The sequence below is a fragment of the Lolium perenne genome, chromosome 2, assembly GCF_019359855.2.
Source record: "Lolium perenne isolate Kyuss_39 chromosome 2, Kyuss_2.0, whole genome shotgun sequence".
Taxonomy (NCBI): Eukaryota; Viridiplantae; Streptophyta; class Magnoliopsida; order Poales; family Poaceae; genus Lolium; species Lolium perenne.
In genome coordinates, this window is record NC_067245.2 from 3024917 (window position 1) to 3096118 (window position 71202).

Here is a 71202-nt window from a genome sequence, read left to right on the forward strand (position 1 = left end):
TGCCGGAGTGGCAGAAATCTGAGGACGCGAACCGGATAGTTGCATGTATGGGAGTAAGAAGACCATTTACTTAAGGCTATGGTTGGGGAAACCTTAATGCTTTCTAGTATTTACGGATGTTTGCTAGCAAACCAATCATATAGTACTTGTAATCCCGGAGGGAGAGCATGTATATTTAGCCTCTCCTACATAGAAAGCTGCATCGAAGATATTGAACCCAAGATCCTCACTAATTGATCTTAGACAAAGCCACCACTATTACCACCGCCTTTCCACACTCATGGTACTGTTAGTTTAGTTTGTTTTATTGCTGCAGCATTAACATTTATTTCGTGTATTTTATTGTTCTGCAAAGTCACCTCTCATACCCGTTATCGCTCTAGTTTTATTTTCTAGATATTGCAAACGCTTAGTGTGCGTAGAGTTGTATGAGTGGTTGATAGAACTTGAGAGAATGTTTATCCTACCTTTAGCTCCTCGTTGGGTTCGACACTCTTACTTATCGAAAAGGCTACAAACGATTCCCTATACTTGTGGGATATCAGCCACCACACGGACCTCACACATCGCCGGCCACCCGTCGCGATGCCGTACGAGTCCAGCCTCAGGAAAGCACGCTGGGGAACAAAGTCTTCAAGACGACGATGCCAAGAGGGAAGCGACGTGGATCGACGCCGTCGTCCGGCCCTGCACAACACGGCCTAGGCTTTCGCCCAAAAACTATGCTCCGCGAGCGGAGGAGGTCGAAGGCTCCATGAAGGCCCCCAAGAGGATAGCGACATCCGCAGCTGCCGCGCCATCAGCTTTCGCTCGGAGCAGCCGAACCTCCGCACTCCCACGTTGCCGAACGGAGACGAGGGAGACCCACAACGCCGCCGGCCTGCGAACCACTGGCACAAGCACCTCCCACGCGGCGATGACGCCACACCACGTAGGACCACCAACCTCACCGCCGGCAGGAACCGACGGGCCAGATCGAACCGAGCCCTCCACGGTCAGATCTGGCACCTCGGGAAGCCGCCGCGACGAGCAACCAGCAGCAACCCGCCGACCACCACCCGCAGAGGAAGAAGCAGGGGAGAGGGGCCGCCACCCCGCCCACCCTCGCCGGATTGCAGCAGGGAGCCACCGCCAGAAATTCTATATCTTGCTTAAAATTCTATATCTTGCTATCAATCGATTGCTTGAAGGTCCACCGTATCTCTCTTCTTGGCGTTGAATCATGTAGCTTGTTATCATTCCCTCCTTCTTGACAAGTTCGTCGGTACTTCCACGTGTACATCTTCAACTGTATGCATGTCAGACATAAAGGAGGCACACTTTTTCCTTTTTTGCATTAAAAAATATCAAATATCAGAAGGTAAAATGTATCCCAATTTGGAAAAAATCCGACGATTTGCGAGATTCGTTGATCTTCCAAAAGAAAGTTGAGTTTTCAAATTCATTCGAATTTTCCGAGCTGTGGAAGGATGACATGTGGGGCAGGGTGGCGCAGGTTGGTGCATCAGCTCGAACCGCCGAGTCCACCACCCCACGGTTTGATCTCATCCTCTCTCTCTCTCTTCCCCACCGCCGCACGCCACCCCTCTCCTCCCGCCGGACTCGCCTCGCCTCCGCTCCGCCGGAGATCTCGTCGCCCCTTCTCCGTGGTAAGCCCCCGCCTCGCTCGCTCGCCCGCCCGCTCGGATCGATCGATCGATCGATTACCCCGCTCGGATCAACCTGCCCCCTCACCCCGAGCAGGGAGCCCGATTCCAAATCCGATCCAGGTCGGAGGGTCTCCGCTCCTGTCCCGCCCTGATCCCGAGGGTTGCGAGATCCACGCCCCTCCTGCACGGCTATCTTCGTTGGTCGGGCTGCTTAGATTTGGATGACTGCGACGAGACTTGCCCCATCCTCTATAGGCTTGCGCTGAGGTCGTTGCTGCCTGGCCGTTGTCTTCACCTTGCGCTCATTAATTCAGTAGAGCACTTAACTCACTCTAGTTTGTGTGTGTGTAATTCTGCCGTTTCTTCTTCTTCCTCCCGTCCTGTGTACTGCCCTACTACTTTGTTTCGTCCTGTACGAGGAGTAGATTCTTGCCCCCTTTGCTTCGCTGTACAATGGCAGTACGACTTATGCTCTATAATGTAAGCAAATTATATACTTGTGTTTATACCATGGCCGCAAGTCCAGAATCGCTCTTCGTGGATGCTACAATTACACCAGGGCTTGGAACCTCTTTACATTTGGATGGATAAGATTTTACCCCGTGATGATATACTGCTTGCGCGTCATCTTGTTTGCTGAGCGCCTGGCCGTGTTCCTCATGCTTGTGTGTGTGTGTCTTCACCTGCTATGAATTAGAAATGACTTAGATAGCTCTAGTTGGTCCATGCTTGTGTGTTCTATTCTTCGTAGAGGGATGAGTGAATTCTATCTCATCATTTGCTTCACCGGACATGGCCTAATAATCCCTAGTCTAATAGTACTTTCTGCGTGATGTAACCGGTTAATTACCTGACGTTTACACAATGGCACCACCACCGCTTCCCCGCAAGTCTGATACGCTTTGGTCCCTCTTATTTGCAGTGACCAGGTTTTGTGGGCATGTCTGACAACGAGAAGGATGCGGCGGAGGGGGGCAGCGCCGCCCGGGGCGCAGACTGGGAGGTGGTGACGCTCACGGCGTCGGCATACGCGGCGGCGCCAGGGCCTGGTGGGGGTCCTGTGGCAGAGGCGGAAGGCAAGGGCCACGGCGCAGGGTCTTCATCGGATGCACTGCTCATGTCTGACCACTTCGTGTTCCCTCCCAGCGAGCACGAGAACCTGCCCATTGAGACCGCCCTCGAGGAGGCCCCTGCTGGAGAGGACGTCCTGCAGGAAGAGAGTACCAGCGTGGAGGACACTGGTTTCAGGACTGTTGTGGGTGGCGCTGGGTCTGAGAGAGTCCTGTACTACGATGAGGGGAGGAACCTGTCGGCTGATGAGGCGGAGATGCTGGGCGAGCATGGTTCGTTCCGCGCCGAAGACGGCGGGCATGGCTCTGCTGTTCATGATGATGATGATGATTCCCAGGACAGGGCTAAGGTGACTCCAGACAGCAAGGGCCGATGCTCTGGTGGTGCCTCTGGCAAGTACTGGCTGAAGAAGCACATGGCGTGCCTTTATGACCAGGCCAAGGAGACCAACGCTCTCTGGTCTGTGGTGGTCGCGGCTGCCTTCGTCGGCCTTGTTATCTTGTGGCGCAAAGACAAGCTGCACATTGGCTGCCTTAAATGGCGCTCTAGCTCGGCAGTGAGGTATGCTGATTGTTGAGACATTGTTTACTTTGAAATATAATGCATGTTAAAACATAGGCATGAGTCAATATCCTATTGCATGTTTTCTAAAAGAATGTGTAGGGTCTACCTTTTCCCCTATTTTGTAGTGTATAGCTGTTACTGATTTGCATGACAGTGGCTTAGTTGGTGTGCACCGGCACCTGCACTCTCTCCCATCATGTTCTTCACGCGTAGTGTACTGTTGCTTCGAGCAGTAGATCCATTTTGTGCAGTAGCGTGTAGGCCACTCCTTATGTTATTCGCTACTTGATTTTGTCCCTGAAGACAGACTGAACTGGTTAAGTATATGCATCAATATCTTTTCTTTTTTAAGAAGCTAGTGGGGCGTAATATTTATTGAAGGTTTTTAGGAGATATACTGGGACATGGTTAGATTAGCATGTGGAAGAACTGTTGGGATAGTTCATTGCTCACGAAATTTTGGGCTATCACTTTTTGGTTTCAAACTAATTTTGATGTAGTAATAACTGGGGATCATGAAATAGTTAAATCCAACGGTACACAGTTTACATGTTATAAAAGAAAGTGGGCATGCTGTCTCAGAGAAGTGGGCATGTTCACCCATATTTATCATGTGTTAGTCTGCCTAAGTAGTGGATGCTATTTAAACGTGTTTGCAGAACTTATATGCAGTCACTAGATTGGTCATCCTAGTGGCAACCATCCTTCTAGTCTCAGCATTTTTACATCTCATCACTTCATTTTCTTTCAATTCGTCTACCTTTGAAAAATACATTTCACCTGCCTCAAAGTGCATCGATATCTTTTCCTTGTTAAGAAGTTAGTGTGACGGAGCTTTTATTGAAGTTTTTTTTTTACTGATAGTGGGGCATGGTTAAGATTGTGAAATTTCACTTTTGTATCATTTTGAACTTTGCAAATAGTGATAATTATGTATAATGAAAGGAGTTATTATCCAATATTAGTACAATTTAGTTACATAAATGTGGCTTCCTATCCTTTTTTAAAAGGACATGCCCTGATAGTGGCGGATGCTATTTCAGCCCTTTAAATATTAAGTTAGTTTACCACGGCAACATGCCTAATTTCGTTCTCCTGCAGTATTATTATACCCATGTGTTATCTTTATGTCATTCAACATGTTTGCTGTTGCATTTATGTTCTCAGTGTAATACTTTGTAGTATCATTCACTAAGCTTATGTGCAGTCACACAATTGGTCTTCCTAATATCCTATGAGGACCTTCTTGCCTTTATCTTTTTTACATCTCAAACCTTCTTTATCTATCAATGCATCGAAATGCAAGGCTTTTGCGTTTTCGCGAAAAAATCTTTTTACAACTCATCATTTAATTTTCTAAGTCCTCTACCCTGTAAAGATACATTTCATCCCGTAACAGTGATTGTTAGACTGTTTGCTTTGATGCAATGTTGCTTCAAAAGCAACATGATAGGGGTATATTACCTTGTTTCTTATATTCTAATTATGGTGGTTCACACTGATATTGAGAATACTCCCTCCGATCCATAATAAGTGGAGATTTTGTACTAATCTATTACAAAGTTTGTACTAAGTCACCGACACTTATTTTTAGATCGAAGGGAGTAATAGTTTGCAATATCCATTTGCAGTTTTGCACGTGTGTATCCAGGAATGATGAGTGTATTCTTATGTTCTGTTGCTAATTAGATATTTGTTCTGGCAGATGATGCTCCCCTGGGCTGCTTGGTCTGTTCGCCAAGGTCATCTTTATCAATTCACCCTCTGATGAGTTTCGCGGATCACCCTGGAGTTATAACAAAGAAGATGGCCATGGGCCATGCCAATATGATTGTGACAATGACGAAATGGATATATATCTAGTGTAATAATATGAAGTTTGACAGGGATTTGCTTGGGATGCCAAAAGTTTCTTGCTCTATTGTGCCATAGTACGGTTGCACTTTTCGATGTGGCACACTTTTTGATTTTGACAAATGGCTGTTGGAATGTGCAACTTCAAGCTGTGAAATCCATGAGAACCTTCATGTTCTTGTGCTCGAGAAATGAAACCTGGGAGTCTTGGTTTTATGATCCTTCCAAACACTGTCTTATGTGTGTTATTGTTTAGAGCGAGAATTGATACATAACCAGATATTATTTTTGCCCAGTGATAGCTGTCGGGTGACCGATTTGGGGGAGAATCCTGTCGCCTGCTGGATCGTTCGATTGGCCCATTGGATGGTATAGATATTCGAGATTTTTCTTTCTCTTTCGCATGTGGTGGACCCCAGTTAGACCCTCCTATGTGGTAGACCCGTCAACAAGAGTTGATAAAAATAATAATATATGTAGCAGCATTGCAACAGGAAGTTACAACAATAGACTAATCTATAAATTATGTGCTTCTACAGACACTCAAATATACTGCTTTATTGAGCACAGATTCCATATAACATTGCTTTCAAATTAAGATCCATATGACATTCCAAACAATAATCAATTGATATAAACTTAATCACTGTAAAATCAACATTTGTATTTACATTGGGAAGGCAGAATTTTTTATATATACTCCAGGCTATTCCAACAAACATACTTACTACAAGATTGACTACCTCCAAAATTCAGAACTTACATCTCAAAAAAAAAAAAACAGAACTTTACATAACCAGTCTCAAGCCTGTCAATAAACATATGTGATGCTATTGAATGCACCTAAAAGTAACTATCCTACGCGCCTATGTTGCCGAGCCAGAAGAATAAGGGGAACTGCACGATCGCCATGAATAGCAGGAAGTAGTGCTGCCGCGTCGAGTGCCTCTCACTGCCCCTTGTCTCCGCAAAGAGCACCCGCTTCATCGTCCTCACCAGGAATACCCCCATGCACAGGCTCATCCACGGTACCATCACGTAGTAGGAGTACGCCCACAGGAGCCTCGCGGCGATGGCGAGGGAGAGCCCCGCGAACAGGTACCCGCTGTAGGCCACCAGGTCAAGCAGTGGTACCTCGCCTCCGCCCATCGAGTAGAGCAGCCCTTTCAGGAACACGATCTGTAGGCCCCACCCGATCAGCCCCCTCGTGAACTGAAGGTTTATTGCTTCTGGAGTGAATCTGCATGGATGAATATCAATCAAAGTGCTTTAGGAACACCTGGTTTGAAGTGCTGCCTAAGAAAGTAGGAGAAAGAAAACTCACTTTCCCATGAAGCCTAATGTGAAGCCCGCGAGGACGATGAAGGTACCAAATGCCATGAAAGGGATGTACAGGTCTGGCGCATTTATGTCGTACATTGGAGGCTTGTAGGACAGCCGGCCACCCACAGGCTCACTTATCCTAGTCCAGTGCCCCTGAAATGGCATTGCAAATACTTCTATTTCAATATACTACAACAGATAGAAGAACAAGATAGATACTCAGTAAAGCTAGGAAGAAAATGTACCCTGTGAAGGAACGGAAACAATATGACTTTCAACTTGTTCCTGACATACTGATCATTGACATGGAAGTAATACTGTGGGTTGGAGAAGTATCTACTGATCTGCAAGAGCACAATCTACAGTTTAGAGATGGTACACGAGCGATTCGAACACACAGGATACAAGGTTCTTAGGAGGCTCCTTACATTGCTTTGCATGAATTCTGAGCTGGAGCCGAGGAACTTCTCCCCGTATAGTCCTAACCCAGTTTTAATTAGACCCGAGCCCGGGCCATAAAGTGTATTGTCGAACTGGCCAGGCTGAGGATTTGGCGGGGGCATCTGCATCCCAGGAGGATGGGGGTTCCTGTAGTTATCATACATGACTGCAAAGAAGAAGCAGAGTTAAAATAGAAGCCATGCCAAGTGGATAAGTAGACATATAGATATTAGCATGCAGTGAGGTCACAACAGACTGTGTGAGCATAACATAGGTTTTCTGGTACACTACTAGCGTGGTAAATTTCATTTGCTTAATCACTAGGCAGCTGATTCCTGGAGACTATTTAGAACCGCAAAGATCCCATTCCACAGTGCAATGTAAACAAGACAAATTACAAGGAAAACAGAGAAAATTTCAGACCATCCGGTATGTTTGCCGTACTTCTACATTACAGCTCGAAATCCAGCATCAGAAACGGCAAAATCTGGTACGACACCCTCGGTTTGTTTGCTCAACGATGGTATGAACAATAAGCAGACCCAGAACTGCTCAGCTCGGATGCCGATTAGAGCATCAACGGTCCGGTCGCTACCATGTCGTTGTTTTCCCTGTCTAACCCGCCTTGCATTCCATTTCCACCTAGGTGCTTCGCGTCTCGTCTGACCAATCAACCGAGTGTCCGGTATCTAATCACGCGGACAGCATCAGCTATCGACCGTCTGTAGAATTACAGAAACCTTGGTTGTCTCTCCACAATCTCTCTCTTCAACCTCACAAAAAATCAACACCGTTGTACATGCCCTAAGGAAAACGAGGTTCCCAGGTTTTATTGAGTACACGTAGTGAGCCCAACTTATTTGACGAGAATAATAAGCAGCAATTTCCCTAATATTATGCGTGTCCATGGGCAGGGAGATCCTTTGCCTCTCCGTTAGGAGGGAGGTTTGTCGTTCAGGTGTGGATTTGCCCACAGAAATTGGGCACAGCACTTGGGTGGTTCCCGCAACAAAACCGTCGGTGGAATTCGATGGGACCTACGAATCCTTGACGAGCTAGCGGCGGGACGCGGCGGGCGGGAGACGGGAATCGACAAACCTCCGATTGGCCGCTCGTGCCGCAGCAACGGACCTAGCCGATCGATGAGTGAGAGGTATCCGGTAGGCAGGGGCCGCCGAGCGGATGGCGGAACGGGGTCGGGATCTGGTAATAGTAATCCGGCCCGTTCACCGCACGCGATCGAGAAAAGGAGGAGGAGGAGGTCGGAGAAGGCTCACCGGTGGTTCAGGAGGGCGGCGCGAGCGGGCGGGCGGCGGACGGGGGCGGCCGGGAGCGGAGAGTTCCGTGGGCGGGCGGGCGGGCGGTGAGGAGTGCCGGCGAGGCGAGGATGGCACGCTTTGTGGACGGAAGTCGGGGTGGGAAAAAAGGGACAAAGGGAGGGAGGGTACACGCGGTTTGGTTTGGTTTGCCACGCGCTCCGCCCAATAGCAACGGCGCCGGGATACTTCTGCCGAGATGTTTGATTCGAACACAAGTTTTTTTTTTTCTTTTTTTGCGAAACGCAGTTCAGATGATCACATATACGCACCATACACTCACCCTTATGAACCACCTCTGAGAGACTGCGTCAAGAAAAACTTCATCCAACAGGCCCTTGCAGTCGACGGGAACGTGGCTTCCAACCGAAGAATGTTCCGGCTTAACAAGACAAAACCGAGGTTTAAACTCTGGGTGCCACTGCCACCGTCCTCTTAACCATCCAACTACAAATTGGTTCTCGCTCGAACCGAAATCAAACTGTGCATAGTGTCTCTTTTTCTTCTTCTTCCGAACAGGACTGGCATTGAAGAAGAAAAAGCAGCAAACAAACAGTACAATAAAGCAATGTAAGAAGAAATAATTTCTTTCTCTGGGCGGGCGGAGGCAATCTAAGGGCATGAGCAATGGAGGCAGCTGTCCAACTAGGCTTGGATAAAACTTTTGACATATGCATGCCATGTTATGGTCCCATTAATATGTCTTTCTCTTAAAAGCTGATTTGGTTTTTCTCTTTCTCTCTCACATTTTCCACTTTATGGCTGAAGAGGTTACCTCCTGATGAAGAGGCTGCCTCCTCATCCGAACCTAATTTGGACCACCCGAACCAAGATAAAGCTGCGACGCAACACCCCTAGGGCTATGCATTGGGCATGCCCTAAGGTATCTCCGTTGGAGCCTTTCTCTCTGACACACGTCTCTCTGAAATTTTCTACTGCATCTACCTTGATCTCCAGAGGCAATGGCAGAAACGAGGGATGCAGATTCAAACTTCCTTTTTCTTGCACACAAGGAGGGGCTTACACTTTGCAGAAATCACCTTGCAATAAACTAGAACAGAGCAATCCGGTACATGGGTGTCTCGTCGCCGGCGTCGCCGCCGAGGAACGAGGGCCAACTGCCCGGGAGCCCTCTTCCGACGAGAACCCGCGGCCGCGGTCCAAATTAGTAGTTTCCGATATATGGCACACAAACTATACCATCGGATTCATCTTTAAAAGAAGTATCCGATACTATGATTATTTTTTGATATATAGTATATCTTATGTTTTGTTGATCAAATTGGCAGTTAAATTTTTATCTGGAAATTCGTAATAGCCTTATAAACCAGTATGGAGGGGGAGGAGGTCGGCGAGGCTCACCGGTGGTTCGGGAGAACAACGCGCGTGGCGGGCGGGGGCAAGTTCGACCTAGGTTGGGTCGGGCCGGGCTGCCCATGCCACCGACTGATGGCCAAAAGAAAGCAGTCTACTACTAAAGGTTATTAGTAAAAGGGTAAATCGAAATAGCATAATTCCAAACAAACATCACTTGTATTCTAATTTAGATCCACTCGAAGGGATCAACCCTAATCCCGATACACGACGGGTGGCCGGAAGCACACCATTTGCACCAAGTCCCGACCGCGGCGGTGCCAACGCACACCGCGACGACGGCGGCCGCTCCGCCATCTAGAAAAGGCCATTTGCGTCCGGTCGGACCAAAAAATGCATCTGGTAACGTTGAGCGACCGTTTGCGTCCGGCTGGACCTAAAATGCGTCTGGTACACCCTCCAATTTGGCGACGCAAAGTGACCGGACCATCTGTGGCGACGCAAATCTGGTCCAAATATGCGCCTTGGATGCGTTTCCGCGAACTCTGCGCGGACACGCAAAGTGTCCGCTCACGTCTGGCGGACGTTTCGTCGGGCCCGTCTGGCAGTGACCCAGGTTCGATGCGTCTTCTCAGCGGCGCTGAGGCGTCGTTTCGGCAGTCTGTGGCCGCGTAAATGGCGATGCCTCGCAGGACACGCACCCGTCGCCTACCTCTGCGCACGAAGTAATGGTGATGTCACGCGTGCACCGGTTGTCGCCTGCATCCGGCCTATATAAACACGGGCACACGCATCTCATCTCCCACACTAAACCATAGACACCGCACAACCTCCACCGTAGCGCCGCTGCCGCTCAACCTCCACCTTTGCCACCATGAGCAGCGCCGCCGCGGCCAGGCTGTCGCGCCTCCACCTCCACCTCTGACTCCACCTCCGCCGGCCTCGAGCTCCGACGAGGAGTTCGACGACGACGACAACACCGACGACCCCCTCGACCCGGTCAGGGACGCCAATTTCCTGGCTGACGCGGAGAAGGAAGCAGAGGAGGAGCGGGCGGCCAACGCGGTGTTGGACGCCGAGATGGAACGCCACAGGCTGGAGGCCACCGCAGCCGCAGAGGACGACGACTCCGACATCTCATGGTCCTCCGATGACCCTGATGCGCCTACCTCGGAGGAGAAGGTGGCGGAGCAGAGGGCTCTTGTCGACTCCTTCGAGACGCTCAAGAAGGCCGATAACGCCGTGAACGAGACGCTGCGCCTGCGGCTGCTAGAGGACGCGGCGACGCATCGAGCTCTAGCGGCCGCACGGCAGGCGGCGGAGAAGCAGACGAGAGAGAGACGCGACGTACGGGGCCAGGCCGTCGGGCATCAAGTAGTCTAGGTTTCTTAAATATGTTGCAAATCAAAAAATGGACGCATGAAGCACATCTAGACGCAAACGGACACACGGCGAAAATATGTCCGCGGGGCGACTGAAACGGGCACTCGCGACCACTTTTAGACGTCCGCGCGAGTGTCCGTTTGCGTGGGCCCGTTGAAGATGCCCTAACACTGACGGCCTGCTGCACGAGGGTTGGGTGCGTATGAATCAACGAAGCAGCCAATGAGAGACCAACGGATAGACTAGTACTGTAAAATGTAGAAAAAAGGATTAACTAAAAATTAAGGTGCGCAATTTCGTCGTTCACGAAGAAGCGCTATAGCCCATACACGATACACGTGCTTAGAGATGACGGAGAAAACCAGCGGCGCTATGTTTCGTGGCGACGGAAAACCATCTGCTCTGGCCTCTGGGGTGGCGACTGATTTAGGCGTTTGCTTGATTAAAAATGAAAAGGCCGGGTTTGTGTCTACGTCTGCATTTTATTGGAACGTACGTAACGTAAAATAATAGTAATGTATAACATGGGTTGTTCAGCTAGTCACTCGGCTCCAACCTTGCTCCCACTTCATTTTCAGAAGCAGAAGCAACAAAAACGAACGAACGAACGAACACGGCCACTCATCCAAAGCCAGTGCGATTTGTGTCAACAACCTCCTCTCCTGCACCGCGAGTAACCGATTCTTCGTCTTGTTAATCTAGCTGGTTACTAAATCAGCTGACCCTTGACAGTAATGGAAGTCTCGTCGATCGGTGAGCGCTGAGCGGCTAGTGTCAGTCCGCCGCATGACATGCAGCAACATGGAACCGATGCTCGGCATGTGATCGTGCGCGCGAGAGCTAACGGGCGAAGATGCAGGTTCGACGAGATGGACAACTTTTTAAAGAGAAGGCCTAAGCCCAGCTTTATAGATAAAGCCAACACGGCAACCACCGATACAAGTCATACAATAACCAGTTCCATACAAGATAAGTCTTAAGAAACATGAAGATAGCCAACCCCCCTGGGTCCTAAGAAGAGGCAAATAGCTACGGAACAAAGAAGCGCTGCAACGGATACGATCCTCATCATGGAGTCCTGTCGCCTCTAGTCCGCGAGTATAGCCTCCGGACGTCGCCCACCGCCGTGTCCACCAGTGCCAGGTCCGTCGGTCTGACCAGAGCCCTCCAGTGCTGCATGTGAAGAAGCATATGATAGAAAGCATCAGCTGGGCAGCCAATCAATTTTCCCTCGATAGTTAGTTTGTTTCTAATGTTCCAAAGGGACCAGCATTGGGCCGCAAAAGTGAACCAAACTAGCCTACGCAAGGGGCCCGAAAGACCATTGGCCAACGCGATGAAATCCCCTGCCCCTGCAGGGTTCCAGTCGCACCGGAGAAGCTCCCTGACTCCGGCCCACATGAATCTAGCCATAGGACATAGGAAGAAGATGTGGTTGCAGTCCTCAGGTTCGTGGCAAAGCGAGCATAGACCATCCGAAGGTCCGCGCCTTTTGGCCACCTGAGCCGAGGAAGGAAGTCTGTTACGGATCAGTTGCCAGAGGAAGACTTTGATCTGGGTGGAACACGAGTGCGCCAAACTTCCTTGAAGCGGTAGTAGTCGCCCCCCGCGACAGGTGGAGGTAGGTCGAGTTGGTCGTGAAGCGACCAGAGGGCTCCAGGGACCAGGTGACAATATCCTCCTGGGTGGAGGGAAAAAGGGCGTGAACCTCCCTGCAAAGGTTGTCCCATTCCACCCGCTCAGCCATCCCAAGCTGGCGGCGGAACCCTATCCGCCACTCCCCATGCGCACCATCAATGACACGCGCGTCTTTGACGGTGGCGAAGGGGGACAAACAACAGCTGAACAGGCGTGGGAAGCGGGAGTGAAGAGGGCCCGCACCCATCCACCAGTCCAGCCAGAAGTAGGTGCGCTCACCATTGCGCACCTCATGCTTTGCCCCGATTTTGAAATACCATTTGATCTTCGAATGGAATTCCAAACCGGGAGCCATTGGTAGGGACTTCCCTCGAGAACAGGTCTCGCCCTCCCAAGTATTTGGCCCGGATAAGGTCCGCCCATAGACCCTCCTCATCTTGGTAGAGCTTCCAAATCCATTTGAGCATCAAGGAGATGTTCATGAGTTTGGTGTTCAGGATCCCCAGACCACCGAACGCTTTGGGCTTACAAACTGTAGCCCAGTCTACCATATGGTACTTCCGACGGTTACCGACTCCTTCCCAGAAGAATCGGGCGCGGTGTTTGTCCATCGCCTTGTGGGTGCCTTCGTGCAGTAAATACATGCTCATGGCAAACAAGGGAAGGCTGGTCAGACATGAGTTCGTCAGCTCTAGTTCGCCCGGCCGAGGCAAGGTAGAGGCCTTGCCAAGGGTCCACCCTATGACCAACTTTATCCGGGAGGAAGCCCCAATCCGCTACCCTAAGCGGACGATCGCTAATCGGCAAACCCAAGTAGCGGATAGGGAAGCTACCTAGTTTGCAGTTGAGGAGTTGGGCAATCCCAATCCGTGCCCCTTCTGTGACCCCTGTCAGCAGAACCTCGCTCTTGTCAAAATTGATCTTAAGGCCCGACATATTCTCAAAGCAAAGAAGAAGGGTCTTGAGATTAGCAATACCCAGCGGAGAGGGCTCAATGAGCACCAAGGTGTCGTCCGCGTATTGCAGGTGAGTCACTCCCCCTGGAATGAGGTGGTCAACCACTCCTCGAATGTGGCCTGCTGCAGATGCCCTGGAAAGCATCGCCGCAAAGCTGTCTACGAGGAAGTCGAAGAGGATGGGTGAGAGGGGGTCTCCCTGGCGCACACCCCTGGCGTTTCGGAAGAATGGTCCAATCTCTCCATTGACGTTAATCGCAGTTTGGCCACCCTTGACCAGTTGCATGAGTCGGTGAACCATCATGCCCGAGAAACCCTTACGGAGCAGAACTTCTTGGAGGAAGTCCCAGTTAACCCGATCAAAGGCTTTCTCGAAGTCAAGCTTAAGAAGCAAGCCCTCTTGCTTCTTAGAGTGGAGCTCATGGATAATCTCATGGAGGGCCAGAGCTCCCTCATGTAGGCATCGCCCCTGGATAAAAGCCGACTGTCCGCGGTCAATGGTCCTATGGGCAAGGGGAGCAAGTCTAATCGCGTAGGCCTTAGAAACAAATTTAAAGATAACGTTGATAAGGGCGATAGGTCTAAACTGTTTGATTTGGTCCGCACCCTTAACTTTCGGGATCAGGGAGATGATCCCAAAATTGAGGCGTGCGATGTCAACCCTCCCTAGGGCAAAGTCGTTCAGGATCTTCAGAATGGGCGCGCGGAGAGTCTCCCAGAATCTCTTGAAGAAGAGGACAGAAGGCCGTCCGGGCCGGGGGCCGAGTCGGGCTTCATGCCGTGAAGGACCTCGTCAAGCTCCTCGGCGGTAAAGGTGAGCTCCAGATCCCGGTTATCAATTTCCGAGATCCTGCCTTCGTCCTCCCGCAGGTTGTCGCCCGTGGCAAACCTCCTAGGTTCGCCCACCGAACCCATCAGGCCCTGGTAGAACTGGTAAATGTGTTCCATTAGGGCCTGTTGGTCATCGATCTCTCCCAGATCGGTCACAAGCCGGGGGATGGAGCACTTCCTCCTACGCCCATTCGCAATCGCGTGGAAGTAGGCCGTGCAAGAGTCCCCCTGCAGAGTCCAACGGAGGCGACTGCGTTGTCTCCAGTATTCCTCGTCGATCCTGTCCATGGAGATCAGCTGATCTTCGAGGTGATACCTGAGGGCCCAACCCTCTTCGTCAAGGCCTGGCCCATCAGCTTGACGATCCAGGTCTCCCACCTGCGCCAGAAGTGTGGCTCTGCGATCTCGCCGCGCCTTACCCAGGTTAGCTCCCCATCCTTTCAGGAATTGGCGGGAGTGGCGTGATGTGCATTGCCAAAGGTCAATGCAGCATCTGTGCGGACCCAGATCGAGGAGGAAGTGGGTGAGCTTGTCCCTCATCAGCTCAAGAAATCCCGGAACCTCAAACCACCAAGATTGGAAGAAGAACCGGGAGGTCCTCTGTGGTGCGTTCATGCCGTCGCATAGGAGGAGAGGAGTGTGATCTGAACCGATCCTAGTCAGGGCAGTGAGGGAACACAGAGGGAAGGCAGCCTCCCAAGCTGGGGATACCAAGACTCGGTCCAGAACGCAGCGGACAGGGTCTAGGCGCTTGTTGGTCCATGTGAACCGAGCCCCTGCTCGTTCAAGCTCTCTGAGCGCCATAGAAGCAATGGCCTCATTAAACTGAAGCATCCTTGCCCTATGGATGTTCCCGTTGTTTTTGTCCGCGCCACACCGGATTAGGTTGAAGTCGCCCCCTACCACCACCGGGTAAGGCGAGGCGTTGACGGCTTGGATGAGCTCCCCCAGGAACTCGTCCGTGCGGCGATGGTCGGCCGGCCCATAGACAAGGAAGAAAGTCCACCGTAGCCGGTTGTTACGCTGGAACACCGGAGCGGACAAGAAAAAGGAGCCGCTCTTCCAGGCCCCAACCTCGAAGGTATCATCATTGAAGCCAAGGAGCATTCCTCCCGAATGTCCGTCAGCCGGAACCCAATTCCAGACATATTGGCTACCAAACTCCAGGCTACGGAGCTCGGCGGTTGAGAAGTCCGCCTTGATAGTCTCCTGGAGACCGATGATGTCGCAGCGGTTGTGACGCAGGTAGTTTTTGAGCTGCGTGCGGCGACCCTGTTCGCCGAAGCCCCTAATGTTGTAGATTAGGGCTCTCATGGCTTGCCCTTTAGCTTCATCCCGCGCCCCTTGCGGGCCGTCAGCAGAGGTCGCGTGGAGCGCTTGCTCCGCGACATGCTACGAGTGATCCTGGCCGAGGAAGAACTGGCTTTCTCACAGTCCGCTTCCGCCGGGAGATCAAGCGCATTGGGAAGATCCGTACCCACGAGATGGACAACTGAAATGACGGCTGATCTGTGCGCCGAGCCTGAAACGTGTCGCACGGTGGCCATGCATGTTCGGAGAAGGAGATCGATGCTTGATTCGTTGTCAGGAGTTTGATGTCCCCAAGTCATGTCCACCGATGCACACCTTGCTTTTTTAGCCAACAAAATGTGGCGCTATTGATTATTAGGTAAGACAGAACAAAATGTGACACTGGTTCTTAACAACAAGAACCTGCTTCCATCCGAAAATCACACCGACGCTCTTGGAAGTCGGAAATTGTCATTTTTTTATATAATTGAATTTGCTTTAATATTCGTGCTGGCATATGAGTTGCACATGAGGTAAAACTTGTTTGTAACTGAAACTTAATAACGTTACATTGACTCTGAGATTTAGTTAAGTCTAAGTTGATTGAGATCTACATGTGCCTTTTTTTAATTCCAAAATCTAAAAAGGCAAAAGCTGAATAATACCTTGCTTTTTTTTTCGAAGGCCAATACAACGCGGCATTATACTTGCATACCAGACCACCTCGAAGTTGCGATGTGGCAACTTTACATCTAGCAGTTTCCAACCGCCGCCGCCGTTGCTTGGAAGATCAGCAGTTTGCCAATTCGTCCGCTCCATGCCTCCATGGGACTGGGCTCACATTCGCTCAGTATATTTTTCCTATGGAGTATTTTTTTCTGTTGGTAGGGTTGCCTCTCATGCTAAGGATGTGATTCACAACATTAATGACGGAAGTTTGTGTCATTATACTTCTATCCTTAGAGAAATAGATAGTAGAAAGAGAGTTTTTCTTTTCCTTTAGTTACTTTTGTTTTTGAAGGTAGAGAGAACAACCAAGACGCTCATAACCTGGTTCGTAATGTTCTGTATTTCTCGCATGACCGGATTAAGAGAGATAAGTTGCGTCGGTTGCCAACATGTTTGACTCGTTGAGCCATGGATCGACTCCAATGTACATGTGATGATTATTGAATAAAGGCCGTGTTTACTCCTAAAATAAGCATCTCTAACAAAGGATTGAACTTCTATGTTTTTTCTGGATAAATGAAATGTTTTAAATAAAGTTGATATGAAGATAACCTGGCATCTGCAATGGCGCAATGTTAAGAGTAGTTATGACATTAATATGTACCTGACCAATTTATTTAAAAAATAAGAAGAAGGGAAAAGAGTACGAATATTGTGTTCAAGAAGGAAACAACATCAACAACTACCCTAAGAACACACAAATTGTGACAAAGGTTTCCAAAAGCAGCGCCTCCATGAAAGGGAATGGCGCTCAAGCACTGCAATCACCAGTTCTAACCACTAAAGCTCAGATCAAGAGTTTTCACCCTTGAGAAGTAAGCTTGAGAAATCTCCTAGAAATTTATTTTAGAAGGGAATGACATAGGAGTTTTCACAAAATCATGACAAGACATATAGTTTTTTCACCCTGAAGCTTGAGGCCCGTTATTCAAAGAGCATTATCATACTGAAAGACACCCATGTTGACTACTGAAATGCGTAGCGGCACCTAGGCGCTAGTGATCCCTAATCACTGTAGCATTATGTATTTCGTACTGCCGTACCTCCAAAAATTCCAAATAACTTTTTTACATGTAGAGGATGCACGTATGTATGTGCGTGCCAAATTTCGTACGCAAATTCAAAATTATGTACCTTAGCGAAAAATTGACAAGTTTCAGATAAATAGTATGAAGGAATTTGACCCCTCCCAAAATTTCTATAACTTAAGGGTTGGACATCATGTAACTTAATGAAATTTCTAAGTATAGTCGAATTCGGGATTGTTCTAATCAGGTTCAACAGGACCAAGGTTTTGAAAAATCGATTAATATTGACTAGTGTAAGAACAAGCCAAGCTAACTAGTCTCTCTCGGATGGAAATCGTGTTGAAATCAAGTAAACTAAAATTTTCTTGTTTATTTGTGTGTGAGACTTCTTTTTTCAAAATTTGTTGGGAGCACTTGCATACACCACTTGATACCAAGCATATTGCATGCAAAGATAACAATTAATCAAATTTTGTATATTGATGTAATTATACTCCCTCTGTTCCATTCTATAGTGCCTATTGTTTTTTGGCACGGAAATTAGCGCAAGAGTATTTTGTACACAAGATCCCTAGCTGAACGATTTGAGATCAACGTAAAATTTGGGAAATCCATATCTTTCTAATTTACCATAACACTTTTGGGAGCTGAACGATTTGGGAGCTGAACGGGGAGGGGGTAATTGAAAAAAATCTAAGCTAAAACCTTATATTCTGAAACAAATGCCAAAAATCTATAGGCACTATAGAAAGGAATGGAGGGAGTATTTAGGTATTTTTTCATCAATGGGTATTTTGCGCTATAATTGAATCCAATGTAAGAAGACATATTTGACCACAATTTTTTTATATATAATCATTATAAAGTTATATAAATATGTTTACCTAATAATACACAATACACGAGAAAATGTTACTCCCTCCATTCCAAATTACTTTACTTAGATGCATCTAGACTCGGATGTATCTACACACTAAAATGCGTGTAGATAAATCTGAATCGATTAGTTTGGGACGGAGGAAGTATTAAGGTATTTATTAAATAGTATGCCTTAGAGATATTTTCATAAATACATATACACTATAGAGAATGTGCAATTGGCAAAAAATGATTGAAGAAGGAAACTTTTGTTTAAATTTAGCACAAGGCAAGAGTATTTTAAAATGCTTCATTGCAAATTGTACACAAAGTAACACTATAGCTAATATTTAGTAACATTTCAAGTTCTTTCGTTAAGTATCCCAAATAGGTAACATAGAATATACTCGTTAAGAATGTACAATAATAACTCTAAGTATGTAAAAGTACAAAAGTCTAGTATAAAGTCTGGTCCCTCTTAAATCCACTCAAAGCCTCCAGGATCGGCCCATTCGGTAGGACGTTTTGGACGGGATCAATCCCGATACATTGCAAATAATGTATATGTGTTTTTAAAATGGTACAAGCAACAGGGAGACATCTCTAAATCAGAATGAGATAGATATACTCTGCAAGTCATTTCCAGATGACACCGTCGCGTCCACACATTGGGAGCCTGGTTCAATAGTAATATACGATGCATGGTGGATTCACATTGCCGCTCCATCCTTTCGTTTCAAAACTTTTAAATGAGTTCAGAATCTCACCGGCGCAACTTATGAAGCACGGATGGCTAGCGATCCAAACTTTTCTCACTCAATGTGACGAAAAGCAACTAAAACCATCAATAGATAGTTTTTGTACTTTTTCAGGATTTTTAATGCACCTCCTAAGGACCCCGATAGAGATCACTATTCTTTCAGAGCCTTGATATTATGAAAGTCCCTAAAGCTAAAGAAATACGTGATGCACTAGTAGAAAAAGTGCACCAATACCGGTTCCAGAGGGCCTTTTGTATCGGTTGTCTAAGCCCCCCTCCCTTTGGTACCGGTTCCTGACGAACCGGTATTAAAGGGGCCTCCACGTGGGCACCCAGGAGAGCGCAGGGCTAGGGAGCTTTGGTACTGGTTTGTAATACGAACCGGTACCAAAGGTTGGCTGCCGCGGCAGAGAAAATGCATAAATCTCTGCCTCGGCAGATAATTCAGGATTTAGGGTTTTAGGAGGGGTTTAGGGGTATCAGATCGTTTCATATCGCGTCGATGCTCCATAAAAGCGTTTAGGTTTATGTAGTACATGAAGATCAAGGTGATACATATCAACTTGGTGCATATAATATAACACATGTAACTGCATAAGATCGACATTAAGTAGTACATGCAAGAAGAATGATCTTCATGCATATATAGTGGTACTCTCCGAGGCATACTCTATATCTATTACATTTAGCATAGTGGCACTCTCCGAGTCAAACTATATGTTACATGTACATGCATCTTCATTCATAGTGGTACTCTGCGAATGGTGGTATGACGTCCTGAAGGAAAAAATCGCGCCAATTCCTCGCCTATTGCTTTGAAGCGGTCCTCGATTGAGAGCTTGTTCCGCTTTCTTGCCAACTATAAAAGAATAAGATACAACTAAATACATGAGCTATGTGTGTGTGTGTATATATATATATATCAAATCACAATCAAACAATTATTACTGAAACTCAGCACAACTTATGGTAACAAAATAAATTTGTGAATATTATTTATGTACCTCTTTATTTCTTTCATTATTCATTTTCTCGCTGACAATTATTTGCATGTACTCGCAAACGTAGTATCCACAGAGATCATTCCCCTCTGGTTGTTGCGCGCATTTCTTTACAAGAATATAATTCAATCAAACAATAATCAAGTATGATAAAGGTGTGTGGATCTAAGTAGTACTACTTACTTTGTTCGCACGCCATGTCACCTTCGGTGGCCATTCACGGGACTTATCTTCCTTGATGATAGTTTCCCATACGCTGCCCGACAAAAGAAAATGCATAAAAGAGTTATCAATTAGTTGATATCAGGAAATTAACGAAAAAACCCGATAAGAATTAAAATTACCTTTTGAGCATAAGAAAACAAGACTTGTATAGTATAGGCTCTTTGGTTAGTGAGTCAAAGACTTCAACTTCTCCATCGTACATTTTGATGACGACAAGAATAAAGTGAAACCTGCACACGTTTAAATATGTAGTGTCATATATATAAGTCATCAGTTAAAATTTTAACATATGGTGAGCAAAATAGAATGTATTATAAGATAGTAAGACTCACTGGAAGTTGTAAGGCCAAAGTATTATCCTTTTATCACGTTGTCACTTAAAAAACCTTGGCAAAGTCTCCGGTGTATCCCTGTTATAGACGGGTTCTTCTATGGTTCTAACATGCATTGTGTCCGGATCGATGAACCCAATGTCCGTGATTTCAGCCCTTTTGCATTCGAGCATCTTCGATCTGCATAATGTAGCGCACAAAAGATTATAATTTGCAGACAATGAACGAGCTGAGCTAAAGACTTCTCAAATTACTTAAATAAATCACTTACAGACAATAGCAACTGATGATACATTTGTCGAGGGCCCGGAGATTGTATAACTGGAAAAGCTCGCAGAAGTCAACGTTCACAGAGTATTCTTGGAAGTAGTGCTTTTCCTTAACTCGCACCATGATAGTCTCGATCCCTCTCTTTGAGGCATTAAGGTACCACGAATGCAAGTTACACATACATGTTGGTAGCATCCTGAGATTCTCGACCAAATATTTCCCTTAAACAAATTTATATGCTACTTCAGCGATGGCGTAATCGGTTGTGTTTTGTCGAGAACTTTGAACGGCCTTCTCGTCAAACACCTTGAGAGGGGGGGGGGGGCGATTGAACGGGTTGTTGTCCGAGCTGGTAGACTTGTTGTTTCTATTTCTTTTCTATTTCTTTTTTTCTATTTATTTTCTATTTCTTTTCTGTATATTTTCTATTTCTATTTCTATTCTTTACTCCCGCCACGACGCCATCCGCGTGGGAAAGTTTCCCGCCCGACGTCGCGTGGGAAACTTTCCCGCCACGACGCCGCTCGTGGGAGGAAAAGGGCGGGAATAAAATTTTATTACGATTGAACTCGAATTAAAAGTACATAGCTAAACTGAAAATTAAGATACTTCGCCAGATTCGAATGTTGGAGTCATTCAGTCATAGTCGTGCCTAGTCCTATAAACGTCGCCATTGTAGTCGTCATAGTCGCCGATGTCATCATCGCTGGCATCGGGGTCGCGGTAGTCGAACCTCGGCGGGTGAGCACGCGTTGGTTGGGACTGAGTGTAGAGCAGGCGGGGGCCACGGTAGGCCATGACACTCTGGAGAGTCCGGTCGCACCACCACAGCCGATGGCCGGCCTCGTTGAAGTTCGAACGAGGCGGGCCGTCCTCCTCGTGTCTGGCAAGCGCACTCTCACGCCGATTGATGAAGAAGCTTCCCCAAGCCGGGCTGTAGTCGGGATGCCACTGGGGATTCCTCCGTTGCTCTGACGTGAGCTCGTAGTAGTAGTGGTTCGTGATGGCCATCTCGCGTGCCACACCTAGAGGGACATGAGGAACCAGTACGCCTCCGATGCACAGCAACCAGCCGGTCGAGACGCGGTAGCCCGGCGGGCAGGGGTAGTTCGAGGCGCAAAGCGCCTCTGTCTCCTGGGGGTTAGAGATACGATGGAAGCCATAAGAGAGAGTGATGAGAGGTTTGCAGATATGAGTCTAGATGTGATATGTAAATGGAAGCCAAGCCTACATATATATAGTGATAAAATGGCGGGAAGACGGAGGCGGGAAGACGGAGGCGGGAACCAGTGGAAAGCGCGGGAAGATGGGGGGTCTTATCTGGGGGAGGCTTATCTAGGAGGGCCTTATCTGGGGCGTTTAGTACTGGCTGGTGGGTGCAACCGAGACTAAAGTTGTCGGCAGGAAAAGGACGCGTGGGTAACCTTTAGTACCGGCTCGTGGGTGCAATCGGGACTAAAGTTGTCGGCAGGATAAGGACGGGTGGGTAATTAACCTTTAGTACCGGCTCGTGGGTGCAACTGGGACTAAAGATGTCGGCAGGATAAGGACGCGTGGGTGGACGCACTGCTCGATGAGATAAAGCATGGAGCGCACGACGCCCTGTCAGAGGAACAAGACAAAGCAGAAGCGACGCCGTGCCTATAAAAGGAACACCGATACGCCTTGACAAGCAGATGAACAAGCAGATCAACAAGCAGGTAGGGAGAGTTTCATCCCCATGGATGGAGGAAAGGGTTGGGAAATCTCCCGTGGCGCAGCTTCTCGAAGATGTCGTTGGTGCACACGCCCTACGACATCTTCGGAAGCTGCGCCTCAGAAAAATTTCCTTGCAAGCCCGTGAAAGACTCCATCTACTCTAATAGTAATGGGGAAAGGGTTGGGAAATCTCCCGTGGCGCAGTGATACGCGTACAGCACGCGTCCGTTGGGAACCCCAAGAGGAAGGTGTGATGCGTACAGCGGCAAGTTTTCCCTCAGTATGAAACCAAGGTTTATCGAACCAGTAGGAGCCAAGAAGCACGTTGAAGGTTGATGGCGGCGAGATGTAGTGCGGCGCAACACCAGGGATTCCGGCGCCAACGTGGAACCTGCACAACACAACCAAAGTACTTTGCCCCAACGAAACAGTGAGGTTGTCAATCTCACCGGCTTGCTGTAACAAAGGATTAGATGTATAGTGTGGATGATGATTGTTTGCAGAGAACAGTAGAACAATTGCAGTAGATTGTATTTCAGATGTAAAGAATAGGACCGGGGTCCACAGTTCACTAGAGGTGTCTCTCCCATAAGATAAATAGCATGTTGGGTGAACAAATTACAGTTGGGCAATTGACAAATAGAGAGGGCATGACCATGCACATACATGATATGATGAGTATTGTGAGATTTAATTGGGCATTACGACAAAGTACATAGACCGCTATCCAGCATGCATCTATGCCTAAAAAGTCCACCTTCAAGTTATCATCCAAACCCCTTCCAGTATTAAGTTGAAAACAACAGACAATTGCATTAAGTATGGTGCGTAATGTAATCAATAACTACATCCTCGGACATAGCATCAATGTTTTATCCCTAGTGGCAACAGCACATCCATAATCTTAGAGGTTTCTCTCACTCCCCCAGATTCACGGAGACATGAACCCACTATCGAGCATAAATACTCCCTCTTGGAGTTACTAGCATCAACTTGGCCAGAGCCTCTACTAATAACGGAGAGCATGCAAGATCATAAACAACACATAGATATAAATTGATAATCAACATAACATAGTATTCCCTATTCATCGGATCCCAACAAACACAACATATAGCATTACAGATAGATGATCTTGATCATGTTCGGCAGCTCACAAGATCCGACAATGAAGCACATAAGGAGAAGACAACCATCTAGCTACTGCTATGGACCCATAGTCCAGGGGTAGACTACTCACTCATCACTCCGGAGGCGACCATGGCGGCATAGAGTCCTCCGGGAGATGAATTCCCTCTCCGGCAGGGTGCCGGAGGCGATCTCCTGAATCCCCCGAGATGGGATTGGCGGCGGCGGCGTCTCTGGAAGGTTTTCCGTATCGTGGCTCTCGGTACTGGGGGTTTCGCGACGAAGGCTATTTGTAGGCGGAAGGGCAGGTCAAGGGGCGTCACGAGGGGCCCACACCATAGGTCGGCGCGGCCAGGGCTTGGGCCGCGCCGCCCTATCATCTGGCCGCCTCGTGGCCCCACTTCGTTAGCTCTCCGGTCTTCTGGAAGCTTCGTGTGAAAATAGGCCCCTGGGCGTTGATTTCGTCCAATTCCGAGAATATTTCCTTACTAGGATTTCTGAAACCAAAAACAACAGAAAACAGCAACTGGCTCTTCGACATCTCGTTAATAGGTTAGTTCCAGAAAATGCATAAATATGACATAAAGTATGCATAAAACATGTAGATATCATCAATAATGTGGCATAGAACATAAGAAATTATCGATACGTCGGAGACGTATCAGCATCCCCAAGCTTAGTTTCTTCTCGTCCCGAGCAGGTAAACGATAACAAAGATAATTTCTGGAGTGACATGCCATCATAACCTTGATCATACTATTGTAAGCATATGTAATGAATGCAGCGATCCAAATAATGTAAATGACATGAGTAAACAACTGAATCATATAGCAAAGACTTTTCATGAATAGTACTTCAAGACAAGCATCAATAAGTCTTGCATAAGAGTTAACTCATAAAGCAATAATTCAAAGTAAAGGTATTGAAGCAACACAAAGGAAGATTGAAGTTTCAGCGGTTGCTTTCAACTTATAACATGTATATCTCATGGATATTGTCAATGTAAAGTAATATAACAAGTGCAATATGCAAGTATGTAGGAATCAATGCACAGTTCACACAAGTGTTTGCTTCTTGAGGTGGAGAGAGATAGGCGAACTGACTCAACATAAAAGTAAAAGAAAGGTCCTTCAAAGAGGAAAGCATCGATTGCTATATTTGTGCTAGAGCTTTGGTTTTGAAAACAAGAAACAATTTTGTCAACGGTAGTAATAAAGCATATGTGTTATGTAAATTATATCTTACAAGTTGCAAGCCTCATGCATAGTATACTAATAGTGCCCGCACCTTGTCCTAATTAGCTCGGATTACCTGGATTATCATCGCAATGCACATGTTTTAACCAAGTGTCACAAAGGGGTACCTCTATGCCGCCTGTACAAAGGTCTAAGGAGAAAGCTCGCATCGGATTTCTCGCTATTGATTATTCTCAACTTAGACATCCATACCGGGACAACATAGGCAACAGATAATGGACTCCTCTTTTATGCATAAGCATGTAGCAACAATTAATTTTCTCATATGAGATTGAGGATATTTGTCCAAAACTGAAACTTCCACCATGGATCATAGCTTTAGTTAGCGGCCCAATGTTCTTCTCTAACATTATGCAATGCTCTAACCATTTTGGTGGTAAATCTCCCTTACTTCAGACAAGACGAACATGCATAGCAACTCACATGATATTCAACAAAGAGTAGTTGATGGCGTCCCCAGGAACATGGTTATCGCACAACAAGCAACTTAATAAGAGATAAAGTGCATAAGTACATATTCAATACCACAATAGTTTTTAAGCTATTTGTCCCATGAGCTATATATTGTAAAGGTAGAGGATAGAAATTTAAAGGTAGCACTCAAGCAATTTACTTTGGAATGGCGGAGAAATACCATGTAGTAGGTAGGTATGGTGGACACAAATGGCATAGTGGTTGGCTCAAGGATTTTGGATGCATGAGAAGTATTCCCTCTCGATACAAGGTTTAGGCTAGCAAGGTTATTTGAAACAAACACAAGGATGAAGCGGTGCAGCAAAACTCACATAAAAGACATATTGTAAACATTATAAGACTCTACACCATCTTCCTTGTTGTTCAAACTCAATACTAGAAATTATCTAGATCTTAGAGAGACCGATTATGCAAACCAAATTTTAGCATGCTCTATGTATTTCTTCATTAATAGGTACAAAGTATATGATGCAAGAGCTTAAACATGAGCACAACAATTTACAAGTATCACATTATCCAAGACATTATAGCAATTACTACATGTATCATTTTCCAATTCTAACCATATAACAATTTAACGAAGAAGAAACTTCACCATGAATATTATGAGTAAAGCCTAAGGACATATTTGTCCATATGCAACAGCGGAGCGTGTCTCTCTCCCACACAATGAATGCTAGGATCCATTTTATTCAAACAAAACAAAAACAAAAAACAAACCAACGCTCCAAGCAAAGCACATAAGATGTGATGGAATAAAAATATAGTTTCAGGGGAGGAACCTGATAATGTTGTCGATGAAGAAGGGGATGCCTTGGGCATCCCCAAGCTTAGACGCTTGAGTCTTCTTGATATATGCAGGGGTGAACCACCGGGGCATCCCCAAGCTTAGAGCTTTCACTCTCCTTGATCATGTTGTATCATCTCCCTCTCTTGATCCTTGAAAACTTCCTCCACACCAAACTCAAAACAACTCATTAGAGAGTTAGTGCACAATCAAAATATACATGTTCAGAGGTTACATAATCATTCTTAACACTTCTGGACATTGCACAAAGCTACTGAAAGTTAATGGAATCGAAAAATCCATCGAACATATCAAAACAGGCAATGCGAAATAAAAGGCAGAATCTGTCAAAACAGAACAGTTCGTAAAGACGAATTTTATTGAGGCACCAGACTTGCTCAAATGAAAATGCTCAAATTGAATGAAAGTTGCGTACATATCTGAGGATCACTCACGTAAATTGGCATAATTTTCTGAGTTACCTACAGAGAATTTGGCCCAGATTCGTGACAGCAAATAAATCTGTTTCTGCGCAGTAATCCAAATCTAGTATGAACTTTACTATCAACGACTTTACTTGGCACAAAAAAACACAAAACTAAGATAAGGAGAGGTTGCTACAGTAGTAAACAACTTCCAAGACACAAATATAAAATAAAATTACTGTAGTAAAAACATGGGTTGTCTCCCATAAGCGCTTTTCTTTAACGCCTTTCAGCTAGGCGCAGAAAGTGTGTATCAAGTATTATCAAGAGATGGTGCATCTACAGCGGGGTGTGGAGTTTTCTCAACCATGCATAGTATATTGGATACATAAGTTTCAGCGGCTCCCTTTTCATTAGTCTTGGGCTTGCTACTCTCATCAAACAAATTTTCAGGAACAAGCCAAGCATAGTTATTTTCTAGTGCCTCATACATTGCTAGGAGCTTACATGGTATTGGTGCTTTAATCTCCCCACCATTATTAACATTATTAGTATACTTAATTCTATCCATATCCATCTTTTCAAGGATACTAACAAAATTGGTATAAGAACCAAGCATCTTATATTTAATAAAGACCTTTCTAGCCTCTCTCGCTACACCACCAAATTCTTTAAGAAGGGTTTCTAAAACAAAATCTTTCTTTTCCCCTTCTTCCATATCACCGAGTGTAAGAAATATGTGTTGGATTATAGGATTGAGATTAACAAATTTAGTTTCCAACATGCGAACTAGAGAAGCAGCAGCAATTTCATAAGTAGGAGCAAGTTCTTCCAAGTGTCTATCTTCAAAATCTTCAACGGTACTAACATGATTGAAAAATTCTTCTATATTATTTCTCCCAATTATAGACCCACGTCCTACCGGTATGTCTTTTAGGGTGAACTTAGGAGGAAACATGATGAAATAAACTAAAGGTAAATAAGGTAAATGCAAGGAACTAATTTTTTTGTGTTTTCGATATAGCAAACAAGATAGTAAATAAAGTAAAGCTAGCAACTAATTTTTTTGTATTTTGATTTAGTACAGCAAACAAAGTAGTAAATAAAATAAAGCAAGACAAAAACAAAGTAAAGAGATTGGGATGTGGAGACTCACCTTGCAGCGTGTCTTGATCTCCCCGGCGACGGCGCCAGAAAAAGAGCTTGATACGCGTACAACACGCGTCCGTTGGGAACCCCAAGAGGAAGGTGTGATGCGTACAGCGGCAAGTTTTCCCTCAGTATGAAACCAAGGTTTATCGAACCAGTAGGAGCCAAGAAGCACGTTGAAGGTTGATGGCGGCGAGATGTAGTGCGGCGCAACACCAGGGATTCCGGCGCCAACGTGGAACCTGCACAACACAACCAAAGTACTTTGCCCCAACGAAACAGTGAGGTTGTCAATCTCACCGGCTTGCTGTAACAAAGGATTAGATGTATAGTGTGGATGATGATTGTTTGCAGAGAACAGTAGAACAATTGCAGTAGATTGTATTTCAGATGTAAAGAATAGGACCGGGGTCCACAGTTCACTAGAGGTGTCTCTCCCATAAGATAAATAGCATGTTGGGTGAACAAATTACAGTTGGGCAATTGACAAATAGAGAGGGCATGACCATGCACATACATGATATGATGAGTATTGTGAGATTTAATTGGGCATTACGACAAAGTACATAGACCGCTATCCAGCATGCATCTATGCCTAAAAAGTCCACCTTCAGGTTATCATCCGAACCCCTTCCAGTATTAAGTTGAAAACAAAAGACAATTGCATTAAGTATGGTGCGTAATGTAATAAATAACTACATCCTCGGACATAGCATCAATGTTTTATCCCTAGTGGCAACAGCACATCCATAATCTTAGAGGTTTCTCTCACTCCCCCAGATTCACGGAGACATGAACCCACTATCGAGCATAAATACTCCCTCTTGGAGTTACTAGCATCAAATTGGCCAGAGCCTCTACTAATAACGGAGAGCATGCAAGATCATAAACAACACATAGATATAAATTGATAATCAACATAACATAGTATTCCCTATTCATCGGATCCCAACAAACACAACATATAGCATTACAGATAGATGATCTTGATCATGTTCGACAGCTCACAAGATCCGACAATGAAGCACATAAGGAGAAGACAACCATCTAGCTACTGCTATGGACCCATAGTCCAGGGGTAGACTACTCACTCATCACTCCGGAGGCGACCATGGCGGCGTAGAGTCCTCCGGGAGATGAATCCCCTCTCCGGCAGGGTGCCGGAGGCGATCTCCTGAATCCCCCGAGATGGGATTGGCGGCGGCGTCTCTGGAAGGTTTTCCGTATCGTGGCTCTCGGTACTGGGGGTTTCGCGACGAAGGCTATTTGTAGGCGGAAGGGCAGGTCAAGGGGCGTCACGAGGGGCCCACACCATAGGTCGGCGCGGCCAGGGCTTGGGCCGCGCCGCCCTATCATCTGGCCGGCTCGTGGCCCCACTTCGTTAGCTCTCCGGTCTTCTGGAAGCTTCGTGTGAAAATAGGCCCCTGGGCGTTGATTTCGTCCAATTCCGAGAATATTTCCTTACTAGGATTTCTGAAACCAAAAACAGCAGAAAACAGCAACTGGCTCTTCGGCATCTCGTTAATAGGTTAGTTCCAGAAAATGCATAAATATGACATAAAGTATGCATAAAACATGTAGATATCATCAATAATGTGGCATGGAACATAAGAAATTATCGATACGTCGGAGACGTATCACGCAGCTTCTCGAAGATGTCGTTGGTGTACACGCCCTACGACATCTTCGGAAGCTGTGCCTCGGAAAATTTCCCTGCAAGCCCGTGAAAGTCGACCATCTACTCTAACAGTAATGGGGAAAGGGTTGGGAAATCTCCCGTGGCGCAGCTTCTAGAAGATGTCATTGGTAAACACGCCCTACGACATCTTCGGAAGCTGCGCCTCGGAAAAATTTCCCTGCAAGCCCGCGAAAGACTCCATCTCCATTGTTAATATCTTACATACAGTAACATCATTACACAAAAGTGATTTCCATATTGAGATACACAAGTTATGATCCCTATCTAGTTTTCTGAGTTTTCTTCGTGTGTTTCCCTTTCTTCTGATTGCGACACAACCATGGACAATCTTCATTATTTAAGATGATGCTTGGGTCAATTTTTACCTTGAAGGGTGGAATATCATCAAACTTATTATAATCTTCTGACATGTCTGTCTTGTCCTCTACTCCCACGATGTTTCTTTTCCCTGAAAGAACTATGTGGCGCTTTGGCTCATCGTATGATGTGTCCTCTTGCCTTTCTTTTTTTTTTGGTTTGGTAGACATGTCCTTCACATAAAAAACCTGAGCCACTTCACTGGCTAGGACGAATGGTTCGGTGTCGTACCCTAGATTCTTGGGATCCACTGTAGTCATTCCGTACTGCGGGTCTACCTGAACCCCGTCTTTCAGGTTGAACCATTTGCACCAGAACAATGCGACCTTGAAATTAGGTCCATAGTCAAGTTCCCATATCTCCTCTATGTACCCATAATATGTGACCTTTTTCCCATTGCCATATGCTGCATCAGAGCGGACACCACTGTTTTGGTTGGTGCTCTTTTTATCTTGGGCGAACGTGTAAAATGTATTCCCATTAATTTTGTACCCTTGAAAAGTCGATATAGTCGAAGATGGTTGCTTGGCCAACAAGTATAGCTGCTCGTCATCAGTGACATTCATGAGACGTGTTTGCAACCAACCGCCGAAAGTCTTCATGTGTTCTCCATTAATCCAATCTTCACGTTGCTCCGAGTATTTAGAGCGTAAGATATCCTTGTGTTACTCTTTGTACGGAGCCACAAAGATGGAATTATGTATAACTGTGTAGTGTGCTTGAGTGAAAGAATTTCCATCCATACACGTTGACATAGGCATCCCCAATGGGCCTGCCGAAGATAGTACCCTGGGTTTACTGAAGGCCCACGACCCGAAGAATATGAAGATTCGGAAGCCCAAGTTGATATTAAGGAAAGTTAGAATTGTAATAGAGATGATGTTTGTAATCTTGCGGGATGAGTTGTAAACCTTCCCGGACTCTGTAACTTGTACAATACGAATCCCTCGACTCCACCTCCTATATAAGGGGGAGTCGAGGGACAAAGAAAGCATCGAATCATTGTCTCTCAAACCCTAGTTTTCATAATCGTCGAGTACTTTTCGGGTGAAACCTTCGAGATCTACTTGCCCTCTACTTCCAACTAAACCCTAGTCTACAACCCGTAGGCATTGACAAGTTAATCCCCTGTCAATTGGCGCCGTCTGTGGGAATTAGAGGCGTCAAGGATCTGGTCTCGATGGCATGTTCAAGATCGTCGACTTTATCAACCGCAAGCAACGCAATGGATCGAGAAACGTATCGCAATTGGTCTTGTCGATTTTGTGCCTCACCCACCCTCCCGTTTGGATGCATATGCGTATCTGGCGGAGCCTATGGAGATGACGTTCGGAAGATTCCACTTTCGAGTCGAGAAAGAGGGAACGTATCGTCTCGAAGTTCCGATCTCGTCGGGATTTTCGGCGGTCGATTCTGATTTTTCAAGCTCAACATCATCGATCGAGTCAGGCGAAGAGGAGACTTCATCGCCACGCTTCATCAGCACCAGGGCAAGCGAAAAGCTCGCCAAGATCTTCAGCGACATGTCCTTCGAGTCATCTGCGGACTCCTATATAAGCGATGGCTCGAGCAGCGTCGACAGCTTCAACTTCATCGACAAATCCACTACAGTGGGCAAGGTCTTCACCAATCTTTATGATGGTGTCACCAAACCCAGAACAGATCTGAATACAAAATACCATCAGATTTACGTCATCGGAGAACCAAGCCGTAATCAAGAGGAAACATCTGAGGCTTTCGACGATTTGGGAAATCCATATGTCGATCCCTCTGATTTACGACGAGGCCTAGGCAACAAATATATCGGGTCTGAACCTCGTGATAGAGTTCAACTCCCGCAAGCAGCATGGGACAGAGCCGCAAGAGCTATGGATGGCTCAGAACCAATGGCTACAACAGCCACGCCAGAAGAATTGCAAGCATATCAATATAGGCTCGCACGGGCCGCGAGGGAATTGGAAAAACAGACAGCTGCCCTGAACAGAAGAAAAGAGGCAGCTTCTGCGTCAAGCAGGCGAAGGGCAGAGCTGAGTCGACAATCTGGAACCTCGGGAGATAGCCACAGGGAAGCTCAAAACAGAGCAAGGACAAGATTACAACATATACCCGAAGGAGAAAGAGAGCACTTGGTTCAAAACCTCGACATGTCTTTTATGTCGATAGACACAAGAGGGAATATTATCCCCAAGACACCAGAAGCTGGGTATATGGTGACACAAGCCTTTATCCTTGCGTCTAGGCCACCTCCAGGAGATCCAAGGGAGGCACTATACAACATGGCAATGGCAGGAGTTGGAGCCATGGGAACGGCGTTTGCATCAACACCGCCAGAAGGAGCAGCAAGGCAAAATAGTCCACGACCTGCGGCAACAGCAGCAGCGACTCCTGAAGGAACAAGTGGAGCAAGAGACACGGCAGCACAAGCAAGGGTGGACAGAGCACGGCAAAGCAGAAGGGAACATCGGCACTCCCCAGAATTAAACGACGAGGATATGTGCGGTTTGCCGTGTTTCACAAGGAGAGTACGAAAAACTCGAGTCCCTTCGGGATTCAAGCTGCCTGATAACTTCAAGAAATTCGACGGCCTGCAAGATCCAGAGGATTGGCTAGTTGATTACCTCGAGACGGTGAAGCTAACTGGAGGGACCAGGGCAACAGCTATGCAAAGCATCCAAGTGCATTTAAGTGGAGCCGCGCGATCTTGGATTAAGAAGCTTCCTCCAGGGTCTATCGACAGCTGGGATAGCTTCGAGGACATATTCGTCAAGAATTTCCGGTCCACCTGCAAAAAACCCGCATCTCTAGAGGAATTACGGGCGTGTCGACAGAAGCCAGATGAATCAATGAGAAAATATATCCAGAGGTGGAATATCATCAAAAACTCGGCAGAGAATATATCTGACGAGAGAGCGATAGATGCGTTTGTCGCAGGAATCAGGCGAGGAGATTTTGTCGAGGATCTGGGGAGAACCAATCCAAAAACAGTATCAGCGTTGATGGAGATAGCAAATAGATGGGCAGATGGAGAAGATGCTGTTCACAACAAACGGCATAGGTCACCATAGGAGGAGCGTGGCCGAAATTATCAAAATAGGCGACGATTTCCTCGGCAGTACTCGGGTTATGATGCGCCTGGGCAAATTTCGGCTGGCTTCCGAGCAAGCGCTGGAGGAAACAACAGAGATGATTACCAGAGGAGTAACGAGCAGCGAGGCGACAATAGAGATGACCCTCGAAACAACAGGCAAAACCCTGGGTCAAGGTTCCAGAGGCCTTTCGTGTCTCCCGAGGAAATGATGAACGGGCCGTGTCAAATGCATTTTTATCTTGATAACAACGGGAAAAGACAGTCGGGACACTTGCAGAAGGATTGCCGAAACTTTCAGGCAATGTTACGATGGGCCGGGCATGCCAATGCTCAGGCAGCACCCAGAAATCCTCAGGGGCCCAGGAGTGAAATTCATCTACCACCCCCTCCCGCAATTACAGATGATAATCGACACCAGCTTAGAATTGCGGCAGCACCTGCACCACCACCTTATGTTGATCCCAATTCCAATGGAGTGGTCTCGATGATTCAGAAAGGCAGGCCATCCAACAGAGCTCAAAAAGTAATCTCGCGACAGGTGTTCATGGCAGAGAAGATGCCTCCACCAACAGTCGAGTATCTTAATTGGTCAGGGCAAGATATTGGCTTCACAATAGCGGATCATCCACAACAAGTTCCTCGACCAGGGCAATCAGCACTCATCTTACCAGCAGTAATTGCAGGATTCGATGTATCTCGAGTGTTCATAGACGGCGGCGGCAGTTTAAACCTTATGTATGCAGATACATTAAGGAAGATGAACATATCTCTAGCAAATCTAAAACCTACGGACACACGATTCCACGGCATTACACCAGAGAAGCCAAGTTATCCGCTGGGGAAGATCAATCTTGATGTTCAGTTTGGCACCCGAGAAAACTACAGAATAGAGAGGCTAGAATTTGAAGTCGTGGATTTCCCATCACAATACCACGCTTTGTTGGGACGACCAGCATATGCTAGGTTTATGGCGGTACCACATTACACGTACTTGCTGTGGAGGATGCCTGGGCCTAAGGGACCAATCACAGTCAAAGGAAGCTTTGCGTTAGCCGATAAATGCGATAAGGATTTTCATCGACTGTTAGAAACCTTCGGGATGCAAGCAGAATATATGGCATCAAGACTCACGACTGACTATGACGTGCTGCTAGATGTTGGGAGGCCAAACAAAGACTCAGCTTTCAACACTGAGAAAAATTCTAAGGAGGTGCAGATTCACCCAACAGACCCGAAGAAAACGACGTCCATCGCAAAAGATATGGACCTCGCATAGGAAAGCGCGCTCGTCGAGTTCCTCCGTGAGAACTGAAAATGCTTCGCATGGTGTCCAGCTGACATGCCAGGAGTACCCAGGGAACTTGCCGAGCACCACCTAAACTTGGATCCACTTGCAAGACCAATCAAACAACCTTTGCGGCGTTTTTCGGAGCCAAACCGCAAAGCTATGTTGTCAGAAATAGATCGACTACGAGAAGCTGGTTTTATCAAAGAGCTGCATACAGAGGCCACATGGGTAGCAAATCCAGTGTTGGTGCCGAAGAAAAACACTAAAGTCCTTCGCATGTCCGTCGATTTTACGTGTCTCAATAAACATTGTCTAAAGGATCACTTTCCCCTCCCGAGGATCGACCAAATCATCGACTCCACGGCAGGATGTGAACGTCTTTCCTTCTTGGATGCATACTCTGGTTACAACCAGATCAGATTGAAAGAAGAAGATGAGGTCAAAACAGCGTTCATCACACCTTATGGAGTGTTTTGCTACAGAACAATGCCTTTTGGTCTGAAAAATGCGGGAGCAACATACCAGAGGATGATGCAAAAGTGTCTGGCGACACAAATCGGGAAAAACGTACAAGTGTACATCGACGATGTCGTCATAACATCAAAGAAGGGGACAACGCTCATCGAGGATCTGAAGGAAACTTTCGACAACCTTGACAAATTCTGCCTCAAGTTGAACCCGACGAAGTGTTCTTTTGACGTCCCTGCAGGAGAACTTCTTGGTTTTCTAGTTTCAGCGAGAGGGATTGAGGCAAATCCCGAAAAAATCCAAGCGATCGTAACCATGAGGAAACCAACAAAGTTAAAGGAAATACAGCAGTTAACTGGACGAGTCACAGCTTTAAGCAGATTTGTCGCCAGGCTGGGAGAAAAAGCGCTACCGTTCTATGTTTTAATCAAGCAAGGGGAGAAATTCCAGTGGAACGAAGAGGCAGATAGAGCTTTCGAGGATTTGAAGCGCACAATTTCGACACCTCCAATCCTGGTAGCGCCGAAAGAGAAGGAACCTCTCCTGCTATACATCGCAGCCACACCCCAGGTGGTTAGTACGGTGCTAGTCGTTGAAAGAGAAGAAGAAAGAAAACTCCATGGAGTGCAAAGGCCGGTATATTTTATAAGTGAAGTTTTATCTCCTTCAAAACAGCGGTACCCGCAGTACCAGAAGTTAGCATATGGAGTATTCACGACAGCAAGAAAATTGCGCCACTATTTTTCGGCACACCCGATCATAGTGGTCAATGAGGCACCTTTATCACATATACTGAACAATCCAGAAGCTACAGGACGTGTCTCCCTTTGGGGAATAGAACTCTCCCCTCGGGACATCACGTATGAAAAAAGAAAAGCAATCAAGTCGCAAATTCTGCCAGATTTCATTGCAGAGTGGATGGAGCTACAAAATACAGGACCCCCAGATTTATCGAGAACTTGGACCATGAACTTCGATGGATCCAAGAGAGTAGAAGGAGCTGGTGCAGGGGTGATACTCATATCACCCGAAGGCGACAAATTAAAGTACGTCCTACGGATGATGTTCCCGAACGCATCTAACAATGAAGCAGAATATGAAGCCCTTATACACGGGATGAAGATGGCAAAAGCTTGCGGCGCAACTCGATTAAAAATCTTTGGCGACTCACAATTGGTAGCTCAGCATGTTATGAACCAATGTGATGCAGTCAACGACAGTATGGTGGCATACAAGGAGGTATACAATGAACTCGAGAAGCTGTTTGATGGATGCGAAGTAAATCACATCAGTAGGCTGAGCAATGACGAAGCCAATGTTCTTGCAAACATCGGGTCGCAGTGCCTTGCAATACCGCCAGGAGTGTTTTGGGAAGAAATAGCTGAGAGATCCACAAAGCCAAAGAAGGCGCAGAAGAAAACGAAGGAAGAGAAAACTTTGACGCCTCTCAAAGAAGCTCTAGACGAAGAAGAGGACCATGAGCTAGTGATGATGGTAGAAGTTCCATGGATGCAAGCGTACATATCGTATATCCTAAGGAAAGAAATACCCGAAGATCCAGTTGAAGCAAGGCGAGTTATTCAACGATCCAAAGCCTTCACAGTGGTCAAAGGGGAGTTATACAAACGAAGTATTTCGGGCGTGCTGCAGAGGTGCGTGACACCCGAAGAAGGAAGAATCATCTTAAAGGACGTACACGAAGAAATATGTGGTCACCACGCAAGCAGTCGAGCTATTGCAGCCAAGGTCTTTCGGGCTGGATTTTACTGGTTATCAACGATTGAGGACGCAAAAGAGATAGTACGAACCTGCGATGCGTGCCAAAGATTTGCCGCAAAACCCCACTCTCCGGCGGCAGAGCTGATGCCAATACCATTGTCTTGGCCGTTTGCCCAATGGGGACTCGATATGGTGGGAAAACTGCACAAGGCTTCGCCAGGAGGATACGAGTACATGTTGGTCGCTGTCGATAAGTTCACTAAGTGGATAGAAGCAAAGCCGATAAATTCACCAGATGGAGAATCAGCAGTCAAATTCGTGAAAAACATCGTCTTTCGATTTGGAGTACCTCACAGCATCGTCACAGACAATGGCAGTAACTTTACGTCCAAGGAATTCAAGGAGTACTGCGCAGAAGTAGGCATCAAATTGCACTTTGCGTTAGTTGGGCACCCGCAAACCAATGGCCAAGTCGAGAAAGCCAATGGCATCATCTACAACGGTATCAAAAAGCGCCTGCTAGGACCGCTTGAAAAGGCTCGACATACCTGGCCAGAAGAATTGCCAAGTGTTTTGTGGAGCATTCGAACAACACCAAATACGGCGACACAAGAAACTCCGTTCTTTCTTGTCCACGGAGCTGAGGCAGTACTGCCAATTGAGATAGAGCATGATTCCCCAAGAGTGACAGAGTATGATGAGGAAACTTCAAGAAAGGCTTTGGAGGACGACGTAGATGCACTCGATGAAGCTCGAGATGAAGTACTTTCACGAGTCACCAAGTACCAGCAGGACCTCAAAAACTACCACAGTCGACGGTTAAGGCCAAGATCTTTCCAGGTCGGAGATTTGGTCTTACGGTTAAATCAAAAAAGTACTGAAAAGCTCGAGTCACCATGGCTAGGCCCTTAAATCGTCACAGAAGTAATCGAATGAGGCGCATACAGGATCAAGGACAAAAAGACAGGGGTTCCCGAGAAAAATCCCTGGAACGTGGCGCAGCTCAGGCGGTTCTACGCCTAGAGTCGAAATATAGTCCTACTCTGTAAAAATACAATGTACTGAAACGCCCGCGAGTTTTCAGACGCACTCTTTTCCTTTTCAGGGCACCGAGTGGGGCTGGAAAGGTTTTTAATGAGGCGGGCTCGCGGTGCTGCAATATAATAAAGATAGTGGAGATATACTTTTGGTTTTTCGACATGCTCGGGGGCTAAAAAGCCTTCAAAGTTACAAAATATACACAAAATAGACAAACCAGACTTACAAAAATATTTCGCCTTGGTACAAAAATACCTCGCAAAATAGACAATCAGGAGTTCACAGCAATAAATATAGTATACTCATCAAAATTCTATTGCTTTGGTCTAAAAACCTCGCAATAAAAATATAGAACGTCGCCACCAAGACACTCGGGGGCTCACAACCCATGGATAGCAAAATATATGTATTCTCGCAATAAAGAAAAATCTTCAATAGTACAAGCTCCAACCAAAGGCTCGGGGGCTTCATAATATAGACTACACTTTACAATATACAAAAGAGTTCGACAAAAAAATAGACATAGCTTCTCGCAGTATAAGTACAACTCAGTTAAGGCCTAATATACTATCTATGGATAAACCTTTGGTTGTCTTGTGCTCAGCATAGGCCCGCTTGACGAAGAATTCTGAATCCATCCGAAGAAGTTCATCCATCATCGCCTCAGCCACAGGAGTCACCATCTCATTGATTGAGTCAATGTTATTTTTTCGCCGCGATTTCTTGGCCAAGCAGTCAGCGACAATCGTCGTCAGGTCCAATTTGGGATGGCAAATATGTATCATAATCATGGCGAATCTTGCTCCAGCAGTTAATTGAGCTCGCACAAAATTGTGAATACGGGGGGCATCTCTGAATTTCTCCATCAATCCAAGAAGAGTTTCGGGAGCTTCGTCTCGAGGGAACAGAGTCTTGTAAACAAGGGTCTGGGTTCTCGTGCAGAAGTTAAGAAATTCACGAACCTGACAAGCGCGATCTTGAAACCTGATAATCTGTTGGGTTCGCTCGGGAGTGGCCCAGAAAAGACAGCCATGGTTAAGTGAAAGATTGACAAGGAGGTTCGTTCTCACATTCACTCTTTCATCTTCAGCAGCAGCATCGAGAACCGAACCTATTGAGCGACAGAGCAAGAAATTTAAGGGGAGGTACAGCAAAAAGCAGAAACAGTGCTGAGTGGGGAAAAACATACCTAACATATCCACACTAGCTTCAGTCATCAGCTCGAGCATACTATTTTCTCGAGTCGCTGCTTTCTCAGCTTCCGAAATAGCAGTGTCCTTAGCAGCTATGGCTTCTTTCGCCTGTTGAAGAGCAATTTTCTCTCTCTCGGATGCTTTTCGAGATTGCTCCATCATCGCCAGAGTTTGTTTCTTCATGGATTGAAGTTGTTGGCGAAGTTCTTGTAAATCTTGCGACAAATGTTTACTTGAAGAACCTTCGACAAGGATTTTCTTCGAGAAAGAAGAAGCAGGCAAAGTATCGGCAGAACAAGGATTGGCGGAGTAGTTATCAAATATCAACTGGAAAAAAAAGTCTCAGGATCAATGATAGTGCAAAATAGAATTTCATTGACCTTCAGAAAATTTACATAGATATTATAGGAGAAGTTCTTCAGAAGGGCTATTGCGAATATTGTCGCCAAAGCTACTATGGCGACAATGGCAAAAGAAAACAGGAAAAATAAAAAAAAGGGGGAAAAAGAAGAGGCATTCAACTAGACCTCCGGCTTCGATGAGCTAGGAGTCGAAGTTGGCTTGATTCCGAGATAGGCCAGGATTTTCTTCGTGTTGGGCTTTGCCGCCCTGATCAGCGATCGCCATTTTGTGACCTCCATCTCTTCTGTGTCGCCTACTTTCGTCCAGTCGATAGTTTGCTGGCTGTCAGCGACCAAGGCGACAGTGCTTTCGACGGCAATCTTCATATTTTCTTGGCGCATCTTCAGTCCAAGATATTCTGGTGGATTGAAGTCCTTGGCAAGCGCAAGGAAAGTCTTGGATTCCGCTTTCTTCGGGAAGAAATAAGGGAACAGCCGTGATAATCCTGCGTCAGCCTGTTCAATACCTTCACAAGTTTCTGTCCCATGAAACTCAAGAACAGAAAGTGCGTCGATAAGAGGATCGTTGTCGGAATCTTCAAGCTCAAATTCTTGGTTTGTTTTACCTGTCGAAGAAAATATATATTTATCGACAAGCAAGTAAAGAAAAGCAAGGTTAAAAAAGACAGAATAGATTGAGAAACTTACTGACAAAGCGCCGATTCTGCGAGTTCAAGTGATACGCGTACAACACGCGTCCGTTGGGAACCCCAAGAGGAAGGTGTGATGCGTACAGCGGCAAGTTTTCCCTCAGTATGAAACCAAGGTTTAATCGAACCAGTAGGAGTCAAGAAGCACGTTGAAGGTTGATGGCGGCGAGATGTAGTGCGGCGCAACACCAGAGATTCCGGCGCCAACGTGGAACCTGCACAACACAAACCAAGTACTTTGCCCCAACGAAACAGTGAGGTTGTCAATCTCACCGGCTTGCTGTAACAAAGGATTAGATGTATAGTGTGGATGATGATTGTTTGCAGAGAACAGTAGAAACGATTACGATGAGATTGTATTTCAGTATAGAGAATTGGACCGGGGTCCACAGTTCACTAGTGGTGTCTCTCCCATAAGATAAATAGCATGTTGGGTGAACAAATTACAGTTGGGCAATTGACAAATAAAGAGGGCATGACCATGCACATACATATTATGATGAGTATAGTGAGATTTAATTGGGCATTACGACAAAGTACATAGACCGCTATCCAGCATGCATCTATGCCTAAAAAGTCCACCTTCAGGTTATCATCCGAACCCCTTCCAGTATTAAGTTGCTAACAACAGATAATTGCATTAAGTATTGCGCGTAATGTAATCAATAACTACATCCTCGGACATAGCATCAATGTTTTATCCCTAGTGGCAACAGCACATCCATAACCTTAGAGGTTTCTCACTCCCTGCATTCACGGAGACATGAACCCACTATCGAGCATAAATACTCCCTCTTGGAGTTAAGAGTAAAAACTTGGCCAGAGCCTCTACTAATAACGGAGAGCATGCAAGATAAACAACACATAGGTATAAATTGATAATCAACATAACATGGTATTCTCTATTCATCGGATCCCAACAAACACAATATATAGCATTACAGATAGATGATCTTGATCATGTTCGGTAGCTCACAAGATCCGACAATTAAGCACAATGAGGAGAAGACAACCATCTAGCTACTGCTATGGACCCATAATCCAGGGGTGAACTACTCACTCATCACTCCGGAGGCGACCATGGCGGTGTAGAGTCCTCCGGGAGATGAATCCCCTCTCCGGCAGGGTGCCGGAGGCGATCTCCTGAATCCCCCGAGATGGGATTGGCGGCGGCGGCGTCTCTGAAAGGTTTTCCGTATCGTGGCTCTCGGTACTGGGGGTTTCGCGACGAAGGCTATTTGTAGGCGCAAGGGCAGGTCAAGGGGCGTCGCGAGGGGCCCAGGAGACAGGCCGGCGTGGCCAGGGCTTGGGCCGCGCCGCCCTACCTCCTGGCCACCTCGTGGCCCCACTTCGTTGACTCTTCGGTCTTCTGGAAGCTTCGTGTGATAATAGGCCCCTGGGCGTTGATTTCGTCCAATTCCGAGAATATTTCCTTACTAGGATTTCTGAAACCAAAAACAGCAAACAAAGACAAGCGGCTCTTCGGCATCTTGTTAATAGGTTAGTTCCAGAAAATGCATAAATATGACATAAAGTATGCATAAAACATGTAGATATCATCAATAATGTGGCATGGAACATAAGAAATTATCGATACGTCGGAGACGTATCATCAAGCGCTTGATGATCGCTTTTTCACGAGCAGCCTGTGCGGCCTTGTGCTCGTTCAAAGAAGTTTCGGCTTCATGAAGCCTTTTTTGCAGATCTTCGACACCAGCAGCTTCTGCCTTGGCCTTGTCAGCCTCCGCTTTAGCTTTGCCAGCATCAAGTTCGGCCTTTTTGCGAGCCGCCTCACTTTGCTCTAATTTCTGAGCAAGCGTTTCGGCAAGTTTGTTGGCCTCTGCAAGTTTTTCTGCCAAAATAGTAAAAAATAGTCAAAAATATCGGTAAAACAGGAGCAAGAAGCCATGAACAAAAGCAAGCAGGGAGTCATTACCTTCGGTCTTGCTGGCGTACTCGCGATACCCAATGAATTGGGCATCGATGCGAATAAGTTCTTTGATCATGGGCTGTCAAAGAAGGAAAAAAAAAGCATAGGTATGAGAAAAAACAAGACGGCACAAAGGAGCAAATAAAGAAAATATAGACAATGACAAGAAAGAAATTACGGACTTACATCGTCCAAAAGAGGACTCGAGGAGCTACCCAATTGCAGGGTAGGCTCCGTGATTGTTTCAACCCTTGTCCTTTTTGGTGAAGGGACAAGAGGGCTTGAAGGAGGAGTAGGAGCGTCGACGTTTTGTTGAGGAGACGAGGATTCCTCCCCTTCAACTGGCGTCTCAGAAACAACTAGAGTATGCGACGTACTTGTTCGAGCAGCCACATCAAAAGCTGGTACTTCTTCCTCGTCACCACTGTGATTAAATGTCGGCAGCATAAAAAGCAAGATAGACAAAAATCTTCAAGTACAAAAATAAAGGGAAATAAAAGGTGACTTACGAGCTGATGAGGGCCTCAAGGTATGGATCATAAGCTGCCTTCTGACGTGAAGGAGCAGCTTCTTCGGCTTTGGAGGTGCCGGAATCTTCGACATCAGCCCTTTTCCTTTTGTTCCTTGGAGAAACAGCAGGAGGAGGAGACTGTGCCGACGTGGTACCTTCCGATTCAGCTTCCTTTTCAGAAGAACCCACAGATTTTTGAGAACCTGCGGGTTCACTATCAGGGACAGGAGCATCTTGGTTGTCTTCGTTGACAACAGCACGTTCTTCGACTTCCCCACCTTCAGGAAGGGGAGGAAGCGAGACAAGATCTGGATGGTTCTATATGAAAAAAAGGGGAGATGTCAACAAAAGAGATATGCAAAGGATGGCAAATCAAAATGAGTAAAGTCGACAAAAGGATTACCTCGGGGAGCGCATTGGTGGCACTGTATGGTTTTACGCGACAAGAAGAAGGGACAGGATCTTTTTCTTGAGGGAGGAGATTTTTCGGACAAGTTTTTCTAAGTCCTTGACCTCTAAATTCACCGACAACCGATCCGCATCTTTGTCGCCAGCATACTTCCAGAGAGGGTATTTGCGAGCCTGAAGAGGCTGCACTCTAATTCTAAGGAAATAGGCTGTGATCTGGATACCTGATAGCTCTTTGCCGCGAGTATTTTGCAACTCGTGGATGCGAGTCATCAATGCCTCTGTCGCCGCCTTTTCTTCCACGGTAGCCTCTGCATCCCAGGAGCGGCGGCGGTAGATTTTCTCGGCACCGTCAAAAGGGGGAATATTGTCTTCAGCACATCCATGGTTTTCTTCACGGATGTACAGCCACTTCTTGCGCCACCCTTGAACTGAGTCAGGAAATTTGACATCGAAATACTCGACATCGGGGCGAACGCAGATAACAACACCGCCTACATTATAGGCGATATTGGGAGAGCCATTGCGGCGACAGAAGAAAATGCGCTTCCATAGCGCCCAGTTGGGCTGGACGCCAAGGAAGGCCTCACAAAGGGTGATGAAAATGGAAATGTGGAGGATGGAATTGGGCGTGAGATGGTGAAGTTGCAGACCGTAGACAAAAAGCAATCCTCGAAGGAAAGGGTGAATGGGGGCAGAAAGGCCGCGGATGAGATGGTCGACAAAACTAACCCGATACTCCATTGGAGGCGTTGGGTAGCTTTCTTCACTGGGGAAGCACAGCGCTTTGGGATTCTTGTTGATCCCCAGTTTCTTCAGGAGGTTGATGTCTTGAGCGGAGATTTTAGATCTCTCCCATTCGGCGCTTCCCAGATCCACGGACGCCATCGTCGATTCTGGCGTGCTGTGCCTGGTCAATCTACGCGGTGGCATCAACAATGACGCAGGAATGCAGCTAGGGAGAAGATGAGCTCAGGGAGTTGTGGGGCGCAGGAGGAGTTTTTGCAGAGGAGAGCAGGAAAACGGCGCGAGCGGAGGTGCTCGAGGAAGAAGAAGGGGATCTTATATAGAGGTGCGGCCAAGCGGCGTACCGTTGGATGGAAAAAGTGTGCGGCAGATGATGGCCACGTGGAACAGAGGTAAAAAAGTAATTTAATTCTGGAGAAGTTACAGTGCGTGCGCCAGGAAAAGCGGAGGTCGTGTGTCCCCCACTTGCACGACGTGTCAAGATAATGGGTAATTTGGGCCCGCAAAGCAGCGGGAGATGACTTCTCGCAAATTTCGGGACTTGCAATCGTGGCTATCGTCAGCAGTAATGTCACTTAGCAGGAGAAAAAATTTGACTCAATAGCTTCATAAAAAGGCGACAAGGAAAAATATTGGAGAGCCTTTGATCAAATACAAGTTTTTGATCAAATGCTCGGGGGCTACTTCGGAAAAGTGAAAAAATCAAGAAAGACAAAATAGAAATTGCGTGAGCCTATGATCAAATACAAATATTTGCTCATAGCCTCGGGGGCTACTCCCATCGGGAGCGCTGTTCGCGCACCCGAGAGATTTGAAAACTTCGGGAAAGAAAAGAAATATAGCGACATAAGGCGTAGAGCCTACACCCAAGCACAAGTCCTTGGCTGTAGCCTCGGGGGCTACTCCCATCGGGAACACTGTTCGCGTGCCCGATGAAATTAAAAAAAAAGAGCAGAAAAGAAAGAGAGATAGAGAAAAAGAAGAAGAAAAAGTGAGCATATTTCGAGTTATATACATAACTCTACATATACTCCCATCGGGAGAGCAATATAAGTCATCCGTTGACTCAATAAAATGTGCCATTCCAACAGCCGAATAAGCACTCGACAATATATTCTCAGAACGCCAAAGTTGCGATTAATTTCTGAATGCCGCAAATTTGCAAAGGTAAGACCCCAGATCCGTTCTGTGTGGCGTGGCGCCGTCTCTGACGTCGGTTTGCTACTTTTATCCGTATCAACAGATACGAAGAAAAATCCTAACGGACGCGTTAGGTACCCGATAAATATGACTGTGACTCGATAGAATGGTAAGACCTTAAGCGGCGCCTGTCGAAGTTTACACCAGTATCCCGAGATCATGTCCAGGGACGTGATCTTGAAGTAGGTTTTTGCGGATTACCACTAGAGCAGTTAACTAGTACCTGATCCGTCAGATGAACTAGCCCTAATTACCATTATCCCTGTACAATATAGAGATTCATAAGAAGAAATATAGAGAAGTTTTAAGTTGTCGAGTAAAAATAAACAGTGGAGATTTTCCCTGACTCTACGATTCAAGCAAAATCTCGGGGGCTACTGACATAGGCATCCCCAATGGGCCTGCCGAAGATAGTACCCTGGGTTTACTGAAGGCCCACGACCCGAAGAATGTGAAGATTCGGAAGCCCAAGTTGATATTAAGGAAAGTTAGAATTGTAATAGAGATGATGTTTGTAATCTTGCGGGATGAGTTGTAAACCTTCCCGGACTCTGTAACTTGTACAATACGAATCCCTCGACTCCACCTCCTATATAAGGGGGAGTCGAGGGACAAAGAAAGCATCGAATCATTGTCTCTCAAACCCTAGTTTTCATAATCGTCGAGTACTTTTCGGGTGAAACCTTCGAGATCTACTTGCCCTCTACTTCCAACTAAACCCTAGTCTACAACCCGTGGGCATTGACAAGTTAATCCCCTGTCACACGTTGTTGCTTTTTTCCTAGCGTGTCTTTTCCACGCAGTCTCCCCTCATTGCACGATTCAGGAACACCGATCGACTTAAGGACAGGAATAAAGTCAACACAAAACTCAGTGACCTCTTCTATTTCCATAGCCCTTGGATATGCTTCCTTATGGCCTAGCACGGTTATGAACATACTTCTTTAAGACTCCCATGAATCTCTCAAAGGGAAACATGTTGTGTAGAAATACATGACCGAGAACGCCAATCTCTTCGACCATGTGAACTAGGAGATGTGTCATAATATTGAAGAAGGATGGTAGGAACACCATCTCGAAGCTGACTAGACATTGCACCACATCCTTCTGTAAATTTTGTAGAGTTAGTGGATTGATCACCTTCTGAGAAATTGCATTGAGGAACGCACATAGCTTCACAATGGGTACTCGAACATTTTCCGGCAGAAGCCCCCTCAATGCAACCGGAAGTAATTGTGTCATAATCACGTGGCAGTCATGAGACTTTAGGTTTTGAAACTTTTTCTCTGACATGTTTATTATTCCCTTTATATTCGACGAGAAGCCAGACGAGACGTCGACCTTGATGCTACTCAGGACTTCAAAAAAGATCTCCTTCTCTTCTTTGGTAAGAGCGTAGCTGGCAGGACCTTGATACTTCTCTGGATTCAGGTTGTTTCCTTCGTGGATACTTTGCTGGTCCTGCCGTGCATCCGGTGTATCTTTTGTCTTTCCATACACGCCCAAGAAGTTTAGCAGGTTCACGCAAATATGTTTTGTCACGTGCATCACGTCGATTGCAGAGTGAACCTCTAGGAATTTCCAGTAGGGTAGCTCCCAAAATATAGACTTCTTCTTCCACATGGGTACGTGTCCGTCAATATCATGCGGAACAGATTGTCCGCCAGGACCCTTTCCAAAGATCACTTTTAAATCCTTGACCATGTCATATATAGCATCCCCAGTAGGGCGGGTAGGCTTCGTTCGGTTATCTACCTCACCTCGAAATGCTTTCCTCTCTTTCTTACATGATGTTGTTTTGAAAGAAATCGACGATGCCCCAGGTACACATTCTTGTTTCCCAAATATATACTGTCAGTCTCACCTAAACATTGTGTGCATGCATTGTATCCCTTGTTTGACTGCCCTGAAATGTTACTAAGAGCAGGTCAATCATTGATGGTTACAAATAACAACACTCATAAGTTAAATTCCTTTTGTTCGTGCTCATCCCACATAGGTACACCTTCAACCAATGGCCTCAGGTACACATCAATGTCGTTGTCGGGTTGCCTCGGGCCCTGGATGAGCACTGGCATCATAATGAACTTCCGCTTCATGCACAACCAAAGAGGAAGGTTATAGATATATAGAGTCACTAGCCAGCTGGAGCTCTGCTCCCCGAAAGGATTAAATCCATCTGTACTTAGACCAAATCTTAAGTTCCTTGCGTCATCTGAAAATGACTCGAACTCTCTGTCGATTTTTGTCCACTACGACCCGTCAGCGGGGTGTCTCACCATCAAATCTTTCTTACGGTGCTCTTTGTGCCATTGCAATAACTTGGCATGCTCTTTGTTTTGGAACAAACGTTTCAACCGTGGTATTTTAGGAGCATACCACATCACCTTCGCAGGAACCCTCTTCCTGGGGGTGAACTCGCCCTCAACATCGCCAGGGTCATCTCGCCTGATCTTATACCTCAATGCACTACATACCGGACATGCATTCAAATTCTCATACTCCTCGCGGTAGAGGATGCAATCATTGATGCATGCATGTATCTTCTGCACCTCTAATCCTAGAGGGAAGACAACCTTCTTTGCTTCGTACGTACTAGAGGGCAATACGTTCTCCCCTGGAAGCATCTTCTTTATTATTTTCAGCAACTTTTCAAATCCCTTGTCAGAAGTACCATTCTCTGCCTTCCATTGCAGCAATTCCAGCGTGGTACACAACTTTTTCTGGCCATCTTCGCAATTTCGGTACAACAGTTTGTTGTGATCCTCTAACATTTTCTCCAACTTCAACCTCTCCTTTTCACTTCTGCAGTTTATCTTCGCATCAAGAATGGCCCGACCCAAATCATCATCGGGGTCATCAAAAATGGGCTCTTCTTCATCGTCTTCCCCCATTCTACTATCACCGTCTTCAGTGAACATAGGATAGTTGTCACTATCCTCTTCTTCTTCGTTGTCTTCCAATATAACCCCTCTTTCTCCGTGCTTGGTCCAACAATTATAGATGGGCATGAAACCGTTCTCCAGCAGGTGGACGTGAATGGTTTTTTGAGGTAGAGTAATCCTTCATATTCTTACAGGAACTACATGGACAATAGATGAAACCATTCGACCGCCTGTTTGCCTCAGCCACGTTGAGAAAATAATGCATGCCATGAATGAAGTCGGGATGGCACCGGTCACCGTACATCCATTGTCGACTCATCTGCATTATATAAGTATATCAAAAATCATTAATTACACAACATCATGAATATATGAGTGACCAACTTAATTAATATTCAAGTTTATCACATAAAAATAAGTTTTTTTTATAAAAAAGAAGAGGCTCACCGAGGTGGTATGGTGCCGGCTAGGGGACAACGCTGGCGATCAACGGCGGTGAGGACGGGGATGATACTAGAACCTACAAAACATACTTTAATTTGAGCTCAAATTGCATAAAAATCCGTAACTTAGGCATTTCATCGAACACCTTGCTAGCACTAGAAAAATAGTACGAGTTAAAACTACCAAAGAAATGAGCTAAATTAGAAACGCCGGAAGAAAGGATGATATTGCTAACCCTTGGATAGATGGATGCCGTTAATCTTGTTAAAATGGTGGAGAAAAAATAGTAATTTGTTGGAGTGTGAGAGGTGCAAAATATTTTAGAACGTGAGAGGAAGAAGAGAAAATGAGAGCAGGGCCGGGCTGGGCGATGTGACAATATAGGGTGGCACCCTTTAGTACCGGTTCGTGTTACGAACCGGTACCAAAGGTCCAGCCCTGGTCCCACACGGGCCTGAAATTCGGGCACGAACCGATACGAAAGCCCCCCACGAACCGGTACAAATGCTCCTCGCCCGCCTGGACGCACAAACCGGTATAAAAGCCCCCTTTAGTACCGGTTTGTAAGCGAACCGGTACGAAAGCCTCAGACAGTTGCCCCTTTTTTCTACTAGTGATAGACATGGAAACTGTGTCATGGGCTTATCTGGTTTAAGTGTATGCTCAAACAGCTCGAGCTTTGTATTGTATTGAGCATGTACCAAAACTGTGCAGAACTATTCAAAATATCTGAACTTTGTATATATATCACCTTTTCGATTTTCCAACTCAACAAATGAATACAAGTCACGACATGTACAATTACATGGCAAAGAGCCAAGAGCTGCGAAACTAGTTCTCCATCCTACAAAATATCTCCATGAAATGGACTGAAATGTGTAGCACCGTCTTGTCAAGAGCACGAGGGGAAGGGGAAGACGGGGTGGGGACTGACACGGTGACACCATTGGGTTCGCCCGACGCCCGCCTAACCTCATGGCGGTCCAAGCATAATCCACCGCCACAACCAGCGGAAATCCAATCAATGTGGAATTATCCCTAGAAATATCCTAGTTTCAAACAAGGCCTCGGTCTATGCAAGCTTAAACTAATCAACTGGTATAAATTTCCTGTTTTTTAGGAGTACCAGATAGAGTACCTACTAAGCGAACCATGCATATCATCCACTATCTTGAACCTCCTATTTGGCGCTTCAGTGTAAATTACAGAGCCGACGCCTCTAAAGATTATGACTTGGGCTGCATTTAGTGGAGCCCATTCGCGCAGGGACAAAATTATAATCTCGGAATTTACAGTTTAAATTTGAGAGCTAAAAATATGAATATTATTTTAATGAAATGTATATAAAAAACAAGGTGAGATCCGCCGTCATCTCTCGGACGTACTGGCTAATCCAGTCTAAGATATCTTGTCCATGTATACACGTGTGTTGATTGAGTCCTCCCCAACCCCTCTCCTCTCCCGACCCCCACCCCAACCCTAACCGCCGCCGCCGCTGCTGCCGCCGATAGCGCCGCCGGGGCAAAGACCCACTGGGCGTGGCGGCGGCGGGGGCCCTTCCTCGTCGACGTGGGTGACGGTGGACGTGATCTCCTCCTCGACGCAAACGGCGGATCGGTCGGCGCGCGGGTGATGGGCGGCGGCAGCTCTTCGCTGCGGACCCCTCTCCCGTAGGCTCTCCCCCGCAGCACACTAGCAGAGGCTGGTGGTGGGCGGCGGCCAGGCCCATGGCCTGCGCCATCCCCCTCCCCCCCCCCCCCCCCCCGCCTCTCGCCGATGAGTGGAGGCCATCTCGGGCTTCTTCCGAGACATGAGGTCGCCCGGGGCAGCAGCCTTCAGTACGACGGTGGAGGTGGCTCTCTTCTTCGCCGGAGAGGGTTGGCCTGCGGTTGGTGGGGGTGGTATCGATCTATCACCACGTTTCGGCGGCGTGATGGAGGAGCATGGAAGTCGGCAACGGTGTCGCCGGTGGAGGGTTGGAGTGGCCAGCCCGGGATGGCCGCCGACGTGGGGGTCCGACCTGTTTAAAGGCGGTGGTCCTAGGGCCTCTCTTGCGTGAAGAGGTAGATCTACCGGAGGCCTTGACTCGTGATCTAGCTGGTGTGTTGAGTTTCGGAAGGCTCTGCCGGCGAATGTAACAGTGCCTTTTGCCTGGAGTTTGCTGGATCGGTGGTATTCGGTCGTGCGCACCCATGCTTTTATTCCAACCGATTGGTGCTGGAGGGAGCGGCGCGAAGCTCTTTTTCTGTGTTGACATCAAGTGACTATGGATCCATGATGAAAGTCGGAAGAAGAGAAGTTCATGAAGGCCGGAGGGGAGGCCTAGCTAAGAGAGGTTCAAGTCTCCGTGCTGTTGAGAGACTTGCTTGGTGTTTCGGCTTCACAGCAGCGGTATGAAAGTGGGGGCGACAACACATGTGAAGTTCAGAGTCCTACCTTTCATGGTGAAAACCCAAGGTCTGGCAGTTGTGCCTGGCAATGACCTTGTTAGAGGCATTGTTTTGAGAGCGGGGACTATCTTCAGGGTGAAAACCTAAGATCTATGATCGGGCGACGACGGTGTTAGAGCACTGTTCCTTTCTTGGAGGCGTCATTTTTTGAGAGTCTGTATTTCAGGTGTTGTCTTGGCGGTGGATGTATTGCTGTTTGTTAGGCCCAAAATGTATTCTTTTGTACGCATAGTTTATATGAATTATTATTCCGGTGTTTCTAAATTTATGTTCATATATGTAGAAACTATTTTTTATTTATCTCTAGACTAATGTTCATATGCATTAAAGAAATATTCTTATACTCCTATGTATAAAAAACAAGTTCATGTATCTACGAAAAAGAAACTAAAAATGAAACTGAAGAAAATGATGATACTACAAAAAATTATGAATTTAAAGAGAACAAAATAAAGGATCGTGGATTTTAAAAATCTACCACTCTTGACAAAACGAAAAATAGAAATTATCAATGTGCACTTATGGATAAAAATAAGAAGTAAAAAAAAGGCAACCCAAAAAAAGGCAACCCTTGAAAAGAAAAATAATAGGAAAAAAAAACCTTACATTTAACGACATCTAAATTTGTTAGAATTTTTCATTTTAAAACACCCAAAAACATCGTTAGGACACTCCTTTCACTGCATCCAGATTTCTGTTCAGAATTTTCTAATAACTTGGAAAACCCGAGTTTCCATAAGAATTCATAGGTCGCGAATCTCTTGCTAATGCTCAATTATTTGTATGACAAAAAAATGCAACTGAAAATTATTCAACATTCTTGAAATACCAGCCCCGCACACCACCATTAAGAGTCTAACAAGAAATCTCAATCTTCTGGATAAGTACGGTCTGAGATTGCAGGATGCTCTTGAAAGACACTCACTGATTATTCATATGCCGATAGTTACACATGTTGTTAGGTATTTCTTTAACATTTGCGTGTTTGGATCTTCGATAATACAATAACAAGGCAGATCTGTTGTAATCTCCTGTAATCTAGGCCAGTCTTGGTTCGGTTGATGTGATTTGTTCGGTTGATAACCTCCTGTTGTAAAGTTCCAGAACCCACCCAAATACCCAATGTACGTAGCAGCAAACTCTCCATGTTGCAGGTTCCTGATGACTGTCATGTCGAGGACTGCGCTGCATATTTTGAGTTTGCGGCAGCCAACAGTGCTGCGCCGATGCCAGACCCATCTTTTGTGTGCTCAACGACTACGTGCTCCGAGTCCTGGGGCCCGAGAAGCTCCACCATAGCATCGGTCATATACGACCTGTACTGAGGGTAATTCTCGTAAAGTCCACCATCCATCGCGACCGCTGTTCGTCTCCCTAAGACCTGCCCATTGGAGTCGCTCTCCATCTTCTGAAGAATGCCAGCAATGCCGGCACCAGCCAACCGACCGCCTCTCTTGACGATGCAATCAGAAACATCTACGATAGCCCTCCGTTCCGCTAGAGAAGATTCATTGACCTGCAACCGTGGTTATGGGAGAAAATCGCAAGTTCAGGTACTGGTTGGCGAGATGGCTATACATGACTGAAAGAAGTGAGGAAACTTACACCGATCACGTCGCGTAAGATTAATTCAACTTCTCCCAGGTCATTGGAACGATCTTGTTGCATAGCACACAAATGTGGGGTTCTGCAATTATTTTTTTGGTTCAGCTTATACCAGCACGGAATTTTGAAAGGGGGGATAATTTGGATTTCGGAAGTTGGAACATGAAGAGCTTGCCTTAGGACAAACGGCTGAGCAAGTTTGTCAGCGAAAGAATGGCCAAACAGATCATGCTCTTGAGCCATTTTGGCCAGCGCTCTTCGCACAATTTCTCCAAGGTACATACCAGAAATCGTCTTCTCAAATATCTACCAGCACAAAGAGCACATTAAGACATCCAAACAAGAAAATTAACAAATATGCAAGCAAAACAAAGATATTTTACCTGTTCACCGGGATTTATGCTCTCAGCATCCATGTCTCTGTCAAATTCAGTTAGTGGAAGACCATCTGAAAACGCTCCCCATTCAGTGTTGATAATCTGCAGTTACAACTTTGAATAAATTCAGTTTGATGATATTTATTCCCCTATTTGGAAAAATGATTTTTTTATTCACAAAGCAGCAAGGAAGTGGCAGCATACCGTGTTTCCTGTTACAGGCCCAAGGTGTAGGAGCTTTGGGATAAAATCGTTTTTCTCAATGTAGCAAGCATTTGTGCCAGTGCCCAATATTACTGCAACCATCACGTCCTTGTCCCAATAATGCGCTCCAGCTAAGGTTCCAACGGTATCGTTTACCTGTTAAGGGATTTATTTACTTAAATTGTATCTGACTTTTCGAGTGGAAACGATGTCATTTTGAAAGCATTTCAGCCCAAAACAAAGCAGAGAAAATCCCATTTGCTTTGCCGATTGCTTATTTGCTTACCAAAGCAGATACACTCATGTCAAGCCCTTGTCTCTCCATTGCAGCATTTAGACAGGCAACTACATCCTTCCCAGCCTGTGAAGACAATTATATTGCTTTACTGTTAGCATTAACCCGAGTGGAAAAAGAAACTAACATTCTGTTCCATAAACTATTTTGTGTGACTAGGAAGAGACATTATTTGTTCACGCAGGGAACTTTCGATCATACAACTCTTGGGAGTTAGAAATGAACAAGGAATATACAAATATGAGGAAATGCATTTGGAAAGAAAGGAAACCTTACAGTTCCAGAGACGGCAAAACCCTTTGTCCACTTGATCAGAATGCCGGAATCAATAGAAGTTTGCTTTACCGGAAAGGAGAAGGTAAAACCTATCTCTCTCTTTCTACCTTTCTGAATACGAAAGGTGCCGCCCTCCTTGGCCACAAAATTCGATAGGCGGGCCGCAATGAAATCGAACAGTTCCTGTTCAGCAGCAAGTATCAAATTGCTAACCAGCATAGAACCCAGTTGTATTTCCACAAAGAGAACCAGCTTAAGAAACAAAAAACAATGAAGCAGTTACCTCAGTTGTACCATGCATGATTTCTTTTGGGATGGACACTTGCTCGGACTCGCTGTCGATGACACGCCTATCTTTTCCTCCCAGCTGCACCCTGAGGACTCTGAAGTTGGTGCCTCCAAGATCCAGGGCATAGAACAGCCCGGTCTCATCCCTACGGCATAACAATCATGATGACTAATCTAACGAATGAACTGAATTAAGTCACAATCTTAACCAACGGCTACATTTATTAATTCTAGGAATGAGACTACTAATCACAATCTCCCTGAGAACTGAGTTCCAGCTCAGTGGCAAGGCAAGCGAGTGCGCAGCCAGCCCACCCGGGTTCGAATCCCCATCTGGTCAGTTACCCAGTGGGGAGCGAGTAGACGTAGCTGGGGATCATCTTGAGCTCGCCGGCGCCGTCCGCGGCAAGCCCAGCGCGCATGTCCGCGGCCATGGCGTCCGCCACGTGCCGCAGCAGAGGGAGCGGCGTCGCGCACCGCAGCCTCAGGTCGTCCAGGATGGGCGCCGCCGCGGCCATCGCCGAGCTACGGACCTGCACAGCTGCGGCGCGACCCCGCCGGCGGTGCTGCCCAACGGCCACGGCCGGGAACGACGAGCCTACGGCGGCGGACATGTCGAGGCGGGACGGGAGACAGCAGCTGGCTGCCTGCGAGGAGTGATCTACTATGCGGCGAGTGATGGAATCAGGGAAGGTGGCAGGAAATGCTCTCTTCTTTTTTAAGGAGAACAAAATTGGTTCTTTGCGCGCTCCGCTTCCTATTTGTCATCGAACAAGTAAGCATTTTTTAGTAGACACGTCAGCTATTTTTCATGGTTTCGCCGCATCAGCACGATCCGGTATAGATCATGATATGCGGATAAAGTCCAGATAATCTCACTTTGGGAGTTTGGGACGGAGAAACTGTATTTGAAGATAGAGAGTGGACTTTTGGAGCAGGTGCTTGGTGAGCACCCGTATCCATACCGTGTACTGCATTAAGATTCGTGCAAATTCTTTTGGTTCCCCTCTCAAACAATTTTTCACTTTTGTATCTCTCGCATCACACATTGTTTGAACAAAAAAAATTGCCGATCACTTAAACATAACAAATATAACGTGGGAAAATTATTTTGGATTTTTTATTTCATTGTGTAAATATATATTTCAAGAATTTATTTTGAATTTTAAATAATTTTAAATTGCACAAAAAATTTCCGATATTTTTGTCTCATTCCATTTGTTATTTTTAGTGAATTGCAAAAAAAAATCAAATCAAAATACTACATAATTTGAGAGATATAAAAAGAGAAAATCAAAAAATCTGCTCTCTCACACTTTTCCCTTGAAGATAAGATGATCTCACTTTTCTGATCCGTAACCTTCTTAGAAACTCGTTGGGGTATAACCCTCTTAGCGACGCACCACATTGAAATCCGGGGTGTGATGTTAAATAAGCAAGAGCCGGGTTATCCACATCGGACCGTGGACGTGGTGTTAAATGAGCAAGGACCGGTTCATCATGTTAGGGCAAGATGCTTGTTGTATTACCAGGAGGTCAAATGCCACAATATATAGTATATGTACAGGTGCACATATGCAGAAAGCCCCCTAACATATGGGGAAACTACAATATAGAGATATATACATCTAACACCCCTCCTCAAACTTATGGTGGATCCACAACACTAAGTTTGGAGAGTAAGAAATCATGTTGCGCTCGAGTCTAGGCCTTCGTAAAGAAATCCACCAACTGCAAATCTGAAGGCACATAATGAACCGCAACAACATCATCCTGTACCTGAGCACGTGTGTAAAAAGCATCAACACCAATATGCTTGGTCAGCTCATGCTTGACCGGATCACGTGCAATACTGATAGCACCTGTACTGTTAGACAAAAGTGGAGTGGGTGTCGTAAGAGAGACCCCAAAATCTGCAAGCAACCACCGTAACCAAGTCACATCAGCAATCAACAAAGCCATAGCCCGCAACTCAGCCTCAACACTCGAACGGGAAACTGCAACCTGTTTCTTCGTCTTCCAAGCAACAAGCGAACCACCAAGAAACACACAGTAAGCAGAAAGTGAACGACGATCCGTAGGATCACTCGCCCACGTAGCATCCGAATAGCACTGGAGCTGGAGAGAGCTGGAACGGGGAAAGAAAAGGCGACGAGTGATCGTGCCACGAAGATAACGAAGAACACGGAGGAGATGACTATAGTGAACAGTGGTAGGAGCTGAGACAAACTGACTCAGAATAAGAACCGGATAAAAAATATCAGGACGAGTGACAGCAAGATAAACAAGACTCCCAACAAGATGGCGATAACGGGTGGGATCAGGAAGAGGATCACCATCAGTAGGACGAAGCTTAACGTTAAGCTCCATAGGAGTATCGACTGTGCGCTCATCCCCAAGAGCAGCACGAGCAAGAAGATCCTGAATGTACTTTTCCTGAGAGATAGAAAAGCCATCAGAAGTGGAGGAAACCTCAATGCCAAGAAAATAGCGAAGAGGACCAAGATCAGTCATAAGACGAGCCTTGACGAAGGCAATATACTCAGGATCATCACCGGTAATGATCATATCATCAACATAGAGAAGAAGAAGAGTACATCCACGAGGAGAAGTGTGAACGAAAAGTGCTCGATCATGAAGACTAGGAGAGAAACCAGCAGCAGTCACGACAGAGGCGAAGCGCTCGAACCAGGCACGAGGGGCCTGTTTGAGACCATAGAGAGAACGTCGAAGACGACAAACCATCCCATCGGGAACAGAATACCCAGGAGGAGGCTGCATGTAAACCTCCTCACTCAACTCGCCATTAAGAAAAGCATTCTGAACATCAAGCTGGGAGACAGACCAACGGCGAACAGAAGCAACAGCAAGAAGGGTACGCACAGTAGTCATATGAGCCACAGGGGCAAAAGTCTCATCATAGTCACGACTGTGCTCCTGCTGAAAACCACGAGCCACAAGACGCGCTTTATAGCGCTCGAGAGATCCATCAGAGCGAGTCTTAATTTTATAGATCCACTTACACGTGATGGGACGAACACCAGAAGGGGGAGAAACAAGATCCCAAGTGCTAGTGCGCTCAAGCGCAGCGATCAGAGATCGGGCGACGGACGGGAGATTGAACAAGCAACGTCGGCCGGGGGAAACTAGAGGATCAATATTTGCTCTGATACCATGTTAGGGCAATATGCTTGTTGTATTACCAGGGGCCAAAGGCCACAATATATAGTACATGTACAGGTGCACATATGCAGAAAGCCCCCTAACATATGGGGAAACTATAATATACAGATATATACATCTAACACATCACTCCCTTAGTCGCGCGCTACATCTTCGCCCGAATGTAGTGATAAGTGACAAGGGTTTTCGGGATTTCACTCGATGGATTTAAAGGGCAAGGAAGCTAGCAGAGGAAAACAAGTTTTGGGTGGGTAGTTAAAATGTAGGATCCTAACGGGGGAGCTAAGAGAGTTTGTGGATACAATGATTAGCATGTCCGTAAATATCCATTGTATCCAAAAGACTAAATGGGCGGGTCAAAAGGCTAAAGAGGTAGAGAACACCAATTTCAAGGTTTGATTTTCTTCTTCAGTTAGTAGTAGGAATAGGGTTGGCATCTTATTACATAAGAGCCTCAAGGATAGACGTTAGGAGAAAGGGGACATGATAATCCTAGTCAAGGGGGTTATAGGGGATCTTATCTTAATTGTCATAAGTGCTTACAACCTTCATTCAATTTAGTTTGAGCGGCGAGATCGTGTGGGCTAGGTTTGCAACAACCTTTCCAATGGAAAGTGGAGATCTCCAAGGACTTAAACCTGGGAAAACATCACTCTGTCATCATCTTCTTGTACTCTTGCTATTTTATTCCTCTTTTTTTTGAAAAGGAGTCAAAAGCTTAACCTCATCTTATTAATTAAGAAGATAATTTCCTAGTTTATTAGTGGAAACCGTGCTAAAATCGTTAGAAATACCGGCCATCATGGAATACGACCGTGCGAGGGCACGCCCGACCAACCTAGGTACCAACACAACCGCACACACCACCGAAGCGCAAGCCGCTGAGGTTGACCACCGATGTCATCGTCATCACTCATCCATGACCCAACGACTCCGACTTCATCAAAGAACAACCACCTAAGAAATCCTCTTTGTTGTAGCCTCGTGAAGCGCACGTTGGCCCATACCAAATCGTTAGATTATCCTGTATTTATTGTTAGCACTAGGAAGTTGTAGTGCGTCGTGACATTGGATAAATTTTAGGCAATCAATGAATAAATGTAGTAATATTTTTTGATAAATAAAAGAGGGGACAAATGATGAAGTATTTTTTTTAATCTCAAGTTGTTGTACAAGAAGGCAATAGTATGTTTCCCGAATTAAGGAGGCAAAAAATAGCGATAGTTTTTCTGTAGACGGTATTTTGCGTGAGATAAAAGAGTATTTTAAGTAGGTAATAGCATTTTTTATGGATAAAAGAGAAGACAAACGATCTAGAAATTTGTCTTCAGAGGAAGACCATAGTATGTTTTCAGAATAAAGAGGCGACATATTGTGCAGTGATTTTTCAAAGTAGCTAGTAATACTTTTGTTTGACAAAGAGATACCGAACAATACAACATTTTTTCTGAAGATTTTTTTTAATGTATGAAGTAGTACTTTTATCGGATAAAAGAGGCGACGAACGATCCAATAATGTGATATGTTTCCCCATTGAAAGAATCGAAAAATCATTGAGAATTTTGAAAACTAGCAAGAGGTATTTTTGTTGGAGTAGCCAGTAATATTTTTTGCCGGATAAAAGGGTAACATACAATCTACCATTTTTTGTCCAAATTACCGATAAAAGTAAGACTGACCAATGACGTTTGTACAAAAAATAACATAACTATTGGAAACACTATTCAGGTACTATTTACTGACATTGTTCATCACATGTATAGCATTTTAATGAAAAATGGTAGTATGGATAAAAAACACCGGATAATCGTAGGGCGGCGAAAACAGGGTAATACACAAGTAGCCCTAAACAATAGTTGTAGTGCCCGGAGCTAGAAAAACGTTCACATATTGAAAGATGTGACGTCACATATATTAAAAGATGTGACGTGCGATAGAGCAAGTTTTTAGTAAAGACACCAGAAAGAAGAAAGTAGTATTTTCGTCGACTAACACAGCCGTCAGAAGGACAAAAAATAATATAATTCTTCTTTTTAGTGGTGTGCATCGATATTGCCATTAGGGCACTGCGTTGTTGCAGAGGCTTGGTATAATTGGTATCTTCACGATATAAATATATTCCCTTTGTCAAAAGAATCACATATTCTAGGATTGTTCACCTAGTTGTATATTAGGACAACCTTCTTTCATCCGCAATTACCTCTAAAATCAACGAAATTGTTTAAAGTTTTAAAATTTGCGGGTGAGATCTTTGCTCAGTAAACGTTGGGCCTATTCAAAATATTTGTGATATAGATGATAAAGTTTTCACGCGTGTGCCCCTCGCTGAGCACAAACTTTAAGAATAAACCATGAAAAACCAAAAAAGGGATGGAAATAACATTATAAAAATTCAAAAGTTGCTATTCAATCGCTGATTCTAGATGTTTCAGAAAATAAAAAACAATCAAATATTGTGGAAACCCATTGGATTTGAAAAACATAATTATTTATTTTTTACGAACAATAATATTTTTTTGGGAGAAAATGTAAAAAATATGGAGTTTCTAGATATTAGGCCCAAGTGAATCGTCAATCTTTAAGCACATCTTGGGGCATTAGCTAGCGTCTAAAAGTTCAAGGAAACTGCGAACCCTCGGGTTAACTTAAGCCCGAGACCTGAGACATTATTGGGTCTAAAACTAAAGCTGGCAGGTAACAAAGCGAAGGCCACAGTAGTGTCCAAATGCCAGGCTTGCTTGAATGGGCCTAACAAGTAGTTTTCAGCTCGGTTATGGCCTATGCTGCCTGGGCAAAATTTGAGTGATGGTCACTTGGGCAGGAGTCTACTCTTGATGGAACCAGTTTCTAAAGTAATCGCCTTCAAAAAAAAGTTTCTAAAGTAATCTTGCTTGCTTGGAAGTTGGGAAATATCAAGACCGGACAGTTTCCTTTTCGTTCCTTCTCGGGACTCCAAGTCATCGTGACAGCATTTAACCGGTATTTCCAAATTCTTTAGTTAGTTGTAGTAGTGGATCTTGTGAGCTACTCCACGGTATATATCTGGAGGCTGTAGCTTTCAAACAGGTCGCCACATGCCCACATGCATCCATGCGTCGCCACTTCGAGCCTCTAAACTTAGCCTCTGTACAACGACCGACCAATGGTGAAGTTGGTGTCCCGTTGCTCTCCCCTTATCACGTCCAGCATACTGTACGTCGCATCTCCATGTGTGTAAACAACAAAACAAGGATACAAAAATCATGACTATGTCTGATCATTTTTTAAGAGTAAATTCCAGTTTTTATCCCCTAGTTTAATATTTTTGACACTAATTACCCCATTTAACAATTTTTTATTCGTATTACCCCATTTAGCGAAAGTATTGCCAATTTTTACCCTCCCTAAAATTTTACACGTGGTTTTTCATTTGAGTGCATCACAATTTTTCTCCAATTTGTTCCTGCATCCGAAGAAAACTTTTAACCTAAAGTTTTGCCTATAACTCCAACCTTGTGGAAAATAATCACAACACCCTACAGTGTATGATGCGTCCGAGTTGAGTTATTTTAAACAACTGATCGAGTAGTAATGTGTCATGGCCTTCTGGTGTAGGTATATAATTATGTGTACTCGTCATGTAATCTTGATACTGAAATACGGCACACACACTTACGTGTATGTGACTGATGAGCCAGCAACTTAGTATGTGTTGTTGCCATTGGCATAACGCAGCGCCTCAACATTTAAATTTACTTGGTCTCAGGTCGTTGCTTGTTGCCTCTAAGATCGCTATGAACACATCGATTAGTCCCCTACCATCATCGATTGGTCCATCAAAATAGTGTGTACGTACACACAATGACTGACTGTAAAAAGTAGACCGTGACTCGATTATCAGATCGATTTGGGCGTGGAAACGTCTGCAACGAGAAAAAGACCGACATCGCCTGCCATGTGTACCTGACAAAACGGATAGACTTAGCAGATAACTCTCAGATTTTTAAAAGGGGTAAAAGCTGACAAAACTTCTGCTAGATGGGGTAATATAGATGAATAATTGTTAAATAGGGTAATTACTGTCAAAAATATGAAATTAGGGGGTAAAACCGGAATTTACTCTTTTTTTAACGTAATTAAATAATCTATATATGAAAGTTCATGGAAGTGCGAACCCTCGGCCTAATGTTGTTTTGAACTTTGCCACGTCATTAACTTTGGGATTCCACAACATTGGTGTTCCATCAATATGTGCGGGGCGGAGAACAGTAGTAGATCCACCTCCCGGCGACTCCGAGCGACATGCTTGACCGGTGCATCTCCATTGAAGAATAGTACCGCTTATTATAGCTAGCTAATAACGTTCTCCTTGGAAATTTGCATTGATCAAACAAACATTTAGGCTTTGCTCCGGCTCCAACGACTATCAGGCTCTGCTCGCTTGTGGAGAATATGAGAATTCCTTAACGATTGGATTGTATTTTCGTTTTTGTTTGTCAAGCTTTCTTATGATGTTTTCGTGTTAGATTAATACTATATAACTTTGGCTCATCCACAATATAGTTTCTTTAGGATTCCACATTAGTTTTCTCAACCGTTGTTTGAGATTTTGTTGAAATCGATATCTATCTGTACCTCCTAAATATTATGTTTTGGTTATTTGACCTAGAAAATAACTATTTCTATGTCAACATTGAGAACCCTCTGACGTGACCATATCTATGTTGTTCATTTCCGTAAGGTTGAGAAGATCTTCATCGACCGAGAAATAACTTAGTCGACTAAGCTTGAGGTGTGCTTATTCACATTACAAGTATATATATGTAGTATATTTTACCGTGTAGAATGTACATTTGTTTCCTTAGTAGTTCATTACTGTAAGGAATAGTATATTTTTCTGTGCAGAATATGAATTTGTTCCCCTTTTATAGGTATATAAGAATAGCACAAATAGACTAGCTAGCTAGCAGTAGTGGCTGGTCGGGGGAACGGATCCTGACCGTTCACCAAAGCGCAACGATTCAAGGGGATGGCGGGCGGGAATATTACAGTGAAGTGGACGCGAAGCAAGGAACCCACCTCCACTCCACTCCACTCCACCACCACATGCAAACCCTCCATTACCATCATCTCCGGCCGCGTATGGTACACTAGCTAGCACAAGCATACAACAACAGCAACGTCGTAACCTCTTCTTCCCTAACCATATCCCCACTCCCATCCTCCGATCCTGTTGCCGTTTTGTCTTGTCTTGATTAGTAGCTGCATCCAGATACATATTTATACATCCACACCTGTGCATGCTTTCCTGAGCTAATCGACGATCACTGAAGATTGATCGGACGAGCAGAGGCCAGAGGCTGAGCTCGTCGATCAATGGATGTCGACGGCGGTGTGGTGGCAGCGGGTCGGGCGGAGATCGACACGAGGGCGCCGTTCAAGTCGGTGAAGGAGGCCGTCGCGCTCTTCGGCGAGAAGGTTCTGGCCGGGGAGCTCCTCCACGGCGGCCGGGGAATCAACACCGAGGTACGTGCCTCTACCGGGCCACCTAGTTTGATTAGCCGATTATACACATCGTCCTTCGATCTTATGTGCATGCATGCTTGACGATTAAGTGTGTGCATCTTAATTTAGTTGGACGATGACTTTCTCAGATTATGCATGCATGCCAACAACGGATCAAAATCGAACGTATTGCTGTGATTGCAGGGAAAGAGTGTGCACGTACGTATGTCAGAAATATCGAACAGTTTTAACACGTGTGCATGTTCATGATTCATGTGTAGACTCGGAATTATCTTAATTCTTAGTCTTGTGATGTTATTGAATCACATATGAAACTCATGTTGCAAGTACCGACATGCATGAATCATGAAGTAAATCCAGCAGGCCGGGACATTTATCTCAGTTGCAACACATACATAAGTACTAATACAATCTTATTTGTAGCCTCATATGCTACTGGAAAAATTAGAGTTCAAACCCATGCATGTTCCAACTCATATCTAGCATCGCAATCAAATGATCTGGGAGTCGAATTAGCAAAACCGTAAAATAAAAAAATTCCGACCACTGTACGTAAAATAACAAATCTGGTGTTCAGAAAATCTTTTTTTGACATTGTCTTTTCTTAATTTTATGCGACCCAACATAAACTTATGTCCTTTTGCCATTAAAGTTTGCATACACGAAAACGGCAGAAATATATAACGTTTAAAATAGATTTTTTTAAGTTATCGCAAAAGCACTTACTACGGGAGTTAAAACTCCATGGCAGTTAATTTACTCTACTGCTTCAGTTGAAATTCAGGAGCGTAGAAGAAGTGGTAAAATGTTGGTTTAAAATCAAAAGTGTTCTACCTAGCTTGCTAGCTATTCCTTTCTTCCAACTCAAGAAAAACAGGTGTCAAGTAAGCAGCCTTCTTTCTTTGCCAGCAAAGTGCATGTTATGAATGAAATGTTTCTTCTTATAAACATGCATGTTGTCCCCCTCCTACCTACTAACCCAGACACTACAAAAGCTAGAGTCCTGTACTTATACACTACTTCAATCTCCTTCCATTACAATAGCTAGGTAAAGTAGCGTAGCTAGCTACATTGATGGGATCAGATTGGAAAGTTTGTTAATCAAGACTTTAAGGTAGGTTCCTTCCACCTGAATTAAGGCAGCAAGAAAAGGTGTACTCCGAAGATACCCAGAACCTCCCTATGACAATGGTATACAGTACTACCTCCATTTTAAGAGTAAATTCCACTTTTTACCCCCTAGTTTCGTATTTTTGACATAAATTACCCCATTTAGCAATTTTTCATTCTAATTACCCCATTTAGCAAATGTTGTTCCAATTTTTACCCCTTCTAAAATTTTGTGAGCATTTTCAGCGGTGTGTCCTGGCTGTCTGATATACGTGGCAACCGTGTTGGCGGTTCTTGTTGCTAGCTTTTTTTCCTTGCGGTTCTTTTTTCTTTTGGATCTGGGGGGTCCTTTTTACTCTCGCCTTGTTCGCTTTGAAAGGAGTCAACGACGTAGTAGTAGATGACAACTGGGAGTCGTCGAGTTGATCCTTAAAGCCAGAGACAACAACCATTGTGAATGCCATCAACATGTCGTGGGATCAGAGTTGTTCTCAACTCCGGCAACATGTATTTGGCCAAAGTAACTAGCACATTACTGCAGGCTGCAGGTAAGCACCAGTTTGCATACATATTAAGATAAGAACATTGTATATTAGTCCCTCCAAACCAGAAAAGAACCATAAGGAGTAAACGAAGAAGAAAATCTTCCTACATGGCTCATATGTGTACCTGACAGCTAAGACCTGCCAGTTAAAATAGTCACAAAATTTTAGAAGGGGTAAAATTTGGCAAAACTTATGCTAAATGGGGTAAATAGGATAAAAATTTGCTAAATAGGGTAATTAGTGTCAAAAAAATCAAACTAGAGGGTAAAACATGGAATTCACTGTCAGAGAAAGACATGTAGTAGCCTTTTAAATGTGAAAATAAGAACAATAGCTAAAGTATATCATATACTACCTCTATTTTATATCTTTATGAAGATGAAGTCACTGATGTAGACACTTAGTCAAACTACTTCCAGAAACTCTGACTACATTTTTTCGTATAATTTACCGGTTAATTTACTAACTTCGCAGTGCTTGTCTTTATGCAACCATTTAAGCATGAAAAACTCCCATGAAAAACGTAAACAAAACACCTACTATTTAAAAGCACATGCATGGTGCTCAGTGCTAATATACGTGCTAATGATGTGATATATTTATCTGTCTTTAATCATCCATTACAACCCGACGAGCGAGGATTTTCTGATCAGGCACTCAGGTGCACACCCCTATCTGGGTTTTTATAAGTGCATCAAGATCCGTGCTAGCCTTTTTCCCCTATAAAACAACTTTTTTTGTACCTCTCACACCATACATCCTTTGAACTTGAAACTTTGCACTTCGTTGAGATAGAATATGTGAAAAAAAATTCAGAACTTCATGACATTAATATGTATATATATTAATGAATTTGCTTAGAATTGTAAATATTTAAAATCTTAAATTACACAAAACACTCCGAACTATCTTTTCCGCCGTGTCTAGTTGTAATTCTTTGGTGACCTGCAAAGTTTCAAATTCATGTGTTGTATCGTTTAAGAGAAACAACAAAAGAAAAACACACAAAAAAATGTGGGTGTAGGTGTCATGATGCTTACTCGCAACTTTTCATGAACCTAATTAAACAAACCCCATATGTAAAAGCACTTTGCATTACACATTTACACATGTTCTAAGATTTGTAACGCCCGTATAAATGAAAATTGTTACTTCTTCCAATCCATAACAAGTGTCAAGTGTCGTGGTTTTAGTTTAAAAGTGTCAACTTTTTACCTAAAATCACGACACTTATTATGGATCAAAGGGAGTACACATATAGTGGAGTTGTGATATATCAAACAATTCAATTAATAATATTATTAACTTGAATAACTTACAGAATCCGTGCATTTGTTAGAAAACAGAATTTTTTTTTGCGAAAAAACAGAATATATATTCTACCTAAGTCCTCAACAGAGCATCTGATAACCTTTTTTTTGTCTTCGCTGATTCGATCCATGTTTCTTTCCTCCACCAATGGCGCAGCATCGAGTGACACCAGCGCCAAGACCTCCTGTTAACCGCCAACACGCCGCTGCTGTGACTGTCAATGTCGCGGCGGCACCACCACCCCCGCGTCACGTACAGGTACCGACGACGAGGGAGCTGAACGACGCGAAGGACGAGCTGGAGAAGGAGCGGGAGGAGAAGCACAAGATGGCAGGCTGCATCCTGTCTCTCCAGGAAGAGCTGAGCAACGCCATGAGAGAGCTGAAGAAGCTCAAGGCTCGTGACGAGGAGGCTCAGGCCAAGGTCATTGACCTGCAGGTGGAGGACCTCAAGTTCATGGAGATCAACAATCAACAGAAGCAGCAGCACCGGAACCAGAGCCTGCCAACAAGCAGTGTCAACGTCAACATGGCCGCGAAACACGCCGCCGAGTTCCAGAAGAAGCGGTACGTCACCTTCGCCGACCCGCCGACGGCCGCATACGACCGGGCGCCCTCGCCGCCCCGAGCTCTGCCGGACGTGGTGCTGGAGCTGCATCATCAGCCGCAGTACGTGCCGTCGGGCCGGCCGCAGTACCGCGAGGTGCGGTTCCAGAGGCAGGTGTCGGCCGGGCACGAGACGGTGAAGAAGGTGATGGCAGCCGCGGCGGAGGAGGAAGGGAGGAAAAAGAAGAAGAAGCCGCTGATCCCTCTGGTGGGCGCTCTCTTCATGAGGAAGAAGAAGAGCTCCTCGGGCGGTCACCACGACGACGGCTCGTCGGCGGTCAAGCCGCGCCCGTCGTTTTGAGCCCATCCGCTGAGATGCATACATGAGCTCCTTACTGGCCGTTGGATCTTCGAGAATATATATACGATGCACCTGTATAGGTTGATAGTCATTAATAAACGTGTATAACAGGCAACACCTGCATGTATATTTTTGTGCATCAGTTCAAGAAAAAGGACATGGAATCACTTTGGATTGTTCGTGTAAAATGTGCCTTTTACACTGGAGAAATATTAATAAATAAATAGATTATAATAAATCAAAATATTCATAATGTTGAAAATCAGAAAATTTTGTCGCATGCACATAGCCACGTCGCACATATAACTTTTTAATTAAAAACCAAGATTAAGTGAAGTACATAGATATCATGGGTCCACGAAACAAGATGTTTGAGGTGTTACTTTGATATGGATATCCAGGCCTGATATAGTAGGACAGCCATTGATACGAGGATTAAGTCTAAGGTTGTACCATTATTATATCATAGCGTTATTATTAGGGAATAATGTAGCCAGGTCATGTGGTGGGCCATCTAGGGTTTTAAGTTGTGTCTGTTTGAGTTGGGCCTGTCTGAGTCAAAATAGGGTTAGACCCATAGTGGGGCGCCCCAGCCCAATAGGGGCTGGCTGGCCACCTTACCCCTCATATAAGGAGGTGGGGGCGGCTAGGGTTTAGGTAGACAAGTTTAGACTAAAGATTAGGGTTTACCCCATTGCATGTGTTCACGTGTATCATCCCTCCGGGGGTACGGTGTTGCCGTTTATCTATTATATCCGCTGTGAGGGTTATTGTGTTCATCAAGGATTATCTAGCTCAAGGTTTGAGGCGTATCGTTCATCGATCCGTTGCTTGCTGGATTCGTTCCCTCTTCTCCAGGCTGCGTTCATCGCGTTGTTCGGAGGATTTACTACCCCGGGTTCTCGTTGTGAAAGATCGGGCAACACCTAGGAGGATCTGCTGGGATCCCCCATATCATGCGGTATCAGATTTCTGGGTTGCTCACAGCGAGGTTTTATTGATCAGTCGCATCTAGATTGGTTTACATCGGAGAAGGTTGGCTTTAGATCGGAGGAGATTTCTCGGTCGAAGGAGGTTGAGTTGGAGAAAGTTTGGAGCTGTTTGCGCAAAGTTTCTCCATCGTTTCGAGCAGTTTCTGCGGCCAGAATCACGAATTTTTCGAGTTGGAATTGGGGAAGAAGATGGCTTTTCGGACCCCATCCGGCGCATGACCCGGTCAACCGGCCCCACAACCGGACTGGCCGGCCCAGAACCCGATCGGACCGGCCCTACAACCGGCCAGCCCGGTCAAAACCGGCTCTCAGGCCGGTGCCAGCCGGATGGATGTTCAGGGGCCTCTGCGCATTCACCCGGCCGGCTGCCCGGTCAAACCGGCCACTGGACCGGACCAACCGGTCCCCAGCCCGGTCAGACCGGCTACTGGGCCGGACCAACCGGCCACCAGCCCAGTTCAACCGGCTGCTGGGCCGGATCGGCCTGTTTTCGGTTCAACCCAATCGTCCGGATTTCCACTTCCGCATTCTTCCGCAGTGCAGTCATTTCCTGGTGATTTTCATGGGAAGCGGTGTGTTTCAGGAAAAAGGTCTGGAGATGTTTTCAATGATTTTCTTGATACATTAGACGGTGTGTCATTGACTGAGACTAAGGTCAAGTGGAAACTTCATCATTCATTATGCATCACTTTCAGATTATGAGTTGTGGGAAAGTCATATACACCAGGGTTTGCAAAGGTGTGGTATTTATGAGTTCTTGGATGGTTCTACACGGTTGGCACTTGATGTTCGTCGTGTGGATGAAGATATACATAATTGGTGGAACAAGGAGATGCGTGTGAAGGGCATTATGTCGGCAACTTGGTTTGATTTTCGGGAATTCTTACGTGCGTGTTTTGTGTTTGGTAACAAGCCTAGAATGCATGTGAAGACCCTCAAATAGCCACTTCGGGTTGTGTCATCGCCGGCTGAGGTTGGCAAGAGGTTGCAGCTTTGTTCCAAGAAAGCTATGACTATGTCTATTCCGTCTCCTACAAAGGAGGTGGTGTGCTCTAACACTACCGTGGAGGAGGTTGTTTCAGTACAGACAGTCACTCAGGAGAGGAAACATGGCTCTGATACCAAGAGCACTACTGTGACTATTGAAGAGGATGTACCATTGAGCGGGCTGAATATGCAACTCAAGAAGGTACAAGATGATGCTTGCAAGACAGTTGACAAGGGTCAGCGGTGGAGTTTGTTTCAGACTCAGTGCTTTATCAAGGGCAAGGCTTGCAAGTTGATGATTGATGGTGGTAGCTGTACTAATGGCATTACCAAGGCGATGGTGGCAGCATTGGGGTTGTCTACATGGCGTTTTACTGAACCTAAGCGTCTAGAGTGGTTGAATAGATGTGGTATGCTGAAGATTACTCACAAGGTGCGTGTGCCATTTACAGTTGATGATTATGTTGATGAGATAGAGTGCGATGTGTTGCCATTGGAGGTGTGTGGATTGCTACTTGGGCGTCCTTGACAGTATGATCGCAATGTGACACATGCTGGGATAGAAAATACATATTCTTTTATGCATGGTGGCAAACAGCGGACTTTGAAGCCTATGGGTGATGATCATATCAAGTCCGATGTGGAGTTAGTGGTGCGTAAGGAGAAGTTGCACAAGCCTAAAGTGCAGCAAGAGGTGCATGATGTTCCAAGCATTGATGTTGGTGATGTTTCAGCCATGCCTGTAGATGACAAGCCAGTTCTTGTTGGTGACAAGCCGGATGAAGCTGAAGGAGATATGCCCTAGAGGCAATAATAAAGTGGTTATTATTTATATCTTTATGTTTATGATAAATGTTTATATATCATGCTAGAATTGTATTAACCGAAACATTAGTACATGTGTGATATGTAGACAAACAAGAAGTCCCTAGTATGCCTCTTAAACTAGCTTGTTGATTGATGGATGATTAGTTTCATAATCATGAACATTGGATGTTATTAATAACAAGGTTATATCATTATATGAATGATGTAATGGACACACCCAATTAAGCGTAGCATAAGATCTCGTCATTAAGTTATTTGCTATAAGCTTTCGATACATAGTTACCTAGTCCTTTTGACCATGAGATCATGTAAATCACTTATACCGGAAAGGTACTTTGATTACACCAAACACCACTGCGTAAATGGGTGGCTATAAAGGTGGGATTAAGTATTCGGAAAGTATGAGTTGAGGCATATGGATCAACAGTGGGATTTGTCCATCCCGATGACGGATAGATATACTCTGGGCCCTCTCGGTGGAATGTCGTCTAATGTCTTGCAAGCATATGAATGAAGTTCATAAGAGACCACATACCACGGTACGAGTAAAGAGTACTTGTCAGGAGACGAGGTTGAACAAGATATAGAGTGATACCGAAGATCAAACCTCGGACAAGTAAAATATCGCGAGACAAAGGGAATTGGTATTATATGTAAATGGTTCATTCGATCACTAAAGTCATCGTTGAATATGTGGGAGCCATTATGGATCTCCAGATCCCGCTATTGGTTATTGGTCGGAGTGAGTACTCAACCATGTCCGCATAGTTCACGAACCGTAGGGTGACACACTTAAAGTTGGATGTTGAAATGGTAGTACTTGAATATGGAATGGAGTTCGAATATTTGTTCGGAGTCCCGGATGAGATCCCGGACATCACGAGGAGTTAGGAATGGTCAGGAGAATAAGATTCATATATAGGATGTCATTTTATGTGAATTAAAATGTCGCGGAAGGTTCTATGGAAGGTTCTAGAAGGTTCTAGAAAAGTCCGGAAGAAACCACCAAGGAAGGTGGAGTCCACATGGGACTCCACCTCCATGGCCGGCCAAGCCTAGTGGGGGAGGAGTCCCAAGTGGACTCCCCCTTAGGGGGCCGGCCAACCCCCCCACATGGGAGGTGGAACTCCCACCTTTGGTGGGAGTCCTAGTTGGGCTAGGTTTCCCCCTCTTATGGAAGGTTTTTGGTTCGGGTCTTATTCGAAGACTTGGACACCAACACTTGGGGATCCACCTATATAATGAGGGGCCAAGGGAGGGGGCCGGCCACCCCAAGACCACAAGCTGGCCGCCCCCCTTGAAGTGGCCGGCCACCCCCTCCCAAACCCTAGCCGCCCCCTTCTCCTCCAAATCTCCCGCGTAGCTTAGCGAAGCTCCGCCGGACTTCTCCACCGCCACCGACACCACGCCGTCGTCTTTGTCGGATTCAAGAGGAGCTACTAATTCCGCTCCCCGCAGGAACGGGAGGTGGACGTCGTCTTCATCAACAACCGAACGTGTGACCGAGTACGGAGGTCTTTGCCGTTCGTGGCGCCGGAACCGATCGTGATCAAGATCTTCTACGCGCTTTTGCAAGCGGCAAGTGATCGTCTACCGCAGCAACAAGAGCCTCATCTTGTAGGCTTTGGAATCTCTTCAAGGGTGAGACTCGATATCCCCTCGTTGCTACCGTCTTCTAGATTGCATCTTGGCTTGGATTGCGTGTTCGCCGTAGGAAAATTTTTGTTTTCTATGCAACGTTATCCTACAGTGGTATCAGAGCCGTGTCTATGCATAGATGGTTGCACGAGTAGAACACAATGGTTTGTGGGCGTTGATGCTCTTGTTATCTTTAGTTTGAGTACTTTGCATCTTTGTGGCATAGTGGGATGAAGCGGCTCGGACTAACTTTACATGACCGCGTTCATGAGACTTGTTCCTCGTTCAACATGCAACTTGTATTGCATAAGAGGCTTTGCGGGTGTCTGTCTCTCCTACTATAGTGAAGATTCAATTTACTCTTCTATTGAAAACATTAGTATCAACGTTGTGGTTCATGTTCGTAGGTAGATTAGATCTCTCTCGAAAACCCTAAACCACGTAAAATATGCAAACCAAATTAGAGACGTCTAACTTGTTTTTGCAGGGTTTGGTGATGTGATATGGCCATAATGTGATGATGAATATGTATGAGATGATCATTATTGTATTGTGGCAATCGGCGGGAGCCTTATGGTTGTCTTTAAATTTCATGTTGAGTAGTATTTCAAAGTAGTTGTAATAGTTGCTACATGGAGGACAATCATGAAGACGGCGCCATTGACCTTGACGCTTCGCCGACGATGATGGAGATCATGCCCATGAGATGATGGAGATCATGTCCGTGCTTTGGAGATGAAGATCAAAGGCGCAAAGACAAAAGGGCCATATCATATCACATATGAACCGCATGTGATGTTAATCCTTTTATGCATCTTATTTTGCTTAGATCATGACGGTAGCATTATAAGATGATCCCTCACTAAAATCTCAAGATAATAAAGTGTTCATCCTTAGTAGCACCGTTGCCAAGACTTGTCGTTTGA

General features: G+C 45.5%; 5 protein-coding genes across 6 annotated transcripts; 2 read left to right on the forward strand and 3 right to left on the reverse strand.

The window, feature by feature from the left end:
- The first annotated feature begins 1497 nt into the window (after nucleotides 1-1497).
- LOC127330933 (ATG8-interacting protein 1) lies at nucleotides 1498-5367 on the forward strand. The gene is made up of 3 exons (XM_051357012.2): nucleotides 1498-1649; nucleotides 2572-3281; nucleotides 4990-5367. Exons 2-3 carry the CDS (start codon nucleotides 2590-2592, stop codon nucleotides 4991-4993), a joined length of 696 nt encoding a protein of 231 aa, XP_051212972.1. The 5' UTR covers nucleotides 1498-1649; nucleotides 2572-2589; the 3' UTR covers nucleotides 4994-5367.
- A 379-nt stretch (nucleotides 5368-5746) lies between these two features.
- On the reverse strand, nucleotides 5747-9603 carry LOC127330932 (uncharacterized). Of its 2 annotated transcripts, none has more exons than XM_051357011.1 (5): nucleotides 9581-9603; nucleotides 6890-7068; nucleotides 6707-6805; nucleotides 6463-6614; nucleotides 5747-6378 (listed from the first exon to the last, which is right to left on the reverse strand). In XM_051357011.1, the coding sequence occupies exons 2-5, from the start codon at nucleotides 7064-7066 to the stop codon at nucleotides 5997-5999; spliced, it is 810 nt and encodes a 269-aa protein (XP_051212971.1). In that variant the 5' UTR covers nucleotides 7067-7068; nucleotides 9581-9603; the 3' UTR covers nucleotides 5747-5996. The 2 variants fall into 2 exon arrangements, with proteins under 2 accessions (XP_051212971.1, XP_051212970.1); XM_051357010.2 differs by lacking the exon at nucleotides 9581-9603 and adding an exon at nucleotides 8180-8318.
- Nucleotides 9604-14199: 4596 nt separating this feature from the next.
- LOC139835100 (uncharacterized) lies at nucleotides 14200-15654 on the reverse strand. The gene has a single exon (XM_071825079.1). It carries the CDS (start codon nucleotides 15652-15654, stop codon nucleotides 14200-14202), a length of 1455 nt encoding a protein of 484 aa, XP_071681180.1.
- Nucleotides 15655-50930: 35276 nt separating this feature from the next.
- LOC127330934 (hexokinase-4, chloroplastic) lies at nucleotides 50931-54006 on the reverse strand. The gene is made up of 9 exons (XM_051357013.2): nucleotides 53617-54006; nucleotides 53267-53417; nucleotides 52984-53166; nucleotides 52699-52773; nucleotides 52413-52568; nucleotides 52215-52310; nucleotides 52007-52137; nucleotides 51832-51913; nucleotides 50931-51742 (listed from the first exon to the last, which is right to left on the reverse strand). The coding sequence occupies exons 1-9, from the start codon at nucleotides 53883-53885 to the stop codon at nucleotides 51395-51397; spliced, it is 1491 nt and encodes a 496-aa protein (XP_051212973.2). The 5' UTR covers nucleotides 53886-54006; the 3' UTR covers nucleotides 50931-51394.
- Nucleotides 54007-61548: 7542 nt separating this feature from the next.
- LOC127330935 (uncharacterized) lies at nucleotides 61549-65998 on the forward strand. The gene is made up of 2 exons (XM_051357014.2): nucleotides 61549-61959; nucleotides 65082-65998. The coding sequence occupies exons 1-2, from the start codon at nucleotides 61810-61812 to the stop codon at nucleotides 65829-65831; spliced, it is 900 nt and encodes a 299-aa protein (XP_051212974.1). The 5' UTR covers nucleotides 61549-61809; the 3' UTR covers nucleotides 65832-65998.
- Nucleotides 65999-71202: the final 5204 nt, after the last annotated feature.

Coding starts and splice junctions, on each gene's coding strand:
- LOC127330933 (XM_051357012.2), top strand. CDS start 2,590: ATGTCTGACAACGAGAAGGATGCGGCGGAGGGGGGCAGCGCCGCCCGG.
- LOC127330932 (XM_051357011.1), bottom strand. CDS start 7,066: ATGTATGATAACTACAGGAACCCCCATCCTCCTGGGATGCAGATGCCC. Junction 6,806..6,889: donor CAGAATTCATGCAAAGCAAT/GTAAGGAGCCTC, acceptor GTGCTCTTGCAG/ATCAGTAGATACTTCTCCAA. Junction 6,615..6,706: donor TGTTTCCGTTCCTTCACAGG/GTACATTTTCTT, acceptor ATGCCATTTCAG/GGGCACTGGACTAGGATAAG.
- LOC139835100 (XM_071825079.1), bottom strand. CDS start 15,654: ATGAGAGCCCTAATCTACAACATTAGGGGCTTCGGCGAACAGGGTCGC.
- LOC127330934 (XM_051357013.2), bottom strand. CDS start 53,885: ATGTCCGCCGCCGTAGGCTCGTCGTTCCCGGCCGTGGCCGTTGGGCAG. Junction 52,569..52,698: donor ACATGAGTGTATCTGCTTTG/GTAAGCAAATAA, acceptor ATCCCTTAACAG/GTAAACGATACCGTTGGAAC. Junction 51,743..51,831: donor TCTTACGCGACGTGATCGGT/GTAAGTTTCCTC, acceptor CCACGGTTGCAG/GTCAATGAATCTTCTCTAGC.
- LOC127330935 (XM_051357014.2), top strand. CDS start 61,810: ATGGATGTCGACGGCGGTGTGGTGGCAGCGGGTCGGGCGGAGATCGAC. Junction 61,960..65,081: donor GCCGGGGAATCAACACCGAG/GTACGTGCCTCT, acceptor CCAATGGCGCAG/CATCGAGTGACACCAGCGCC.